This window comes from Ptychodera flava, chromosome 7, assembly GCF_041260155.1.
Source record: "Ptychodera flava strain L36383 chromosome 7, AS_Pfla_20210202, whole genome shotgun sequence".
Classification (NCBI taxonomy): domain Eukaryota; kingdom Metazoa; phylum Hemichordata; class Enteropneusta; family Ptychoderidae; genus Ptychodera; species Ptychodera flava.
Window position 1 is genome coordinate 36,887,632 of NC_091934.1, and position 72,089 is coordinate 36,959,720.

At 40.2% G+C, this 72,089-nt stretch overlaps 2 protein-coding genes across 2 annotated transcripts; one reads left to right on the forward strand and one right to left on the reverse strand.

Moving 5' to 3' along the window:
* The first annotated feature begins 5,652 nt into the window (after positions 1-5,652).
* On the forward strand, positions 5,653-23,096 carry LOC139136474 (uncharacterized). Its single transcript, XM_070704200.1, has 6 exons — positions 5,653-5,808; positions 16,242-17,515; positions 19,934-20,041; positions 20,401-20,784; positions 21,183-21,584; positions 22,783-23,096. The coding sequence occupies exons 1-6, from the start codon at positions 5,768-5,770 to the stop codon at positions 23,094-23,096; spliced, it is 2,523 nt and encodes an 840-aa protein (XP_070560301.1). The 5' UTR covers positions 5,653-5,767.
* A 13,222-nt stretch (positions 23,097-36,318) lies between these two features.
* Positions 36,319-37,764, reverse strand: LOC139136475 (uncharacterized). The gene is made up of 2 exons (XM_070704201.1): positions 37,726-37,764; positions 36,319-37,359 (listed from the first exon to the last, which is right to left on the reverse strand). Exons 1-2 carry the CDS (start codon positions 37,762-37,764, stop codon positions 36,319-36,321), a joined length of 1,080 nt encoding a protein of 359 aa, XP_070560302.1.
* Positions 37,765-72,089: the final 34,325 nt, after the last annotated feature.

Sequence of the window (72,089 nt, forward strand, 5' to 3'; positions counted from 1 at the left end):
TTTACACCAGAACAGTTCTCATTTTTTGTGTAGCTTTTTACTGTCAATCATTAAGATACTGACGACTACCTTTAAAAATCACAATAACATTTTCAATACCATTGCAAATTTTTAAGTGTTCGTCGAAAGACAACGCATTCACAGTATAACGTTATTCACTGCAAAGTTCTTTCTTCTAATTTCTGCCATTTCTTCATTTATGACACTACATGAGTGGGGCGACCCTGGGGGCGACGACTGGTTCGTTACAGAAACACAAAATACTTTCAGAAAAGGTGACGACCATGGTGAATGTAAAAGACTAGAAGTTCATGGAATTTATTATTTATTATATGAAACGCTAAAGGACTCAACTGCGGTAGACAAGTAAGAAGTTGTCATTTCGTTTAGTATGCCCTTGCATCACTTGCGAGACCTAGGCTGCAGTTTAGCCTAATTTGCTCGGCTCATGAAGTGCGCCGTGAGCGGCCAAGTCGCGAAGCTGAAAGCAATCGCTGTTACTCGCAGATCACGGCTTCGCCGCAAATGGCGCACTTCCTACGTGTAGAAGCGATATTACAGCTTTGTCTATACCAGTGAATTTTGTCACATCATACCCTCAGATTATTACTGATAATAATGTATCCGATTATCCAGCATTGTGGCCCCAGATATTTTTAACATCTATGAAATCACTGGCCTCGCCAAAACTATAAAATAATAGCAATTGATAATGTACCCTATCCCAGCCAATAATGAACTCAAGCAAACTTTTCACTCCATACCGTACAGCGCTTCGCCTCGTACATCATGCCGTGCAAATTTTGCTTTCGTCCATTATGCTTCTGAAGAGGGTACATCAAGAGACACCACCATATTCGATTCGGATTGTATGACTGTGCTTTTAAAAAGCGTGTGATGTAGCTGTTGCCCATAACAAACGGAATTACAGTTTCTTGAGTTGAAGAGAAGGAAAGTTCTTTCTTGTTATCACCGAACCCCATTCTTCCCTCCATATTATCATCTTGGCCTGGGGCCGTGATGGAAATTCAAAACTGGATACGACATTTCAACTCTATTGACTTTAACATAATATTATTCATAAGCATAGTATTACACTTCACAGCTTCTATCGGGGAATAGTCTAAGAAACATCCAGACACAGAATCATAACAAAGCAATGGCTCTCAGTCTTCAATGACAAGACCCATTTATTTATTATACCTAGATGATCAGACCCACTGACGTTGCTACGTCCATACCATTATCATTAATGGTCTTGCTCTAACAAGCAAAATGAAGCAAGTGGACGACACTTTGACAAATGACATAAATAGCAAGTTTAGATACTGGTCACATGCCAAAGTGAATTACGTCTGTAACAATAGCGTAATCTTTTAGCCTTGACGCTGGTTACTCGATAACTTTATGTCATGCTCCAAATAAATACTGTCGCAACTCTGTTTAGCTTCACTCTGGGTCTTACTGGGGAATAGCCTTAAGCTGTCCGTTGCGAAGAGTAGTCGTACGTTGTCCAGTCCTTACCAGATATCGGAGGTACCACGGGACCGTAATACTTGTGTAATTAAAGACGAACACGCCGGTAGAATCGAGGTGATGGTTTTATTTACAGCACGGGAACTCAGCCCGAGTTACGTTTCAACTCTCCTGGGCTACTTACAACATGAAATCTCGCAGGCTTTCGGGGCCTCGTATGAAAGTAATGAAAATACTTCACATTATGTAACATCGAGACAAACTAGGTATATGCAGTGTTTTTGAAGCGTAAACATAATTTACAGTATGAAATATAGAGACAAGCCCGGTACTTTAACCGGCAAAGAGAAGCAGGAGTCTTTATCCCTTCATGTTCATTAGACTGACTAACTAAGGGAACGTAGCCTGCCTATGCATGCAGGGCCCTGTACTTAATTTATTTCAAGGCCTGCAGACACACTGCTAATGAAGCAGTACTTGGTGACCTTGGCTGGAATACAATGAGAAGTAAACTAAATATCATGAAACTGAAATATTACAAAAGATTACATGATATGGTCAACTCCAGATGGACCAAACAAATTTTTAATCACATGTGTTTAATTAATTCACAGGCAGGGCAGAATGAGAAGTTGTGTTGGAACTGGCCAAAATCTGTCAGCGATATACAAACGAATTTAAATATCACAACTATCCACAACCTCACAGACAAAAGCATTAAAGAAATCATTTTAGATGATGAAAAGACGTGGAGAGACAACACAACCAAAAAATCCACCTTAGCTCATTACCAAAAATTTAAAAAGAAATTAAAATGTGAATCATATTTGAAAACTATGAATGAATTTAAAGGTGCCCAATTAAAGTTCAAAGCAAGGTCATGTACTCTGGGGTTAAAATGTGAAACGAGACGATGGGAAAATGGAGAGGATGATTATACCTGTCCATGTTGTGGTAAAGAAGATGAGACATTAGATATCTTCTTGTTTAAATGTGAACACTTCTCAAATGAAAGAAATAAATTAATGGCTAAGACAGAAATTCTCTTGAATGACAAAGAAATGAAATTATATAAAGATTTCATTGAAAGAAAAGGGTTGATTTGTTGTATTTAGGAGATTCAACTGAAAACTACAACCCTGAATTAAGCTACAAAATTGATATTATTTTTAAACAATTCTTAGTCGAAGCTATAGACAAGAAGAGGAATTTTTTGAACTAGTTGTTAGCATTCTAGTTTTTATTATTATTGTTGCTGTTTTTTTTCTTTCTTTCTTTCTTCTCTCTGTACTTGAAATTTATTTTTCATCAGTGTTTTGCAGCTCCTAATGTTTTATTTAGTGAGCCCCTGATCTAAAAGGGATGCAGCAAATAAATAAATAAATAAATAAATAAATAAATAAATAAATAAATAAATAAATAAATAAATAAATACTTGCACAGACTCATCGTCTGTTGTAATTACTGTGGTGGGAGGCCTATAGCCGGTAACACGCAGCCCTGTCGCGCAGATCTGGTAGCAGACAGATTTGCATTTGAAAGCACGCTGTGGGGTAAGATTACCCGGAATTGGCCGAGGTCAACTCTTATATTACCAAGGGACCCTCTCAGATTGTCGCATAAGTTCAAGAAATGAAATTCCTTCGTTTACATCAAAATCCCCTCCCCCTTCCCCTAAACGAAAGTTAAAAAGTGCGAAATGTTGATGTCTGCCTCAGAGAACAATGTAGCGTTATGCTAAAGCTAAGAAGAATATGTATCCGCTGACTACATTACATCGTCAAGTAATCGATCAAATTTGCATACTAACCATAGTATGACACGAACGAGTTGGAAACAGTCACAGCAAAATTTGTCGATACAACACGGGCAGTTTTTGTTTATTTTTATACACAATGTAAAGAGTACTTGTAATCACAAAATAGAAGTGCGAAAGTGAAGTTCACAAATTGAATGGAGGTCAAACCCCCTTCCCAAGGAAACGAACGAATTTCGCTTTTTAAACTTATGCGACAATCTGAGACGGTCCCTAAGGTAAAATCCGGATCTGGGCCCACACCTTGATTTTAAGTAGCCAAGTGAACCGGCTACTTAGCAAAAGTCGTAAGTCAGTCTTTTTCATTCGGTAGGCGGCTTATCCTTCCACCGTGCACCTTCAAGGGTTAGGAATTCAACAATATACGGGCAAGACATCTTTGAACTCTTGATTTGGAAGGAGAGACGCCAACATATTCGATTCGGATGGTATAACTGTGCTTTTAAATAGCGTGTGATGTAGCTGTTGCTGATACCAAACGGAAGTACACTTTCTCGAGTTACAGAGAGGGTAAGTTCTTGATATATAGAACATCACGCCTATCTACTCTAATAACCCACTCTTGCTTGTAATCACTGAACCCCAATCTTTCCTTCATCGTGGCCTGGAACAGTTACGGAAATTCAGAACTTGATACAAGTTATAGGTGAGGCAATTAAACTCTATTTACTTTAAAGGGAGAGGTCAGGCTCCGGCGCCGTGGGTGCACGACAGGCTACGGTCATAGTGACGAGTTGTTGGCAAACACTGGGTGGGATTGTTAAACACATTTTATAGGGGACCTTAGCGTTAAAGTTGATATTATTCATAAACATAGTATTACACTTCCTGCCCGGGAATAGTCGACGACACATCCCGTTCATTTCTTATACCTAGATTAGTAAACCCACTCATGACTCATGTTCCTAAGTCAATATCATTATCATTTTATGGTCTTGTTCTAGCAGGCAAAATATACCAAGTGGATGAGTCTTTGACTGCTGACATAATAATAGCAAAGTTGTATATTGGTCACATGCCAAAGTGAATAACACCTGTAACAATAACAATAGTCTTTCAGCCTTGACGCTGGTTCCTCAATAACGTAATGTCGTACTCCGAGCAAAGAGGGCAATAACGCACAAGTTTGAGTTAGCGATGATGTAAATCTTTTGTTACAATGCATGAGTTAAGCAACCGCATCTGGCTTCAGCCGAGCTTCATAACAGTCAGAGACCGTATTCAATAATTTGAAAATGTGTATTTATACCCAATTTTAAAGCAAACACGCCAGTGATTTATGCGTTTTCATTAAAGGAGTGGTCTATAACACTGCAGTAGGATATCTGATCACTAATAGCACGAACAAATCGGCGTGTATGGTAGATGAGCGTGTAGGATATTACGGAAGTAAAACCATCTGGTACAAACAAATATAAGGTTATTCCCTAAATACGGGGATTTATGTCCAAGTACATCGTGCAGCGGAGGTATTGCCCGAGACGCGACAATACCGAAGCGTATGATGTACGAGGACATAAATCCCGGTATTTTGGGAATAATCTTGTTATTATACACCTTTTAATGAGCGTTAAGCTCGCGTCTTCCTCATCCGAGTCCCAATCCTCAGCTTCAGGTTCTGAGGATGACGCTACAGCGTCAGCTTCACCCGGCCCAGCGTCAGATCCGACTATTGAATAAGCCCGACAGTATTCGAAAGAATGAGTGTAAAAGTTATTGTAAAATGTACCCGAAGTTTAATATCATTTTAAATATTAATCAAAACGCTGTAGCTTTTGTCTTTTATAATATTTGGTAAATTAAAATGTTAATATTCGTTTGTCACGATTTGGTTACAACACAACATAGAATGCCGTATATTTGTTGCTGTTCCTTGAAATCTAAATTAGGTCGACTATTCAAGCCGTCAGTTATAGTTATTCAAGTTCGTAGTTATATTTTCTATATTATTAGGGCTTTCAAATTCCCTTGTATGGTGGATATTTTACACATTTCGGACCACGAATGACTTTTTACGGACATTCTTAACGCATTAGTTAACGAGACACCAACAAACACTGCCACTGATCATAGACTGAAAATTACAAACACTCCTAAAAATGGGTCTATATGAGATATTGTTCTGATATATTACTTGCGAATCAATTTTACGATTCAACAGAAAAATATGAAAGAATATTAAATATGAAAGAATATTAACGTTGTTTTAAAAGTTTTGGCCGACTTTTATCATTTATCCGTCATCGGACAGAGTCATATTGGCATTTTTCGGATATGACGCTGAAATTTACACTGAGTAGCGTCATTTTCAGCGTCAGCTACAAAGGTCACTTGAAGTTGAGGTCAAGAGGATTAGGATGACGCCAACTTTACGCTTGTGTATTTGCACCATTTGTCATTTTCAGATCACAGCTGGGGACAAAAATATGTTTTCTTCGCACTGTTGACTGTAAATTATCCAGCCACGGAGCAAGGATGGCCTCAGCGGATTGTGCTTTTAGGGATGGTACTGGTCGGTAAGTATACTCCGATAACCAATGCGATGAATAACTGATCCTCTGAGGAAATGAAATACCGATGTAAATTAAGCTTAGGGGTGACGTCAAAAGTTCAATGAAGGATAAAAAACTTAATTATTTTAGTTTGGGGTGGGGGGGGTTTGACCTAAAAAAGTTTCTATCCTACAAATCGATTTAAGGTAAAAATTGCCAGGGGAATGAATATTTTGAAAAAATAGAGCAGAAATGCACACTTTCGTGTTGAAGCCAGCGGAGGGAGTTGTTTTAACAAGGTGCAGAGCTGCACCTGGCCTAGTTAGTGTAAACAATGCAGGCTGTTGGCCTCTGTTGCACCATAGACGGTAGTTTCTCTACTGTCTATATGGTTGCACTCGGAATTTATAATTGTATTTTGCTACATTTCTGGTGCACGTGTAGTCCGCCTGAATGGAGTAGTGTGAACTGAGTTGTTACAACCACCAGGACAGTTGAGATAGTTTTTATACCTCTGGAAGGAGAAACCTGGACTTTATTGTTGTTGTTCTTGTTCATTCATTGTTAGTATGTTGTATTTATATTTGATGAAACACAAAGTGTGTTCCAATCTTAAGCCCCACTAGCTTTATCTTTTAGTATTATTTTTATGATTTTACTTTCAAACTAAAATAAGTTGGTGACAATGTAGTCATTTAGGTCTGTGTACACACTTATAACTACCTGCCAGGGCTATATATGCAATTTTGAACCAGATAAAGATTACACTGCGATTAAATGTTCGCCCAAACATTAAATCACAGCTCTAGCCCCATGCAGAAAAGCTAAAACCTTGATACTGTGCATATCTGCACTGAAATATTCATATAAACTGCACAGAGTAGTCCTAATTGTAATGCATAGGGGTGAATGTTTTCAACTGTGACACTGTATGTTTTGATCCTTTTTAATATTACCAATTTTTGAAAATGCCAGGAAATCAAAATGACCGTTAAAATTTTAATTTACATGTGAAATGTTTCTGAAAGGAATGGTTTCCTAATGCAGTAAAAGTTCATATCTCTTCAGAGGGTAGATTTCAGAAAGGAGAGAATAGGTAGATAATTTGAGGTCAACAAATTTCAAGAGTTACAGCCAGTGGGGCTTTAACGATGCATTACTTTATTTCACCCCTAAATTGACTGATCCGTAGCTTTGCTTTACATAGAAAGAGCCCGGCAACAGGTTCAATATAAGTCAATTAAGTTTCTAGGGGGGGGGGGGGAGAAACTAAGGGAATTAAGTTTTTTATCCTACATTGAACTTTTGACGTCGCCCCTTACTGGTGATACCTAGTTCTACGTGGCAAGGCTTTGTGCTACTGCCTATAGGTCTCCCATCACAGTACTCTGATAGACTGCACTGAAAGATCCGTCGCTCGATACCCTGCTGACATGCCTTAGACAAAACCGCAAGCTGGCACCTTAGCCCTGCGTATGTGTTCCCGGTGTTTATATGACCTCGCACGAGGCCATATTAACGCCGGGAACACACAGCATCGTACGCAGGGCTAGCTGGGGAATTTGGAAACGCGGCTGTCAGCGGGTAGCCTGCGTCTACGCGAGTGATCAAAAGTTAACCCCACCACGGATAGCTGCGTGCCGCATCGTAGCGAAAATAGGTCAATTACTACGACCCAACTTGGGTGGGGACTTTGAACGGCAAAATAATCCAAAATGCGCGTGATTCAATAAAATGACCTGATTATTGCTCATTCCCTATAACTGTTATTGTGAAAGAAATCTCTGGTTCGTTAACGTATTTCGGCTGATTATCCGAGGAGTACTGAACATGTTCACTCCGGCAGCGGACTTTGACTTACATTGATATGCTAATAAGGACGTTTCACGTTCGAAAGTGAATATAGAGTAAGCATCCGTTTCTAACTCCATGGAGTGAGGATCAAATAATTTTTTTCAGACTTTCAAGCAAGTTTGATTATTGTTTCCGTCAACTTTTATGCCCTTTATTCCTTGAAATTCCTAAGCATTCAAGTTTACATATAAACTTTTTGTCTATATCAGCGTGTTTTTAGCCGGATGCCGGCCAAATTGACCGGCTACTTCCGTATTTTGGCCTACTACTTTTCAGTATTGTTTCACTCACAACCCCACATTCTGGTTTTGATAAAAATAGTTTGATTTTGGTGGTCTGGCAAGCCGGAGAAGTGCCGATGTGGCTATATGTACAATTTACGCGGGGAATTTGTTGCTATCACTGTAGTATCGCGATCGGCGAATGCGTTGCACAATACTACTATGCTCTCGAGGACGACCTTCCTGATCACAGCCCGAATTATTCCGACATTCACATCGGGTATACCGGCCAAACATTGGACTAACGTACAATTACGTTATGCCCATCAATAGCCGACCATTTCCGAATGAAGCCGACGTTTGTTTCGCTCAAACGCGGAAGAGAAAGTCGACGCTTGAAAACTTTGATCTTCTGCGTAAGAGTAGTACCTTGTCTGATGGGTTTGGTAGGTTGTTGATCAAATCTAAATAAGCAAAAAAAAAAAAAAAAAAAAATACTTGGTCTCATTTTTCGTACTTTTGAAACGCCTTGTCATGTTAATTAATTTTTAATTTACATATTTAATGAACTTCCCTAATTAGAGTGACTTGTCCAGAAACACATCATCAAATTTGATTAAACTTTGTTCAGATGTTGATCTACATATAACAGTGCTGTAATACAATTCATTGATACTTAGTGGTATCGCTTATGAAATGTGGTACACGTGATAATTTATAAGTGTTATAATAGAATACAAAAAAGTTTAGCAACATCCTGCCGATTAATTACTAATCGACTTATTTAATGACCTTTTGTAATTAGGATGGCGGCCCATATTGGTTTTACGTTTTCACCACCATGCAACTCATCTTTAATCACAGACCCAATTAATGAACCGGACTCTATCCTCTCCAAGGACTTGTACCTCTTAATGAATTTTTGTAATTAGGCAGATATGTCAAGAAATAGTTCAACAAATTTCATGAAACTTGGTACAGATATTGAGCTCACACTGCTTGAGCAGTGAATAAAGACGTTTATCTGTATCATGTTACGGAATTTTTAATGGAGCGACATAGACATGTGAGTTATTTAATACCATTAGTATTAACCTGCTTTCCTTGACATGACCATTTTCATTGCTAATGCGATGCTTGAGATAAGCCTTTATATGTAATTTTTGTACAATCCCATTCTAATGACATTTTATCAATAATACTGTCGTTGGTATGGAAAGGCATATATGGGAAAATATAGCTTGTCTTATATGGTGATTGGCCAAACAAGATAACAACGCAGAAATGACAATGAATGCACCCATGTAGTTACAGATCTAAAAGTATGCTTTAAGGTATTATGGGTGTCGGGAAGAACGGAATCTGTGGAAAAGATCATCTCTGCGTTTACGGAAACAGATGCTATGCAGTGGAGGAAGCAAGAGGTACAGAAATATAAAACTGACTGAACACTACTGAAAGATTAACATCTGCACAACGTTTCATAAAATTTGGAAGCAGTATTTATGGTAATAGCCCGCTAAGCTTATTTAGGAAAAGTCATGGACTATGTAAATTAGCCAATAATTAACATAATACTGCTAACTGTCTTTGTATACTATTGTAGGACTGCATGCTGAGTTGACTTTTCAGATCCTCAGATTCAGATCTCAGATTCAGACCTCAGATCTCAGATCCTATAACTTCAGACGCAGATTCGAACTTACAAGCCTGTTACAATACCCATATTAACAGCATGATTGCAATATTTAAAATAATAATTTTGATATGTGTACAAGGCAGGTATGAAAAAAAATTCTCTACATAAAACATTTTTGCTCAGCAAGCTTACAATTACAGATTAGCTATTGAACTTGCTTCTTCCGACCCCTAAATTCCTGATCTAGCCCGGGGTCACTGGCCTCAAACGTTGATTAGTTATATTCCCTCGCCATCAATATAGCGAACATGGTAAAATATGGACAGTCGAAAGCTAATCTTTACATGATCGTCGCGGTCTTGATCGTGTGTTTATCTCTATGTATTGACTATAGAGGGCGTATACAAGCACTAACTTAACGTTCCTGCACTCTCGGAACCAGAGTTCTTATCGTGCGTTCGCTCATAATTTCTAAAACCTTTTAAAATCTAAATTATATTTTATTTATCAGTGTATTATATCAAACTTTGAAAGTTGTGAAATTGATTCCGAATCTGCATCTGAAGTTATAGGATCTGAGATCTGAGATCTGAATCTGAAGGTATCTGAAGATCTGAGAATCTGAATCTGAGGACCTGAAAAGTCAACTCTACCATTTGTACCATGCTTCATTAAATTTGTTGCAGTATTAATCTGTTTATTGCATTTCAAGGCCTCCGGCCCATCTGCAGAGGAGTTACACGTCAAAAAATGCAAAGAAATTAAAACTTTCAAATTTACAATACAAAAATAGACCAATCCGTAATTAACAATTTCTATATCAAGGATTGTCTACATTTAACTTACAAAGTAATTCTTTTCGCAACTGACAAGCTTTAAAACAGAAAATACCAAGCTTACGCAATACGCGTTCATCGGTAGAACGTAATAAACGCTGAAACTGACATATATTTGGATGAATACAGATATCTTCAGGTAAGTACAATGATCTGATAATATGATAAGTGGGACATTCCAACAAAAAATGAAACTCATCTTCGACTTTGTTAGAATTACACATTTCACAAAATCTTTCAGTTGAAACTAAACCCACATGTCTACCTTTTTCTATATTTAAAGGAAGGCATGAACAACGGAAGCATTCTATTGTTTGGCGGATTTTAAAATTAATATTTAAAGACATGTATTTCTTCGGTTCAAGGGCGCTCTTAAACTCAATATATGTACGCATTTTATTTATTTTCATAATGTTTCCCCGCCATTGTTGCTTGCAAATATCTTTTACCCTTTTCTCAAAATCACTTAAAAACATTTCTTTGTTACCAACCTCCTGTGCCAGCCATACAAAGCCAAAACCATAAGAATATAAAATATTCTTAATTGATGTAACCCAGTTATGCCTCCCTAATTCATCAAGTTGGAAGCATGACATATGCTTGGCGTGGTAATCTTGAGGAGGGTAATTCTAACAACCTTAACCAAAACTTAATACAGCGTTTCAGAGAGTACACAAAAATAGGAAATCTGCCACATTCTCCTACTACAGCTTCATTGCACTTGGTGGCAAACCTAAAAAGGCCCTACACCACTTTCTTTGTATTTGTTCCAGTTTTTCATAATGTTGGAAACCCCATATTTCAGAAGCGTAAATCATAATTGGTAAGATAGTTTGTGTCAAAAAGCATAAAATGTGTGTTACATGGCAATCCTCCAATTTTTTTTGTCGCAACAGATAGCATGGCTAGAGTTTTATTAGCTTGCTCCGCTAATGTAGAAACCGCTTTGCCCCATCTATTTCTAGAAGATAAAACAATACCTAGGTATTTATAATAGGAAATAACTTCAATATTTTGACCATTCAAAACCCACTTTTCTGTGCGAGCTCTATGACCTCCATTACGAAAAACAATTATTTTGTCTTATTAATATTTACAGCCATTGACCATTTAGTGCAAAATTCACCCAAAATATTAATCAACTTCTGTAAGTTTACAACAGAGTCAGAGCATATTACAACATCATCAGCGTACAGCAGTGAAAATAAGTTGTACATATCTTGTGTTATACCACTCTCCGCCTCGTGCCCATTGTTCTAACCATGCTTTCTAATTTCCATAACCGAATATTTTTTTATTACCACCTGGCTTTCTTTTGTTTAAAAAGTGTCCGATTTACAAGTTCTTTTGTTTAAAAGTGTCCGATTTACTAGTAAATCGGACAGTTCTTTTGTTAAAAACTGTCCGATTTACTAGTAAATCGGACACTTTTAAACAAAAGAACTTGTAAAATGGACACTTTTAAACAAAAGAAAATCACATGGCGACGAGTAAAAAAACCAAATGCGAGACATTAACCAGAAGGAATTTATTTCACCATCAAGTACAGAGTAAAGACACTTTAAAAGAATCACCGGACTGAATTAATTTTGCACGACTGTACATCTCAAAATCAATTACAGGTCACCGTGAAATAACGGTATTGATTGCAAATATCACTTCTGTGTTAAGGTTATTGTTATCACGATCATTCGAAGCTGAATTTAAGACTTCAAAGTCAGTTGTCAAACACTGAATGTGGAGATTTCAGTCGCCTTTGGTAAAGTTCAATCTACTCAATCTAGCTATAGGAAACACACGCGCAGTACCACAGTCATTGTGGATCTAGACATATTGTTTTTTTGTACTTGCAGTTTCTGTTGCGCCTTTCTCTGACGTGGCTGTGTAGCTTGGTCTTCCGATTGTGGCCGTTAGCACTGGCGTGACAGGGGACTTTTCTTTTCCATCTTTGGCTTTGGTAGTTGAAGTGCACCGGATACAGCTTTCATTTGTACTTCATCCGCCCATGGAGGTACCTCCATGATCCGCCATATCGAACTACGTAGAGCGACTCGGCAATTGCATGTATGCTGCTCAAAGTTTTCGACCCAAATGAGCAAAGCGTGACTCTAACGTCGATCTGCAAACACCTTTTCACTTCATTCAACCAACCAATCAAGCAAATTCATACAATTCAAATAAAACCAGGTGCTCAACCACGTCATCGCACTACAATAGCAACACATGTCAACTTTGTTTTATCCAATCATGGGTTGTTTTATTATACTTTCGTTCAACAAGGTGTCAAAACGCGTCAATGTTTTCCTGCCAAAGTTTCAACGTGCACTGCACTAAAATTACAAATAAAAACTTTCGGCGTGCAAACAAGGCTCTAAAACTCGGCAAATTCGTGGTATAACACGGTAAGCGAACTCGTAGTCGGCGGTTTACGGAATTTAACGGTACAGTTTGCCATAAAACTCCTCGGCCCTGCGGGCCTCGGAGTTTTACTGGTAAACTGTACCGTTAAATTCCGTAAACCGCCTCCTACTCGTCCGCTTACCTATAGTTAATTGAATTCCAATGCTACCAGAGTTTTTTAACATGTCGTTCAATTCTTCAATAAAGAAAGTAAATAGTACAGGGCTAAGCATACATCCCTGCCTAACACCAGATGGACAATCAAAATAATTTGAAAGCTTAGACCCGGACTTTACACATGATTTCACATTAGAGTACATGGAGCGAAGAATGGAAAACATTTTACCTGAGACACCGAGAAGAGAAAGCTTATAAAGAAGTAAAGAATGATTCACACTGTCAAATGCCTTTGCAAAATCAACGAAAAGGCAATAAAATTTCCCACCCCTTACACTCAAATATTTTTGTATCATTGCGTGCAAAACAAAGATATTATCAACTGTGCTGTGATCTCTTCGAAAACCCGCTTGACAATCAGATCTTAATTCATTGAGTTCCGCCCATGATGTCAAACGCTCATTTAGAATTGAGGTAAACACTTTACCAAAAACATTTAAAAGAGAAATACCCCGATAATTACCTGTATCATTTCTATTTCCCTTTTTAAACAGAGGAATAACAACACCTCTAGCCCATTCTTCGGGAAAATAACCAGATTCAAAAATTCTATTAAACAAAACGTGTATAAAGGGAATAGTAACATCTGCTGAAAATTTCAAAAATTCTCCAGGAATGCCATCAACTCCCGGTGATTTACAAGATTTTAATCTTTTCAGACTCGATGCGATTTCCTCAATAGAAATACTCTTGTTCAAAATATCGTCATCTTGAATACTGGTCGATGACGTGTCCATGCCATGTAAGAAATCATTTACAGTGTGTGTAAGATTTTCATCTCCTGACACTGTGTCACCACATTGCTCATATAAATTTTTAAAATAATCATACCATTCCTTTAAGCTTATACTATTTGCATTGCACTGCCTACGATTCATGCACGATTTTAAAACTGACCACACATCTGACGACCCAGTCTTAAATGCTTTGTCAAGTTTCTCTTGAACTAAATTTTGGTACACCCGTTTCTTGTTGCGACATGTTTCCTTAAAGTCTTTCTTTGCTGTAAAATAGTCCCCCAAAGCAACTGTAGAATTTGAATCTCTGAAAATTTTTATGTTACAGTATTTCCAGACATATCATCCTAATTAAAAAAATTCATCAAATATGCAAATTAGCAATTTATTGACACAATACTGACATATGTTATAGTATGATATTAGAACTCTGTGTGACCAACATCTGTACAGTTTCTTCAAATTTGGCGCAGTCGCTCTAGAAACAGTGCTCTAATCATTAATTATGCAAATTAGCACTCATTATGCATGCAACACCAAAATAAATGGACGTGTATATGAATGCAATAGTGTATTATCCTTGTACTAAGTTTGAATAGAATTGGCTCGGGTATGTCTGCGATATCTGCATTCATGAGCCCCTGTACATGAACATAGCATATTTCTGTATTATCTCTTAGTTGGCCATCCTTGAGCCCTGTGGACGGACATCAAATACAGGAAACAAAACGGCCGTCACACGGCCATATTTGATCGGGTCTCAAAACAAATCGACATGCATATCTTTCAAGGCATCGATGAGATATCTGCATGAACAGACGCACATACGCACGTATAATTCCCCCGGACAGTGTCCGTTGGGACTAAAAACTACCCTAATTAGTCAATTAGTAAATAATTGACAGGATGTTATTAACATTTTTGCATTCCATCATAACACTGACAGATTATCACCTGTACCAAGTTTCATCAAATTTGATGAAGTATTTCTGGACATATCACTCTAATTGGGAAAGTTCATGAAATATGTACTAAATTACAATTCATTAATATGGCACTGCTAAGTGTCTTGCAATGTGAACTCAACATAAGTACAAAGTTATAATATGACATTTGATGAACCATTTCTTGACATTTCAGCCTGATTACAAAAAGTCATTAAATATGCAAATCAGCATGCACAGACGCATGCACGGATGAGTAATAAACCTATAAGTCTCCCCAGACCATGTCCGTGGGGACTAAAAACACGCGTTTTTGAGAAGTCAACCGTATGCCCACTGTTTTTGAAAAAAAAATTGAATCCTTCGATGACCGAGCTGATAAAAAGTACTACGTTTCGGGTGTGTGACCTTTTCTACGTGAAGATGTGGATTGGAAATACGTGTCAATGAACGTTAGTCGCTAAATGTTGATTTTCGAAGTGCCATATCGCGATGTTCTTTAGTTTGCAGGGCTTGTTTCCCCTCAGTTTTCGCGCGAGGGCTCATTGGTAAACGGGAAAACAAGGTTCACGTAGGCGGTGGATACGGAAGTTTCCCTCGAACAAGGGGAGAAACGTGGACTTTATGATGAGTTTACAAGCGCAGCTGAGTACATCGTGTACTTAGACGTGGTGGGTGTGCTCGTAAAGGGAGATCGGCACAAGTTTTGGATTCAAAATCTGCTGTTTACGGCGGAGAAACTGCGCGCTGCAAATCTGAGGCGATAGTCAGCGGTTTTCTCTTTGACAGTCAGTAGTGCTTTGGTAGGCCTATAACTGGTAACACACAGCTCTGCCATGCAGAGCTATGGTGACACCACGCTATAATGAGACTCAATATTAAGAAATCCAGGGGAGAAAACGTGGAATAAAACCGCAGTTCTCGTCCGACAGACAAAGGAACTTTATGATCAATATATGGACTTGAGCCTTTCTGAATGTTTAGAGACTATGCTATGCAGGATTTTGGTAGGGAAGAAAGCAGCCAAAGGCGGGCTTTATCATTGCGTTTTGCAGTGCTAAACACAAGAGGTTGAATTTGAAGCTCTAGATAACTGTATTTTTTTGATGGACTTCCATACATCTGTTTTAGTTTTTAACTTTTTTACACCGTCTCATTTTTTACTCCTAAAAGTAAAACCATGTCAAAAAGCTTTGTGCTCAACTTGCCAATACAAACTTCATTTGTGTCTGGTCCAACATTATAGCTGTATGAATTTTCCTGAAAACTGGGCCAGATGTAAACAATAAAATTACACGCTGTACACATTCACTGTATTAACTGCATACTTTTACAGACAGTAGTGAAGAAAAATGGGAACATATTTGTTTTATTGAACAATGATAATTACGATATCTTCATAACTTACTGCTTTACATTTTAGATAACTGAGCGTCGCCTGTTTTCTCTACGTGGTGCATAATTGAATTTCCTGTGAAGGCAGAATAGAGAAAAAGAACTTGTATAACAGTTGAAGTGTCAAATTCCCTGAAAGGGTCTTTGGTCGCAGTGCGCCGGAGCGCCCGCACGCGACTGAATCTTTCAGTCTGATGTTGGTGCTGATGCATAGAAGTAATGCCATGATTTTTTTTCTTTATAATCTATTGCAGTAGAGACTCTAAATGTCCACCTCCAGCTGCATTAGTCGTGTGCTCACACATCGGATCCCCAATCACAGGTGGCGTTGCTGCCGCTATACATCAACTGATCTTCTTTCTCCATTCAATCGGATTAGACATATATTGTACCGCATTCGGAGTAAACAACGACAAACAAAATGATTTGCACAAATTTGAAGTCAGTATCATATATCCCGACCCCCCTGATTTATATCGTCTCAAACAAGAAGATATCAGCTGGCTTCATAGCTATGAGATTTATTTCCCCGGCATCTGCAAAATCAAAAATGTGAAAATGGTGTTTTGTTTTGGTCTTGTTACAACTTACCCCGCGCGTGCACTTAAACAGAAAGAGTTTCCCGGTGCGTCATTTTACCTCGTCAATCCGTATACTTTTGAAACGCCCTTAAAAATCCTTGGATACGGAGAAGCAGATTACAAAATATGGAAAAGATCTCTTCTGGAGAGCAGTAAAGAAGCAAATGCCGTGTTTTCGATCGGTTCAGAAATATTCGAACATTTTGACTTCGAATATCAATATTTCGACCCGGAAGTTAAACACTACTCTCTTAGGCTTACACCTGATGATGCACTTTTCAAGCAAAAGGCGCCATCTAAAATTCCGCAGAGCGGGAAATTTCAAATTGTAATGTTCGTTGATGAAAATGACGTCACATTCCTGACTAGCGAGTCTATAGTGGCAAAGGCCCTGAATTTCATGGCAGAGAGCTTTCACAACGTGTGCAAGGAAACCCCCAAATTGACCATTATTACCATGAATAAGGGTCTCGAGGATGATATCAAGAATAGTCTTAATCCAAATCCTCAACTTGAAATAAAGTACCGGTCATTCGTAGGTACAGAGGTCGTTTCCGAACTGCGGCGGTCGCACTTACTACTCGTGCCCCCGTCTTCCTTCAATTCGATCAATCTTTCGCTATCGACAATCGCATTGGGGATACCTGTTATGATTCCACTGCACTCTGCCTGTCACAAACAAATCAAAGAATACCTACCCTATTTCGAGAGTGATGTAGCCGTCGACATGAAGAGTAGTCATATTGTCCTCGGGCAGAAAATAATGGATGCTGTGGTCAATTTCCCTAAGTACCTGTACCGGGCCCAGCAAATGAGACGCTCACTGGAATTGAAGTCAGCTGAAGTGTCAGAGAGAACGAAAGAAATGATTTGTGAAATAATCTCTGAATCCGAAGGCCTCTGCCTCCCTATTTCTCCTGGAGACGATAATCCCAGACGATCAACAGGTAAGGGTTTGCGATTGTTTAGGAATCTTGATGACGTATTACTGCACTGTCACAAATACACTAGTACGGCCTCCGCATATACTATAGCCTAAGCCTACATCATAGGCTTAGGCTAAGTGCTGTAACAACTTGAAGGGCGTGATTTTGAATCAACACAGCAGTGTAGAAGCGGTTGCATGAGACATATCTTGTAAATACTCAACTGACGACATATGCAATTTGAGTTAAGGGAGACAGTAATTCGCATTACTGCATGTAGGAAATATCTGTATCAACATCGAAATATTTTTCAATGCCACAATTAAATTTAGGATAGGCGAGGGTCATGGTCAACAAGTTTGGTCACATTTGAGAAAAAAAAATTGGGAGGAGAACATTTCGAACTACAGACATGCGATTTTATCCGGTCCATCCCCTTACAATAAATTAAAGCTCCCTGAATATTTTAAGGCTCGAAAGTCCCAGGTTACGAGCTTGCTCAGTTAGTACTGATTACAACTGCAGGTTTGCAAGAGGTGCCGTTATTCGGGGACGTTACTAGAATGTGCTTGGTAACATGGTTTGGTTGCATTTGTATAAGCAGACAGTTTGCCTCTAATTTAGTCTGGTTCTCTGTCCCATTTCTGCCGCTGGCTGCGCTGCTCACGAAAATAGGGTCAGGTGTGGGCTACGCGTGGGCCGCCATTTTAGTCAGAATTTTGAATTGTTCATATTCAATGGGCAAAGTCACCTGACAAGATCGTGCGGTCAGCACATTCGTATAGTTGCATGTTTTGAAATTTGAAATGACGAAACATCGAACGCTGCCTGGCGTTGTACTTCTATGACGGCATTTAGAGAGCCATCATTATCTACGGCCTGGGGGTTGGAGGAATGTGGGGGCACTCAAAAATTGAAAACTTCAAGTGAGGGTTGCTCAAAATGTGGAGAGGAAGAAGCGGGGTTACTCAATTTTTGGTATGAAATAAATTGAAACGCTCAGATTGCACCATTGCACACATCAATTTTTCTCAAAATTGTCGAGCTCTCCCCTTGGGGTATTCTAAGTCAAAATCAAATTGGAAAGCACCTCTCAGAGTGCACCAAACTGCACCACCGCACACATCAATTTCTCAATTTTTTCACAGGATCTAGGACAAAACAGAACTGTTGTTAATTCTTCCTTTATTATTACAGAAACATTTATTTCAATGGACTTCCGTTCAATAACCATTTTACAGCTAACCATACTGTATTCAGGCTTTTCATTAGAAGGTGGCAGCTGGAGAAATGACACAAAAAGGTCACAGATTTTCCATTCCTGCATATGTTCTTTGGTCTTCAATCTCTGGCAAACTTATACTGTTTTTAACAAAACATATCGTCATTGTTTGGTTGTTGGGTATCGTGAATTAAACACTAACCATGCAAAAATGTAAAAAATATCAGTGTTCAATTTCCTTTTCAAACAATTTTACCGAGTGCAAAATAAATTGGAATGCCTCTCAGATTGCACCATTACGCACACCAGTTTCTCCGAATTTTCGATGCGAGAAGGGGAGCCCCTCTTCTTTTCTCCCCTATGGGGTGTCCAAACAGTTTTACTTAGTAAAAAAGCAAATTAAACACCTCTGAAATTGCATCATCCTGCACATTGCACACATCAGTTTCTCACAATTTTCCACACAGGCAAGGGGACACCCCCTCTGACACTTCCCTCTCAGCCTCTCGCGTATTCTCCCCCTGTACTTTCAAATTCTACCCAATCAGATCTCCTCGTGAAAACCCTGTCATGATACCCATCCAAGTTAAACAATACTACATGTTATAGCGTGAGCTTTTGTATTTGTATTTGTATTTTTATTTTGTCACTTTGAATTTCATTTTGTTGGTTTCAACTTTTTCAACAATTATGACATAACCAATGATAATCTGGCAAGGTACACCAGGATATGAACTCCCCCGGCCGTAAATAATGACGACTTCCTTAGTGGTGAAACGACAATTTTCGTCTATTGCTTTTCTCAGACGAGACTATGGTGTTAAAATTACCCCATGGGCATACGAAATCTAAATTCGAAGGTTACTCCAAGTTGGAAATAAATTCAATGCTATCACTGCGCTCGTACTATTGAGTAGTGAAAGCCATGGTTATAGCCTAAACCTGACCCTATTTTCGTTAGCAGCTCAGCTAGCAATAGAAATTGGGGCTGGAGACCAGACAACCTGAGTGAGCCAGTGTGGAATGGCAAACTTGTGTAATTGCGCATGCTCTGTCTTGCACGTCGTCCTTTGCAGAATTAGTCTTCATAGGTTTTTCAAGACATCAATCTTGGCAGCTTTCCACTCTTTAGTAGATTAAAGTGCCATATCTCTCGTCTAGCTTTGTGAAATAGGTTGCCCGATTGAAACAATGTAATAATTACAAATTATATGCAGGTGAACAAGCAAAGGATGAAGACCGTCGACGTGAGTCCAGCGAAGACACGAGTGCAAAAAGTGAGAATGATTTCAACACAAACAGTGAAAGACAGGAACGCAGACCAGGTAAGTTAACTTGGAAGGTGAAAAATAAGTTTTTCTCGGTGTTAGCTGACAGAAATAAACCACTGGAGTGCAGTTCACTCTGTAAATCTCGCTGTCGGCACTATAAAAGATATTCTGCAATATATCATATTTAGTGGTTTCATCAACATTATTCTTCCCACTTATTCCTTTCTCAGCTTTATTTTTTGTTTAAATTTGTGTTCTTTATATTTTAATAAAAGATAATGATTACCTTTTGGCAAGTCTTTCTTATAACTATCAAAGGAAATGGATACAACGTTCAGCACAAAACACTGAATCTTTTAAAAAGCATTTAGAAAAAATATAAATGTTGGTATCATTTTTGTACTTTTTCTAAGGCCAACTTCGTGTACGGTTGAGTGTGAGGGAGGGTGCACCAGATGGTGGCAGGTCAATGGATGAAGTGGAGGAAGACCTGTTCAGGCATGCCAGTACCCAAACAAATGCCGAGGACTTCGGGCGAGAAATGACCACTCTAGACCCAGGACTTTACGGGGTAGATATTAAGAAGGGCTGTCTTTTCTTCGTTATGAGATGTGAGTCGCCTGAAGCAGCAGATGCATTGTGGGCTGCCTATAAAAGTGGCAGGCTGGATAGGATGGCTGACAAGATCTTTTTATCTATACCTATTCTTAATGATATTGGGGCGAGGAGGCTGTCCTTGGAAACTTTCATGGATTTCCAGGAATATTTACTGTGTAAGGAAGAAATCACTGAGAGAGGTATGAAGCAATATCAAAGTCTACAGCTTGTTTCAGCTCAGTAAACTCACCTCAAGAAAGCTTTAAACTCTTGGTTGCACTTTGCTCGAGGGACCATAAAACTATTTTCTCTCTGAATCAAAATTGGGAATCAGAGGTTATCATGGAAATTGGAGATAAAATATACAAGTAATCTCAAATTCGCTCATTAGTCAAATTCAAATTCATCTTCGTATTAACTCCATGGACAAAAGCAAAACGGGGAAAAGTGATTTTTCTCGACAAAATGGGTCCGCTTAGTCGTTAGTTTCGTTTCTGCGTAATTTTGATTAGCTCACAACGCAATCCTCATGTGTTGTATGTCGAGGGTTACAAATAATTTTTCCAGTAAAATATATTATTTTGTACTCTTTCCACAGAAAGAAAAAGACTACTTGAAAGACAGCAGGAAGCTGATATTGAAGTATTGCGTCATCGAAACCAGGAAATGAACAACGATAAGCACCAGCACTGCGTTAATATCTGTCTCCGAGAGCAGAACTTGAAGGATAAACAGACTCTGAGGGATCAGTTGCAGTCAGCTTTCGTCGGCGATGGTCAAGCCTACAGAGAAGAGCAATCAACAACTTTTCATGAGTGGCTTAGTCTCAAAAACGAAGTTCGAGAATTTTTCAACAAAGTTGGTCTTGTGAAAGCAAAGGAAATGCTCAGCGTAAAGATTAATGCCCTGGATAGCAAACTGACACTACAGATGGAAAGGAAAAATTCAACACTCCTTGAAATTGCCGATCTGAATCTTGCCAAGGCTCGAATCGAAAAAGGTTAGTTGAATCACCGCAAGTACACTAGCGCATTTACAGGCAGATTATATAGCACACTGACGGTTTCAGTGTCCATCAGAATCACTGGCGGTAGATATTGCCCGGTCTATGCTGGACGTAAAACAATTTGCATCACGATGAAAGGTATTTGTCACGCAAGACGGCTGGTTACAGACCGGGATTAAATTATTTGCATAATAGCACACTAATAGACTTTTCACACAGAAATTCTTTGTATCAGGCCGAACGAAATCTACCGGCCATGCTCGTTATGTTCGCAGGATGTGTCCAGGCCGTAATTGTACAATTGCATTTGTTCATGGGGAGACATCGCACGCGCTGTAGCCCCGGAAAACTTGTGAATTTAGTGGCTTGCATGGATAGAAGTGTCTGTGTGGACAAGTGCATGTCTGAGAAGCGTCATTGTCCATATCTGCGTGCTTTTATAGTATAAAAAGTGAAACGCACCCATCTATTAAAAATAATGGTCAGAATGAAAATCCTGTTTGCACTCATGCATGTGGTCCCCGGCGGTGGCAGCCCCCGGGTTGGTGGGTACCCATGCTTGTTACCCAAGTTTGAAAAGTACCCCCTTTCCTAGAATATTTCTGAGAAAAACATCCCCTATTTGTGGCAAATCTGGGAGAAATTAGCTGTAAAAAACATACCCTTATTTTCGAAATCTAGGAGGTTAGTATGTTGACTTCCAGGGTTGACCCTGGAGGTTGACTTTGTATACATGTACATACATCACAAATGTTTGTCCTCACCTGATTTTAGTCACATTCATACACAATCATCTTCCTTATCCATTTGGATCTGGAGTTCTCTTCTGGCTCCTGTGTGACAATACACCTCCCATCATCTACTGTCCCTCGTGTTTCTAGGATTCTTTGCTTATTCTTCACATTGTCAGTCTTTTTTCTGGATTTTGCATTTATTATTTTTACTCTGAAAAAGTACCCCTTTTTCTCGATTTCACTGACCTAGAATCTCCGAGATGACTGAAGAAAAAACCCCCTTTCCGTGAATTTGGTAACGCGCATGGGTACCCACCAACCCGGGGACTGCCACCACCGGGATGTGGTCAAATTTACATCATGTTTTCCGCTTTACTTTTTAACTCTTGTCTCTTTTCAGAAGTTGTCCTATCGCTTATTTGCCTATTGCAGTACTATTTATTTTTTATTTTGCGTAGGCTTACCTAAGAAGGGTACTATCTGGACCGTTCCTTCTCAAAAGAAACCTGGGGGACTGCAAACGCCAATCGGATTGACTGTCAAACAGAATGGGCAAGTGGTCGTGACAGACAGAGGGCCTGTCGAAGAACAAGGAAGTGTACATACACTATCAGAGAAATTCCAACCAGTGTCAGTCATGACGTTTTACTCACTGCCGTTACCATTCAAGCCGTGGGATGTAGCTGTGGCTGGAAAGATACATACTACATCGCTGACAGAGATAACCATTGTATTCTCGTCTGCAATTGAAACAGATAATTGCCTTAGATAAGCTGCGAAATCCCACAGGCGTGTATGTAAGTCGGGATGGTCACATCTTTATAGTTGATTACAGGTATGTGGGAGATTGTATCTTGAAGTGCACAAAAGATGGCAAGGTCATCGCGACTAAAGAAATTAGATTGCCCTGGGCCATAACAATGAATAGCAAATACCAGCTTATAGTTTCATCTCGCGGTGAACATTGCATGTACATTTTAGACAGCGATCTCAATACCGTGGCTTCATTTGGACATGAACACCTAGAGTATCCATATGGAGTAGGTGTTGATCAACACGATAACATCTACGTCTCCGATGAGAACAAACTTTGCAAATTCAGCCACGATGGTAAATTTATTTGCAATGTTTCCGTACAGATAAACCCCTACTATCTGACAGTGTGTGAGGATGGCAGAATTATTTGTACAGATTACAGTGAAGACTGTATCAAAGTTTTGTACACGAAGTAACGTGACTAGAGAGAGAGAGAGAGAGAGAGAGAGAGAGAGAGAGAGAGAGAGAGAGAGAGAGAATGTGTTTTTGCCTGTGGAAGGAAATGTCCAGCAACAAAAATGTCTCCCTGCTAAGTTTGTGATTTTAACTTAGAATACCGGAGGAACATAGTTTCCCCTTGTATATCGTTCCGCGTTTTGCTTTGTGTATTCCTGGAAATCAAAACGATTTTGTTCATTCTCCATTGTGCAGTCCTGTTTCTAACAATAGCCATCTAACAAATGATTTGTTGAAATATTGTGACTGTTTAAGGATTGATGTACAAAATAATCAGCGGACAACTGCAGCATTGTCTGAAACATGAATGCATGTTACTGCATAGCTGTTTGTGACTTACTGAAGCCTTGTTTGTTTTTCTGACAAATTCTTGTTCATGCATTCAGAGACTGTTAAAGGCCATGATATTAGCATATTTTCATCGAGTTCATTACGAGCAACTTACAAAGCAGTCCATGAAAACAGCGCCTTCGTGAGGATTTCTTTGGCAGTCGGACGGGATTTTTTTTTCAAATCGGGGCAGGAACGGGCGGGCGTCTACTTTCTTACTTTTAGCCAGTAGGCGGGTGGGAAAGTTTGCAATGGTTAGTTTCCCAAAGTGCACTCCCATGTAGAAGACATTCAATATTTTAGATTCAAATACTTCAAGTACAATGTCTGTCAGCATTCCTACACGTCTGTAGATGCTACTCTCCACTGAGTATAAAGGTTTTTTGCCCATTTCGCAATATCTTTTGTGTAGATGGCCACTCTAAGTTTTTCACAATGCCGCGATACTGCTGCTACAAGGCAACATTCTGCATTTGGCCCTTGTCTGCCGTAAGATAGCAAACAGCCTTGTCGGGTATTAGTAATACAATCTTCTGACGTCTCCATTCCATTGTACCTTTAAAGTGTCCCGGCCCTCAACACAAATCCATCAAATTGCCATAGGTACCACAAACTTGGCCACCATCTTTAGCACTTCCAGATTTCAAAATAGGGTCACGTGATCAAGTGAATGAGTAGGTGATCCATTAACGGTAGAGTCACATTGTCAAGACAGAACGATATTGCAGATGATCAATGGAAGTATTTGTACACATAACTACAACTTTGATATATTCAAAGATACGAGAATTTCTGTATATAGTTTGAAATAATGTTGTTTGTAATCTAATTCTTTCTTATTTTTGCAGACTTATTATTCTCATTGCACTGTTTATTTAGTTTTTATCGAGGAAACTTTACACTTTCTCTGTAACTGTACTTATGTATCAAACTTATTTACTTTTTAATTGAAAGTACTCTATTTGTAAATGTACTCCACATTTTTCCATCTTTTAGTTTTTCGAATAGATTAAGGGGTTTGTGAAAAATAGCAAATTCTAATAACAAAATCTGGCAAAATGATGTAAATATTTCTCTCATTTCCTTGTGTTCAGTAGTTTTCTTGCAATTTACTTCATTTTTGTGTTTGTCTGTGAACTATTAGCATTGCCTAACTTTGTACATTTGCCTTTTTATGCCTTATTATATTTTTCTTTTGGCATTGATTTATTATTATCCTTAAAGAAAAAATTGACTTATCACAGACTCTGTCGCTCAATGGTCTTTTGAACAGTTGATAACACACACAAATATATATATATATATATATATATATATATATAATAATATATATATATATATATATATATATATATATATATTAAGGTATTAAGGCCTATCAAGAAGCACTTCATCAGAGAGAAAACAAAATTTACCAACATCCACTATTATAATACGCTTTCTAAAACTCGTTTATACTTCAACAATTTTGCATTCAATAACAACATTATTTGCAACTTCACGGCACAGCCACGGGCCAGAAAATGGCCCCAAGTTATGCAATCATTTTCATGGGGATTTGGAGAGTAAATTACTGAAAAGAGGGCTTCCAGTACACCCTGGTTTTGGCACAGATTCATCAATGACATATTCAGTTTATTTACGGCGAACCTGAATGTCATCATGGAATTTTTGAATTACATCAACTCGTTCCACACAACAATAAACATCACCATGGAGCACTCACAAACTTCATTCCTAGATGTCAAAATTCAGGCCGATGAAAATGGCAACAATCATGAGAGACGTCGACTTATACGAAAGATCCACCGATATCCATCAATGTTTACATTTTCAGTCATCACACCCCAGACGTATAATACTACATGTAGGTATCCCCTACGGTTTGGCAATACACATTTGCAGCATTTGTTCGGAGCAAGAATGGCGAAATACCTTGATGCACTGCAACAATCGCTGGTTGATTGGGGTAACCCTCACAACCTCGTCACACAGAGCTAAATCCACCCCTAAGTCAGTTCTTCTTCAGGTACAAACACAAAGAGCAGACTGCCGCATACTAGTTACTACATATATTCCCGCCATCCTAACTCTAAATTCATCATGTCCTCCAACTTCTCACACTGCATGAGCCACCAAGATGTAAAGAAGCCATCCCCAGTATGCAATTATATCATACAGCCGCAATTTTAATCTCAGGGACCTCCCAGTCCGTTCAAATATTGACAACACTTGTGAACCCAGCCTCGGTTTCACCAAATGTCAATCTACAAGGGGTTGCAACATTTGTAAACACGCGTGGAATACATTGCAGTTCCAAAGCACGGCCAATAACAAAACATACACAATCAGTGCGTCACAAAAACGATACCCTAGTTGCCCTACATTTTAATGTTGATCAACACAGTATCAGTGTTATTTCAGTAATTGGCATCATACAAGTCAATAAACAGGATGAAAAACTGCGCAATCATTTCAAATCACAATTGATCAAAAAACCTCGACACACTGTTCCCAGCTGGCCTAAATTAGTAAATATTCGCACAAGATTTACATAGCTTCAATAGCGCCCCCTACATCTACATTTCGACCCGCTGGGACTTGCGCGCCAGTTTCCAGCCCTCGGCGTCGGTCTAGACAGTTTGACCTTATCCAAAACTTCTAGGTTAGTCTCTCTCCTGTCATTTGTTGTACATTTACAGACTTTCAGATACTTGTAATTCTACATTATACATTTACCTATACAATTCAACCATTTTAATTTTCTGTTCGTACATTTCATAGTGGAAAACACCTGAAGAAGCTCTAAGTTTAGAGCAAAATGTTGTGTTTGAGTTATAATAAATACGATTGGAACCTAACAACCAGATGTGGCAGTGTGTAGCAACCAAGTTTCTTCTATCTACATCTCTCTTCACGCTGCACTGGGGATCACCTAATTCCTACTGATATATATATATATATATATATATATATATATATATATATTATATATATATATATATATATATATATATATATAACTCAAAGAACTTTGAACAGTTGTTCTACGCAGTGCAGTCGGGGAAAATCTCAGCGAATCTGAAGATTTAAGACTGTGTCACCCGAAGTTCAAGTTTTCAAGTAAATTCCTTTGTCTTAAGCGATAAAGTAAACAAGCGATAATGGACAACGCCCGAACCAACGCCCGAATAACACGTGCTACGACTGAAGCTTTCGACAAGACGAAAAGTACTTTCAAGTCTTACTACAATAGGATGGAGAGGTTCTACCGTGTCAACGGCATAAAACTGAGGAAGCAGACCAGAAAGATGCGCTTTTGTATTAATTGGTCAAACGGCTTTCTCGGAGCTGGAGGATATACTCCTGCCAGCAAAACCAGCAGACAAATCGGTAGATAGTCCATGTAGCCGACACGAATATAGGGGTACACGAAAATTATGCTAATGACTTCAGGACAAATATGGTAATGGGGGGGGTGGTAAGACTGTAGCCGACACGAATATAGGGGCACACGAAAAATATGCAATTGACGGGTGGGGGAACTATGCGGGGGCCTGTATCAAGTTGCGTACTTACTTAGTTACAGAGTTAGGCTGGGTGAACTACGCTGGCGCCGGTATCAAGTTGCGTACCTTAGTTACAGAGTTAGGCTACGGGAACTATGCCGGGGCCTGTACGAAGTTGCGTACTTACTTAGTTACAGAGTTAGGCTGGGGGAACTACGCTGGGGCCTGTATCAAGTTGCGTACTTACTTAGTTACAGAGTTAGGCTTGGGGAACTACGCGGGGGCCTGTATCAAGTTGCGTACTTATTTAGTTACAGAGTTAGGCTTGGTGAACTACTCGGGGCCTGTACGAAGTTGTGTACTTATTTAGTTTTAGAGTTAGGCTGGGTGAACTACGCGGGGGCCTGTATCAAGTTGCGTACTTACTTAGTTACAGAGTTAGGCTGGGTGAACTACGCGGGGGCTTGTACCAAGTTGTGTACTTACTTAGTTACAGAGTTAGGCTGGGTGAACTACGCTGGGGCCTGTACGAAGTTGCGTACTTACTTAGTTTTAGAGTTAGGCTGGGTGAACTACGCGGGGGCCTGTATCAAGTTGCGTACTTACTTAGTTACAGAGTTAGGCTGGGTGAACTACGCGGGGGCCTGTACCAAGTTGTGTACTTACTTAGTAACAGAGTTAGGCTATGAGAACTGCGCAGGGGTCTGTACGAAGTTGCGTACTTACTTAGTTACAGAGTTAGGCTGGGTGAACTACGCGGGGCCTGTATCAAGTTGCGTACTTACTTAGTTACAGAGTTAGGCTGGGTGAACTACGCGGGGGCCTGTATCAAGTTGCGTACTTACTTAGTTACAGAGTTAGGCTTAGGGAACTATGCGGGGGCCTGTATGAAGTTGCGTACTTACTTAGTTACAGAGTTAGGCTGTGTGAACTACGCGGGGGCCTGTATCAAGTTGCGTACTTACTTAGTTACAGAGTTAGGCTATGGGAACTATGCGGGGGCCAGTACGAAGTTGCGTACTTACTTAGTTACAGAGTTAGGCTTGGTGAACTATGCGGGGGCCTGTATCAAGTTGCGTACATATTTAGTTACAGAGTTAGGCTAGGGGAACTACGCGGGGGCCTGTATCAAGTTGCGTACTAACATAGTTACAGAGTTAGGCTGCGTGATCTACGCTGGGGCCTGTATGGGCTGCGTACTTACTTAGTTACAAAGTTATTCTATGGGAACTATGCGGGGGCCTGTACGAAGTTGCGTACTTACTTAGTATAGAGTTAGGCTGTGTGAACTACGCGGGGGCCTGTATCAAGTTGCGTACTTACTTAGTTACAGAGTTAGGCTATGGCAACTATGCCGGGGCCTGTACCAAGTTGCGTACTTACTTAGTTACAGAGTTAGGCTGGGGGAACTATGCGGGGGCCTGTATCAAGTTGCGTACTTACTTAGTTACAGAGTTAGGCTTGGGGAACTACGCAGGGGCCTGTATCAAGTTGTGTACATATTTAGTTACAGAGTTAGGCTAGGGGAACTACGCGGGGGCCTGTATCAAGTTGCGTACTAACTTAGTTACAGAGTTAGGCTGCGTGATCTACGCTGGGGCCTCTAAGGGTTGCGTACTTACTTAGTTACAGAGTTAGGCTGTGGGAACTATGCAGGGGGCCTGTACGAAGTTGCGTACGTACTTAGTTATAGAGTTAGGCTGGGTGAACTATGCGGGGGCCTGTATCAAGTTGCGTACTTACTTAGTTACAGAGTTAGGCTAGGGGAACTACGCGGGGCCTGTATCAAGTTGCGTACTTACTTAGTTACAGAGTTAGGCTGGGGGAACTACGCGGGGGCCTGTATCAAGTTGCGTACTTACTTAGTTACAGAGTTAGGCTATGGGAACTATGCGCGGGCCTGTACGAAGTTGCGTACTTACTTAGCTATAGAGTTAGGCTGGGTGAACTACGCGGGGGCCTGTATCAAGTTGCGTACTTACTTAGTTAGAGAGTTAGGCTAGGGAACTACGCGGGGGCCTGTATCAAGTTGCGTACTTACTTAGTTACAGAGTTAGGCTAGGGGAAATACGCGGGGGGCCTGTATGAAGTTGCGTACTTACTTAGTTACAGAGTTAGGCTGGGTGAACTACGCGGGGGCCTGTATCAAGTTGCGTACTTACTTAGTTACAGAGTTAGGCTATGGGAACTATGCGCGGGGCCTGTACCAAGTTGCGTACTTCGAAGTTACAGAGTTAGGCTGGGTGAACTACGCGGGGGCCTGTATCAAGTTGCGTACTTACTTAGTTACAGAGTTAGGCTAGGGGAACTACGCGGGGGCCTGTATGAAGTTGCGTACTTACTTAGTTACAGAGTTAGGCTGGGTGAACTATGCGGGGGCCTGTATCAAGTTGCGTACTTACTTAGTTAAAGAGTTAGGCTAGGGGAACTACGCGGGGGCCTGTATCAAGTTACGTACTTACATGTACTTAGTTACATAGTTAGGGTGGTGAACTATGCAGGGGCCTGTATCAAGTCGCGTACTTACTTAGTTATAGAGTTAGGCTAGGGGAACTACACGGGGTCCTGTATAAAGTTGCGTACTTACATAGTTACAGAATTAGGCTGGGTGAACTACGCAGGGCGTGTATCAAATTGCGCACTTACTTAGTTGCAGAGTAAGGCTATAGGAACTCCGCAGGGGCCTGTACGAAGTTGCGTACTTACTTAGTTACAGAGTTAGGCTTGGGGAACTACGTGGGGGCCTGTATCAAGTTATTTACTTACTTAGTTACAGAGTTAGGCTGGGTGAACTATGCGGGGGCCTGTATCAAGTTGCATACTTACTTAGTTACAGAGTTAGGCCTACGAAACTACACGGGGGCCTGTATGAAGTTGCGTACTTACTTAGTTACAGAATTGGACTGGGTGAACTACTCGGGGGCCTGTACGAAGTTGCGTACTTACTTAGTTTTAGAGTTAGGCTGGGGTGAACTACGCGGGGGCCTGTATCAAGTTGTGTACTTACTTAGTTACAGAGTTAGGCTGGGTGAACTACGCGGGGGCCTGTACTAAGTTGCGTACTTCGAAGTTACAGAGTTAGGCTGGGTGAACTACGCGGGGGAGTGTTTAAAGTTGCGTACTTACTTAGTTACAGAGTTAGGCTAGGGGAACTACGTGGGGGCCTGTATCAAGTTGCGTACTTACTTAGTTACAGAGTTAGGCTGTGGGAACTATGCGGGGGCCTGTATCAAGTTGCGTACTTACTTAGTTACAGAGTTAGGCTGGGGGAACTACGCGGGGGCCTGTATCAAGTTGCGTACTTACTTAGTTACAGAGTTAGGCTAGGGGAACTATGCAGGGGCCTGTATCAAGTTGCGTACTTACTTAGTTACAGAGTTAGGCTAGGGGAACTACGCGAGGGCCTGTATCAAGTTGCGTACTTACTTAGTTACAGAGTTAGGCTAGGGGAACTACGCGGGGCCTGTATCAAGTTGCGTACTTACTTAGTTACAGAGTTAGGCTGGGGGAAGTACGCGGGGGCCTGTATCAAGTTGCGTACTTACTTAGTTACAGAGTTAAAGGCAAGGGAACTATGCGCGGGCCTGTACCAAGTTGCGTACTTCGAAGTTACAGAGTTAGGCGGTGAACTACGCGGGGGAGTGTTTAAAGTTGCGTGCTTACTTAGTTACATTGTTAGGCTAGGGGAACTACGCGGGGGCCTGTATCAAGTTGCGTACTTACTTAGTTACAGAGTTAGGCTAGGGAACTACGCGGGGGCCTGTATCAAGTTGCGTACTTACTTAGTTACAGAGTTAGGCTTGGTGAACTACGCGGGGGCCTGTATCAAGTTGCGTACTTACTTAGTTAAAGAGTTAGGCTAGGGGTACTACGCTGGGGCCTGTATCAAGTTACGTACTTACATGTACTTAGTTACATAGTTAGGATGGTGAACTATGCAGGGGCCTGTATCAAGTCGCGTACTTACTTAGTTATAGAGTTAGGCTAGGGGAACTACACGGGGTCCTGTATAAAGTTGCGTACTTACATAGTTACAGAATTAGGCTGGGTGAACTACGCAGGGCGTGTATCAAATTGCGCACTTACTTAGTTGCAGAGTAAGGCTTTAGGAACTCCGCAGGGGCCTGTACGAAGTTGCGTACTTACTTAGTTACAGAGTTAGCCTAGGGGAACTACGTGGGGGCCTGTATCAAGTTATTTACTTACTTAGTTACAGAGTTAGGCTGGGTGAACTATGCGGGGGCCTGTATCAAGTTGCATACTTACTTAGTTACAGAGTTAGGCCTACGAAACTACACGGGGGCCTGTATGAAGTTGCGTACTTACTTAGTTACAGAATTGGACTGGGTGAACTACTCGGGGCCTGTACGAAGTTGCGTACTTACTTAGTTTTAGAGTTAGGCTGGGTGAACTACGCGGGGGCCTGTATCAAGCTGTGTACTTACTTAGTTACAGAGTTAGGCTGGGTGAACTACGCGGGGCCTGTACCAAGTTGCGTACTTCGAAGTTACAGAGTTAGGCTGGGTGAACTACGCGGGGAGTGTTTAAAGTTGCGTACTTACTTAGTTACAGAGTTAGGCTAGGGGAACTACGTGGGGGCCTGTATCAAGTTGCGTACTTACTTAGTTACAGAGTTAGGCTATGGGAACTATGCGGGGCCTGTACGAAGTTGCGTACTTACTTAGTTATAGAGTTAGGCTGGTGAACTACGCGGGGGCCTGTATCAAGTTGCGTACTTACTTAGTTACAGAGTTAGGCTGGGTGAACTAGCAGGGGCCTGTATCAAGTTGTGTACTTACTTAGTTACAGAGTTAGGCTAGGGGATCTATGCGGGGGCCTGTATCAAGTTGCGTACTTACTTAGTTACAGAGTTAGGCTAGGGGAACTACGCTGGGGCCTGTATCAAGTTACGTACTTACATGTACTTAGTTACATAGTTAGGGTGGGTGAACTATGCAGAAGCCTGTATCAAGTCGCGTACTTACTTAGTTACAGAGTTAGGCTAGGGGAACTACACGGGGTCCTGTATCAAGTTGCTTACTTACATAGTTACAGAGTTAGGCTGGATGAACTACACGGGGCCTGTATCAAATTGCGCACTTACTTAGTTGCAGAGTAAGGCTATGGGAACTACGCAGGGGCCTGTACGAAGTTGCGTACTTACTTAGTTACAGAGTTAGGCTTGGGGAACTACGCGGGGGCCTGTATGAAGTTACGTACTTACTTAGTTACAGAGTTAGGCTGCGTGAAGTACGCTGGGGCGTGTATCAAGTTGCATACTTACTTAGTTACAGAGTTAGGCCTACGAAACTACACGGGGGCCTGTATGAAGTTGCGTACTTACTAAGTTACAGAGTTAGCCTAGGGGAACTACGCGGGGGCCTGTATCAAGTTGCGTACTTACTTAGTTACAGAATTAGGCTGGGTGAACTACTCGGGGTCCTGTACGAAGTTGCGTACTTACTTAGTTTTAGAGTTAGGCTGGTGAACTACGCGGGGGCCTGTATCAAGTTGCGTACTTACTTAGTTACAGAGTTAGGCTGGGTGAACTACGCGGGGGCCTGTACCAAGTTGTGTACTTACTTAGTTACAGAGTTAGGCTATGAGAACTGCGCGGGGGGTCTGTACGAAGTTGCGTACTTACTTAGTTACAGAGTTAGGCTGGGTGAACTGTGTGGGGGCATATATCAAGTTGCATACTTACTTAGTTACAGAGTTAGACTGGGTGAACTTCGCAGGGGCCTGTACGAAGTTGCGTACTTACTTAGTTACAGAGTTAGGCTGGATGAACTATGCGGGGGCATGTACGAAGTTGAGTACTTACTTTGTGATGGTAGAGTAATACACAGACAACGCACAAGTAACGTTGCTTACTTTTAATACAAAATGGCTGAACTGCAACGTATAAACAATGTAATACATAACAAAAGAACAAACGGTAATGTCCGATTGAGGGCGCTGCCCAATGAGCATTAACAGTGTCACTACTTGTTTCTGCATAGAGTATATAGTACAGAGTTCAACTTATACATATTTCATCACACCCCTTCCTCCAGCTGGCTTCCTCTGGATGCTGCTGGTTGACACAATGTAGTCTTTGTGCCATGCTGGTGGCTTGCTGGTCCGCTGCGACGATCTCAACCCTCTGCTGGATTCAAAGCATTGGTTGGTGGTTCCCTCAGCTGGTTGTTCTGTGTGTTTTGATGATGTACCAGCTGAATCTGAAGGAGCAGATTTGATGTCTGGATAAGGTGGAGTAATTGTTGTCTTCTGAGTGGCTTTGTTTAGCATCTGCTTGTTGCGCGCATCATTCGCCCCTTTGCTGGTTGTGACTACATAGCTTCTGGGTGTAGAATATCTCTTGTTGACAACAGCTGGTATCCACTCTCTGTCATCTGGGTCCACTTGACATGTACTGATTCTCCTTCTTTGAAGTGAGGTCTGTCTATCTTACCTCTATTGTAGTATCTGGCTTGGTTCTCCTGTCTTTCCATCAACTGTTGTTTGGAGTTTGACGTCAGTTTGGGTTTGAGGAGGATTCGCTTCAAAGGTATGTCATCTCTGAGTCTGCGGCTGAATAACATCTGTGCCGGACTGTATGATAATCATCCAGTTATAGGTGTATTCCTATAGCGTAATAGAGCTAGATTTGGGTCAGTAGAATCTTCTCGACATTTGCGAAACATCATCTTCACGATGCCAACGTACTTCTCAGTTTCACCATTACTCTGTGGGTATCTAGGACTGGAAGTGATTAGTTGGAACTCCACTGTTTTGAGAATTCTCTAAATTCCGCTGCTCCAAACGGCATGTTGTCAGCTATGATAGTTTCTGGAATTCCATGGCGAGCAAAGATAATCTTCATTGCTTGTATTACTGAATTGGCTGTTTTCCTGTAGAGCCTAGCTATCTCTGGATACTTTGAAAAGTAATCAACTAGGATGACATAGTCCTTTCCAGCAAATGTGAAGATGTCTGCACCTAGTTTCTGCCATGGTCCATCAGGGACATCATGCTGTTGAATAGGTTCTCTTGTTTTTTCTTCTGCGCTGAAATTTCTGACAGACTTTGCAACTGGATATGACGTCTTCAATATCCTTGCTTATTCTTGGCCAGTACATTATCTCTCTAGCCAAAGTCTTGCATTTCTCCATTCCCTGGTGTCCAGCATGCAATCTCTCTAGTGCAAATTGACGCTCTCCTTCTGGAATGATTAATCGGTTTGATAGGAAAAGTAGATCATCCTCTTCATATATTTCATCTTTTACATCATAGTATGGACGCAGTGTAGGTGATAGCTGGTTCCTTGCTGGCCATCCTTCCGTAGGTATTGCTTGATGAGCTGTGATGTGTCATCTTGCATGGTTGTTGCTTTATACTCGTCAATCTTCTTTGGAGAAGCAGGGTAATATGTCATCACTGAATGCACATGCATGTCTAGTGCTTCATCTTGCTGTGGCTTATCGCTGATGTAAGCTCTGCTCAATGCATCAGAAATGTGCATCCGATTTCCTGGTTTGTATGTGATATTGAGTCTATATCTCAACAGCTTCAGCAGCATAAGTTGCAGTCTGGGAGAAACCTTGTGTAGGTCTTTCTTCTGGACTGCCTCAAGGGGTCGATGATCAGAATGTAATGTGACGTCAAGGCCATAAATGTAGTGATGAAACTTGGTTGCTGCAAAGACAATTGCAAGCAGCTCTTTTTCGATCTGCGCATAGCGCTGCTCTGTTTCAGTGAGTGGTCTAGACGTGTATGAAATTGGTTGGCCATCTTGAAGAAGGCATGCTCCCATACCACTCTGGCTGGCATCTGCTTGAATTGTGAGGGGCTTGTGTTCATCATAGAATTTTAATACTTCGTGAGAACTGAGGATTTTCTTTATCCTTGCTACCGCTTTCTACTGTTGTTTTCCCCATAACCATGGTACTCCATCCTTTACAAGCTGTCGTAGTGGCTCTGTCAGCTGAGCTTTGTTTGGGATGAAGGGTGACAGGTAATTGATCATACCCAGGAATCGCTGCAGATCTTGTTTGTTTGTGGTTCAGGCATATCTTCTATGGCTCTGATCTTACTTTGATCAGCTTGTATTCCACTTGCAGATATTATCATGCCATGGTACACCACTTCATTCTTCTTAAACTGTATCTTTCTAGCGTTGAACTTCACACCATTTTCCTGAGCTCGCTCTAGTACTTTGATGAGTGTTACATCATGTTCTTCTTCTGTTTCTGTCGCTATTAGCATGTCATCAGCAATTATGTGGACATTTTCAATGTCACCAAATACCTGGAAGCCCTTTTCCTGCAGGACTTCAGTCGCACTGGAAATACCGAAGGGCATTCTCTTAAATCAGTATCTGCCATAGGGTGTCTGAAATGTGGTCAGATCTCTCGAATCTTCATCGAGTTGAACCTGCCAGAAGGCCCATCACTGATCGAAAATGGTGAAGAACTTTGGCTTGCCCAGCTTGGCAATTATTTCTTGGAAGGTTGGTATCATGTAATGTTCGCGTTTTATTATTTGTTCAATTGTCTGGGATCCAGACACAGTCTTAAGCTATGATCCTTCTTTTCTGTGCATACCATGCTGTTTACCCAGTCTGTGGGATGGTCAACTTCCTCTATAACATCTTGCTCTTTCATCTCTGCTAGCTTTGTCTTAAGTTGACTTCTCATTTTGTGAGGTATTTGCCCTGGAGCGTTTATCTTTGGTTCGGCGTCGTCAGTTAGTCTGATTGTGTACTGTCCAGGATATTTACCAAGTTTTCCATCAAAAACTGATCTGTAATCATGTTTTATTTGTTCCTGGTGATTCCTTTGTAGTCTCCTGACGAGATCTGGTTGATGTGTCGGCTTGAGTTTTCACCTCGCTGAACCAAACCTAAGACTGTAGCTGTATGTAGACAAGTATTGGGCCATTTTGTTGCTTGGTGACAAAGATCTCTGCTTCAGTTTGCATGTCCTTGACCTTGAAAGTGACCCTTGCGCTGCCATAGTGTTGAATCTTGCTGCCATCAAGTGTTTGCAGTGTGACCTTTGATTTTGTCAGCTTTGGTCGGCTGGCAACTTTCTTCCATGCTTTATATGAAATCAGATTGGTTTCCGCACCGGTGTCTACCTTAAATTTGAATTGTGTACCTGCGACCTCAACTGCTTCAAACCAGGCTTGTCTGGTCTTTACTATGTTGCTTACTGTGAGAACGCTTCCTATCTCATAGACACTTTCCTGACTGATAGTCATACTGTGTTGTATGTACCACCTTTTTTCGTGATGTGCTCCTACACATTTTAGCATAGTGGTTTTTCTTGTGACATGTGTGGCATTCCTTCCCATAGGCAGGACATTTCTTTGGTGGATGCCTGGTACCACAGTTACCACACTTGTGTTTTGGGTTGCTGTTCTGCATGGGTTTTGATTGAGGACCTCCTCTGCAATCTTTTTACCACGTCTTCTGATTGCTTCAATAGTTTTTTCTTCAGCTGTACCTGTTGTCATTTGTTTCACTTCTTTCCTGGTAGTCTCTGCTGCGATGCATTTGTCACGCACACTGTCTAGTGTTATGTCATCGATGCTCAGAGGTTTCTCTTTCAGTTCATTATCATTCAGAGAGAATATTATTTTGTAACGTATCATGTTGTCTTTCTCTGAGAATTCACACTGTGCCGCTAGTTTCTGTAGGGTTGTGAAATGATCAATGAACTCCACTCCTTCTTTCCACTCAGCACTCCAGAATTTGTATCGATTAAATACTATTCTCTTCTTGCCTTGGAAATGAGTATCAAACTTGCTAAGCACAACTTCGTACTTAGTTTTGTCTTCATCTTCTCCCCATGCAAACTGGTTATATCGTTCACGCGCATCTGGTCCTATTGTATTTAGCAATCTGGCTATTTTCACTGCATCTGGTTTGTTATTGGCTTCCTGTGCCAACAGTAAAATTTCAAAGTCTTGTTGAATCGCCTCCAATTTTCTGCAATGTTGCTTTGCAGGGATAATAGATCTGGCAATCTGAAATCCTGAGGCATTGCTGGCACTAGTAGTTGAAATCCTGAGGCATTGCTGGCACTAGTAGTTGTTTTATACCATTTGATGAACGGAGACAAAATGGCGGGTGTTCTGTCTGGCAAACCCAACTGTTTATGGCGTGCTCAAAGAGTGAAAATTCTTATGGCAATACTGGCGCTGTTAAAGGAGGGCTGTGCTAGTCTCTCTCGGTCCTTTTGTTGTATTCTGTGACGTGTTGGCCTATTGTGTTCGACTCAGTAGTTGTGATTGTCAACATCGTACTCGTGAGCTGTATTTTGCTTCAGCACTGGTTGCAACCATGTGGCCGTCGAGTGGGTAGCTGAACAGGACTCTCAACGTTGTCGCTTGTCGACTGCGGTTCCTCTATAAGCTATAGACTGGTCGCTAGTTGCTCCTGATTGTGAGTTCTTTAACTCTGTCGTCGTTAGTAGACGTACCACTCCTGACACCATGTGATGGTCGAGTAAATACACAGACAACGCACAAGTAACGTTGCGTACTTTTAATACAATATGGCTGAACTGCAACGTATAAACAACGTAATATATAACAAAAGAACAAACGGTAATGTCCGATTGAGGGCGCTGCCCAATGAGCATTAACAGTGTCACTACTTGTTTCTGCATAGAGTATATAGTACAGAGTTCAACTTATACATATTTCATCACATACTTAGTTACAGAGTTTTGCTGGGGGAGTACGCGAGGGCTTGTATGGTGACCCTATCATCGACCATAAAACCCTTCGACAAGGTTTGGGGCATAGTCATTGTGAACACAAAAGATTACGAACACAAAGGGGAAAGGCAATTACTCAACACTCAGTTTTATAGCCTGATTCTGTCAAAATGTTTACCCAGCAGTTGATGTGTTTGAGGATTAAAATTGTTGCTCAGGACGACTTATCGGATGTGGCTGGGTTTTTGCGTGATTAAGTGATTAACTACTGAAAGAAAACTTGGAAGCGGGTGATAAATGATTAAGTACTGAAAGAAAACCATAGAGGTGTTAATGTGAAAGACGACCTGAAAAAAATACACACGACCTAATATCATTGAGATTATATAAATTAGTGCTAGGATGTGCGTCGCCGACAGTAAGGGTATTAGAAAACGCAAGATGAACACGTGATTTTCATTCAAGCTCCTTATTGTGTAGCGAGTAACATCTCAAAGGTTTGCCTCCAAAGAAAACTAATTTGAAGACCACGATGGCTGCAGCACGTATTCGTATTCGCTTCCATGTCATGTCTGAAGAGATATTAAGGAAAAAGTGTGTGGAAGAGTGCCGCAAAACACCAGAAGAACCACAAGCTGGAGTCTCCGCGTGTGGAATGAGTGGGCCGAGGCGAGAAATGCTACAGAGGTTTTGGGGAAGTAGCTACAAATTCCCATGGCAGACAATCTGGCAGAGTTTGGTGTTGATGATTTAGATGTGTTCCTGAGCCACTTTGTAATGGAGGTAAGAAACAAAGAAGGTGAACCGTATGCTCCCGACTGTCTCAACTACCTAAGCGCAGGAACCGCAACTGTAACGCCAAGCAGACTTACTGTGCGTAGTGCAAACTACTCGAAGAAGTTCAAGAAACCTCGCGATTCACACTACCGTCATAAGAACTTCCAGTACAAGGACGTGATATTATCATCAGATTCGGATGTAAATTTTGACCTAAACTTTGATTTTTCAGAGTTAGATGATTGATGATATATAGGTTACAAAGGATTCTTGACTCATTGACTGTCATGCATGTTAGCTGGACGGCTATAAGTCGGTCATCACCGGCTTGAAACACATTAGTATTTTGTTCGCAATTTATCCATAGACCGTACGCTCTATGATTTATTGATAATAAAGAATGAAGATAACTTGATAACCTCATAAAGTTGTTATTTTTCATGTGTAGGTGTGTGAGTGGTTTATGCATGGTAAATTTTTCCCTGATTTGAAACGTGTCAATGTCATGGTGGTCTGATGGGCAAGTTACGTGGCCCGAAAACAAAACATTTAAAATCGTAAGCAGTGTGACACGAGTGATAAACGCAAGATGTGATAAGTCGATGTCATGTGGTCTGATGGGAAAAATTAGGTTGCCTGAAAACAAAACATTTTAATCGTAAGCACTGCCTGACAGGAGTGATAAACGCTAATCCTGGGTTCCCTGTTAGCTCGACGGCTATAGGGGGTTTACACATGTGAGTTAAGTCCGGAGTTGACACCGGAATAAATTTAAACCTGTGTCAGTTGGACGTGTAAACAGACAACACCGAACTAACAAAGAACTAAATTAATGTGGTGTCGGAGGGCTTGTCCAGGTTCGGTGCTCCGTAGTAAACAATGGCCTAGTTACACGTGTGACCAGAACACCGAACTAAACGCCGAACTATATCCTGTCTTCGGGCTTGCGGTCATTACCACAATGGACGGTGTTCAAGTAAGCTCTCGCGATCGCGGCAACAATTGGCCGCAGGAAGAGATCAGGCTACTAATGCCAGGGAGAAGGGACTCGAGAGGACAGCGGAACAATGCCACAACAAAATCAAACGGTTGCCAGCTCAGTTCAAGTCCGTGTCCGACAACAACCGTCGTAGTGGCAGAGCTAGAAAAACGATGCCATTTTACGACGAGTTGTAGGTAGTAAAGGGAAAGCAACTGGTAGTAAAGGGAAAGCAACTCCACACATCGTTCATATTTGGGTTGTTTGCGTTTTGTGTATGATATTGTGTATAATATAAGTGTTTTATGTAAAATGTTGCTTGGCCATGGCGAGACGTACCCGTAATCTACGTGTCCTGTGTTAATCCGCACTGGAGCGGAGAGACTACTGACACTGTGTTCCTTTGGCCCTACGTTTCGAAAACAGAGTTTTCTTCATCAGTCGCTTAAAATTCATTTTTTATTGGTGAGACGTGTTGAATGGTTGATTGTTTTTATTTTATAATATGTTGTTCCACTTACGTTTGGTAGGGAAGCTAGAATGTCTACTGTTTGGTCTTGTTGTGTTTGTGTAGGTTCGTGTGAACCTGAGTTTGAGCTATTGTAGTTTTTGTGAAGTCTGGCGCTTATAAGTGTGTCGCCTATATTTCTGTTCCTTCTATATGCGATTATTGGTTGGTTTTGGAAGAGTTTTTTTTAGTGTTTCGTCTTTATCAAGTTCACTCCAGTTTTCTGTCAGAGCTTGCTTGATTTTTGTCGTTTCGATGTACGGGCTATACGTTGTTTACGAAGACTACTGTATTGTTGGTGGCGTTATTCCTTTCGCTTGACCCGAACTAAATTTTCACCTTGTGTATGACGTGTAAACGTGAGATCGCTTAGATCGCTGATAAGGAATATTTACAGAGCGACAAATCAGATTCCCTCAGGTTTAAAAAAATACACGTGTAAACCCACCTTATAAGTAGGTTATCGCCCGCTTGAAACGTAAAACAACTCGGCTCCGCCTCGTTGTTTACGTTTCAAGCGGGCGATAACCTACACTTATACACAACTTGGCAGTGACGACACAGAAGAAACAGTAAAAAATAGTACACAAACTATTAAACTAAATGTACGAGAACAAACACATCGACCATGATACTTATAAGTATCTTGATCCAAAAACATAAATGTCCGTACTCCACAGTGGTGCTCATTGCCTACAATTCACAAACTGCCGCCTGAAAACTCAAAATTTGCAGGCAGCCCAATAATCAGTGGCTGCTCCAGTCCCATTTACAGAATTACAAATTCCTGGATTACTTCATAAAACCACAAGTTCAGCAACAACCAACATATATAAAAGATACAACAAATTTCATACCAGAAATAGAAAAGACAAATGTCCTTAACAGGCATTTCTCTTAAAGGGCCATTATTTGTAACTTTTGACCATTTTTTACCTCGGAAAATTCCATGTTGGGGCTCATAATTGTTGCAAAATGTTGTTTTACGAAGAATCAAACATGATTAGTGATGTTATAGCCACATAAAACTGCTAATTTTTGTTCAAACGTGATGCCCTTCCGAGCTCGTTTGTTGACGTCTGGCATGCTCAGCGTGCTGGGGAGAATGCTGATCACGCGTTGTACAAGTTCACGTTTATTGCGGGATCAAAACAACATTGCGTCGTGATTGCCAGACATTTGGCTACGCAACGTGCTCGGACAATGGACTACGACGTAAATACCGGGCATAAGTAATGAATATTATTTTGAAATTGCTGTAAATGGCTCGCACAGGTGCAGAAGAATGCCTACGTTGCAATCCGCGTGTCAACAGTTTGTATTTCTGTCCGGACAAAAATTGAAATTTTCGTTGTAAAATCACATGTTATTTAGTTGTAGGGCACGTAATGTTTCCGAATAATATGCGATTCTCTGTTATTTGACAGGCTATTCAACATTAGCCAGTGATAATTTCAATCAAAACTAACGGAAAAATCGCCAGAAGATACAGCTAATGGAACTTTTACACTCGACGTGTGTCAATGTACACAAAGACAATTCACAACGAAGCAATTCGGCTAATCAGTGAACACTAAACTCGCAAACCTCGCATGAAACAAAATACAGCATCAAAATGATCCACGGAAGAATTAATGGAAATGCTATCATTAATTCTCAAACACAACAGTTTTGAATTTAACAGGCAATTAAATTGTTTTGAATTTAACAGGCAATTAATATTTCTGCCAACCCGAGACTGCAGCATGGATCAAACGCCTCACCGGAAATAGCCAACATTACTTTTCATAATCGTAAATAACCACAACAACATTCATTTCTGGAAAAGATTCAGAGATGATACTTTGCAATCTTTCTCGGAACACAAACCGAACTCACAAACTTCATCCAAAAAATCAACACAATGCACCCAACATTTAAGTTGTCATTCGAAAGCTCAACACAAGAAATTACATATATTGATGTAGGTGCAAGATACTACAATAGTACAAAGAAAATATCCTCGACATCAAAACACATACAAAACCAACAGACACATTCCAATTTCTACATAGAGAATCGTGTCACCCGACAGCAACTGTTAATGGCTTTATCAAAGGCAAAATCCTTAGATACGCTCGCACTTGTAACAACAATGACGACTTTACTAGAAAAGTCGCTTTCTTTACAAACTACTCGACAGAGAATACAAAACGAAATTACGAAAATAACAGCAAAAATAGACCAAATTATCCAAAATACACTAACAAACCGCAACTTACACGTAAAGAAACAACAAACAAACTCATTTTCAGCACAACATAAAGCCCATACATCAAAACAAAAGATCTTAGGGGAAGTCATTTGAAACATTGGGCTGAAATGGAGAAGGATTCAACACTAAGGAATGTATTCCCAGAATCACCAATCATTGCTTACAAGATAAACAAAAATCTAAAAGACACACTAGTCAAAACAAAATTTACAGAAGTAAAAAAAAATAGAACAAACAAACCGGACCACCAAACAGACTCACAACAAGACCCAAACATTGATATACTTGCCTCGCTACTCGAAGAGCAAGAACACTAAAATGCATTAAAATAAATTTTAACAAACACAAACTGAGGAAAGAATCTACACTGCGACTGATGAGAGACCACACTCGGGTTTCAAAACGCAAGCATCAAAGGGCCACTCTATGAAATAAGCTTTCCCCACACAAACAAAACATTACCGTACACACTAATGCAAATCCCTACATATATCCGAAGCGAAACAAACATTATATGAACACAAACAATCGGATAAGAATGTAGCAACACATATCGAAACGAATCAAACACAAATTCGAAAAAAAAAACATTTTGGATAGTAAGGGGGAGCCTCTTTCACATTTTTTGTGAAAACAATTTCGGGCAAAGGCTAGTTGTAATGGAGGCAGAAAGTGAACCGAAAGAACGTAGAAAACGCAAAAAAATGGTCGTATTAAAGCAAGTATGTGGTCTTGAGTATATGTGCGATTCCAATGAAATAGTTAACACCGGAAAATGGAAAATCGAATAAACGCTGGTAATGGAGTGCATTCACAGGAGAGTTAGCGCCAAATCGGAAATGAATGAAGAGGAAGTTGTAACACTTTATAACGCAGTAGCTGAAAGTGACATTGCACGTAACGAGGGTGTAATAATATCGCAGAAATCCGAACCTTCTATTATGGGTAAATGAAGAGAAGTTAGTAATAGATGGAAATATCCCCACATTTTGATATAAAGGGCGACGATGAAAATCTAGAATTTTTAATGAAAGTCATGCCTGTAGACCTAGCAAACTTTGTAAGTAATGCTTTTTGTAAGAGAAACGAATTTATGTATAATGTTTAAGTATGTTTACGCTTATTTATTCATAACTTAAAGAACTGTATTACTCCAGTGTCTTGTAAGCCCTAGGGGCTGGGTGTGGCATTATATAAGTCCACACATGACACTTTAATAAATAAAGATAACATAACATAACATAACAATAGAGCAAGAAGTTTGCTCCGCATATTCGCCCGCCAATTAGCAGTATCCATCGATGGTCAAAGGAAGGACACCTGATAACAATGAGCCGGCATATTGCTAACACGAACACAGACACACATTGCTAACACGAACACACACACACACACACACATAATACATAACATAACTTACAAACCCTGCCTGTGGCATGTACCTTGACGTGCAGGGTGGTAGGGCAACAAGAAACACTTATAAATGCGTAAAAAGAAAAGTAGACTATGAATCAGACAAAACCATGGCAGTGAAAAGAAGATGAAATTTATGACAAAATGAATGAAGTGAGTGTGGTTCGTGGACGCAGATTTTCAATGAAAATATTATCATAAAATCGGGGTTTCACATCTAACATATATTTGAAGAAATGCGATTTGTTATGACATTGTAACATTATACCTTCGTATGTGTTTTGAAGTCAAGAAATTGTGATGTTAAGGTTTTCAAATGCTACATTGTTCCCCTAGCCTAACTCTGTAACTAAGTAAGTACGCAACTTGGTAGAGGGCCCGGCATAGTTCCCCTAGCCTAACTCTGTAACTATGTAAGTACGCAACTTGATACGTGCCCCCGCGTAGTTCACCCAGCCTAACTCTGTAACTAAGTAAGTACGCAACTTGATACAGGCCCCTGCATAGCTCCCCCAGCCTAACTCTGTAACTATGTAAGTACTCAACTTGGTAAAGGGCCCGGCCTAGTTCCCCTAACCTAACTCTCTAACTAAGTACGCAACTTGATACAGGCCCCCGCTTAGTTCCCCAGCCTAACTCTGTTACTATGTAAGTACGCAACTTGATACAGGCCCCTGCATACCCCCTAGCCTAATTCTGTAACTAAGTAAGTACGCAACTTGATACAGGCCCCGCGTAGTTCACCCAGCCTAACTCTGTAACTAAGTAAGTACGCAACTTGATACAGGCCCCGCGTAGTTCACCCAGCCTAACTTTGTAACTAAGTAAGTACGCAACTTGATACAGGCCTCCGCGTAGTTCACCCAGCCTAACTCTGTAACTAAGTAAGTACGCAACTTGATACAGGCCCCCGCGTAGTTCACCAACCTAACTCTGTAACTAAGTAAGTACACAACTTGATACAGGCCCCCGCTTAGTTCACCCAGCCTTACTCTGTAACTAAGTAAGTACGCAACTTGATACAGCCCCCCCCCCCCCCCCGCATAGTTCCCGCAGCCTAACTCTGTAACTATGTAAGTACGCAACTTGGTACAGGCCGCCCGCATAGTTCCCTTACTGTAACTCTGTAACTATATGTAAGTCCCCCCGACGTACACATTGGAATGTGTAGGACGCCCTCAACCAGTCCTATCTAACTTCATAACTTAGCACGCAACTTCGTACAGATGCCGGGTTAATCAGACGTAGGTAAGGTAGTAATATACCGGTAGGTGTAACAACAATCTCGCTTCTAATGTGTAATAGTGTAACTTTAGTTGATACTTGACACAGATATACTGGAACTCCGCCAAGGCCAACTTGTAACTCCGTACACATGCATCTAATTAGCATGTCATTATCGGCTACATGGACTGTCTGCCGACAAATCGCTAGCAGAGATTGTGGCGTGCTTGGAAAAGTACTACGATCCAGCGCGGATGGAACTTGCTGGAGCCTTCCATTTCCTGAAGCGGGACCAGAAGCCAGGCGAATCGGTGCAAGACTACATAACCGCGTTGAAGCAGAAGCTGCAGGACTGTAACTATAAGGATTGCTGTCAAGGCAGAATTTTGCGGACAAACTTGTAACGGGACAGTACAACTCGCGAATTCGTCAGCACTTCATGACTATGAAAGACATTTCAAAGTTGGGTTTTATCGAGGCGTGCGAGATCGCGGTATCGATGGAAACGGGACTGCACCAGTCGAATCAAATGGCGAAGGACACTTCAAGTAAAGGGACGATCAGTAAAGTTGTAAGCAAACGTGACTCTTCTAAGACTATACAGTTATGCCGTTCATACACAGGCCATTAAAACGCCTCTAAAACGGTTCTGGGCCTATACTGGCACAGAAAGTTATGTGTGGACACTCCGAAGTGGTTCTGAAGCGTTTCAGATTTGAGACGGTTTAGTCGACCCGACCTGAGCCGTTGTAGGGATTACTCCATCTGCAAATCGCTATGTGACAGACCGAGCCGCTTCAGAGGCATTTTAAATGCCTCACGCGGCAGGTATTTGTAACATAAACAAACGACAATTAACATACAATATTCGCGTTGGTCATGGCTGCCGAACACAGCTCTACATCTCGTGGAGATAACTGGTCAGACGACGAAATAAGTTTGCTGATCTCAGTCTGGGCAGACAAAAGCATTCAAAGAATGCTAAAGAGAACGTGTCGCGACAGCCTTGTGTACAAAAAAATTGCAGAAAAGGCTCTACAGAGAGGTTTAAACCGGACAGCAGATCAGTGCCACTGCAAGCTCAAGGCACTGAAGCTAAAATACAAAGAAGTTGTGGACAGCAACAGACCATGAAGGCGCGACTTTGCACAATTTTTAAATATCGGATATTTACAATCTAGTATCGCAGTTTGACATATCGACGATTTCGGGACTAATATCGATACTAGACGATACTAGAATGAACTGCGGTTGTCCCATTGGAAGCCGCGTCTATGAAATCGCCGATATTTACCGGCGATTTGGGGACTCTAATATCGATACTATGACAGAACCCCATGGACGATACTAGATTCATTCAAATCGCGCGTAAATATCCGATATATATCGGAGATTTCACCATCTTACAGTTCTGGCCAAACCCGACTTACAAGGACTGACTCTAGCTTCGATACTAGCGATACTAGATTCTGTCAAATCGCGCGTAAATATCCGATATATATCGGAGATTTCACCACCTTACAGTTCTGGCCAAACCCGACTTCCAAGGACTGACTCTAGCTTCGATACTAGACGATACTAGATTCTGTCAAATCGCAAGTAAATATCCGATATATATCGGAGATTTCACCACCTTACAGTTCTGGCCAAACCCGACTTCCAAGGACTGACTCTAGCTGCGATACTGGACGATACTGGATTCATTCTAATTGCGCGTAAATATCCGATATATCGGAGATTTCACCACCTTGCAGTTCTGGTCAAACCGGACTTCAAAGGACAGTGGATGTAAAAATCTATTTTTTACATCCATGCAAAGACTGACTCCAGCTACGATACTAGATTCTGTCAAATCGCGTGTAAATATCCGATATATATCAGAGATTTCACCACCTTAAAAGTTCTGATCAAACCTGACTTCCAAGGACTGACTCTAGCTTCGATACTAGACGATACTAGATTCTGTCAAATCGCAAGTAAATATCCGATATTTATCGGAGATTTCAGCCCTTTGTAGATCTAGCTAAGCCAATCTAACTTCGATATTGTATAGTCTAGTAGCTGTAAATATCGGATATCATATATTAAAGTGCAATGTCGCGGTGTCCCCAACAGACTTTCCAATTTTCATATGAAAGTTATTCACACAAAATAACATAACTTGACCTAGTCATTTACAAACTTTAAGATCACAGATACAACAGCAAAAACATACTAGACACTAGAACACACACAAAACCAGCAGATACATTCCAGTTCTTACACAGAAAATCATGTCATCCAAAATCAACCTTCAAGGGCCTGATCAAAGGCGAAATATTAAGGTACATGAGGACGTGTAACAACGAAGAGGACTTTAACAACAAAGTCAAACAACAAGAAATATCGAAAGAAGAAAGAAATCCAACATTGGCGACACGCTCATAAATGTACAAGTACACAATCTTACAGAAAAGACAAAATGAAACACAATCAACTGACTCGAATATAAATATCCTAGCCTCCTTACTGGACGAACAAAACACTGACAATGATTAAGCCATAAACAGTGAAACAAAACTCCAAGGGGAGAAAACATCAAAAAAGCGACTGGGGAAGAAACCACACTGGTTTCGAAACGTAGCGTCAAAGGATCACACTGTCATTGGACAGCCAGATTACGGCTACGTCTCACCATGGCTTATATCTACACCAAAAGCCAATTGCACAAATAAAACATGAACACAGAGAACGAAAAAATAGTGTAGGTGAAACGTGGAGCCCTTTTCCCTTTATTACACTTCTGAACGTATCAAACTCAAGGGCAAAAACGGTTAATGATTGCATTTGGTCTGCATTCAGATCATTAAGGCGACGACGACTTGGTCTGGACCGCATATGCAGCAGGTAAAAAAAGCAGAAGACAAGCAGTACGACGTCGTTCATTTCAGCCATCTTGTTACAATGCCGTATGCTTGGTCATATACACCTTTCGAACTCGAGGGGGCGCATTAAGACGTCCTAAACACCAAAACAATGGCTTAATTTTGTGAGTATGGACGCAAGCGGAGTGAAACTATTAATCCCCTGTGTTTACAAATCACAAATAGTGTAGAAGAAGCGTTTCAATTTTTACCTGTCTGAACATAGTAAGTGTTATAGGTGTGGAAATAATCATTTGGCTAAAGATTGCCCACACAAAAATGTTGAGTGTCATAAGTGTTCTAAGCGTGGTCATTTTACGAAACCAAAGGGCAAAGATACCAAAAGTGATAAAAAGCCGAAGTCTGGTAAGTCAAATCAGTAAAGATTGTCACTGAAGCAGATAGCGACAGTGATGATTCTAATTGTAATATGTATCATGTTGAGTCCTCCGTTAATATGAATATAAGTGGAGAAAAATCTGGTTATTTGTAAAACTGGATGTTAATGGTAAATCAGTGTCCATGCAAGTAGACACGGCAGCTGACTACAGTATCATGTCAAAGTCTGAGTATGACAAGAATTTCCGGAAAATTCCTCTGAGACAGTCGGGAATTAAATTGAAAAGCTACACTGGCGATACAATTTCCGTTAGTGGAGAAATTTCGGTCGAAGTGAGCTATGAAAGTCAGCGTGTCAACTTGCCACTGATAATAGTAGATCACCCTGGTAAACCAACATTACTTGGGCGAAACTGGTTGCAAAAGTTGAAATTAAATTGGGGTAAGATTTTTACATGTGTAGCTGAAAAAGCTAACAAAGAAAACTCCGGTGATTGTATGACCGGTAATACGAAAGACAAACTTGATTCAGTCTTACGTAAGTACAGTAATGTATTTTCTGATAGCTACGATGGTATGCGTGGGCACAAAGCTCACATCACAGGGCCTCATAAATGGCTATTTAAGTCAATATTACAGCGTTTTTCTTTCTTTTTCAATGTTACAAATAAACCAGCTGAAGAGCACAACACTTGTGTAGCTGTCTTTTGTGTAGCTTGTATTGGCATGTATAGTGCGTTCTCGTAAATGTGACCTTTAGGTCCGTGACCTCTAGCCATGCCTACTTCCTACTGTACTAATTTGGGAAATTAGTACAGTAAACACAGCGACGTCTGTACGCATGGCCAGCCATTTGGCGAGGGAAGTAGGCATGGCTAGAGGTCACGGAACTAAAGATTGAATTTACATATGATCATATTCCCCGTTGAGGGCGCACTATACATGCCATTACAAGCCACACAAAAGACAGCTACACAAGTGTGCTCTTCAGCTGGTTTATTTGTAACATTGAAAAAGAAAGAAAAAAGCTGTAATATTGACTTAAATAGCCATTTATGAGGCCCTGTGCTCACATCCGTGTGAAAGAAGGCGCTAAGCCTGTGTTTCATAAACCGCGTAGAGTTCCATAAGCTCTCAGGGAAGCAGTGGAAACAGAGTTACAAAAGTTAGAGGAAAACAGTGTAATTGTTAAAGTAGACCGCTCTGAATGGGCGAGTCCAATTGTTGTTGTGCCCAAATCGAATAAATTTGTAAGAATATGTGGATATTATAAAGTCAGTATTAATCCTGTAGTTGAGGATGAGCAATGTACTCTGCCAACTACACAAGATTTGTACGTTCAATTGTCAGGGTCAAAGGTATTTTCACGATTAGATTTGACCACAGTCCCTCCACCAAAGGACCGTGATTTGACGCATGCGTATGCACAATTGTCAGTTGATGATGAAAGTCGGAAGTACTTAACCATCAATACTCACAAAGGCCTGTATGCCTATACTAAGTTACCTTATGGTGTGAAGTCAGCACCAAAGATTTTCCAGATGGATTGTATCTTACAGGGTATTCAGAAATGTGTATGTAAACAAGACGATATTCTTATTGGAGGAAATAATGTTCATGAGAATCTTGATATTTTAGAGGAAGTCCTGAAAAGATGAAGTGATAACAATCTTCATGTTAAATTGTCGAAATGTGAATTTGTCAAAGTAAGTACTGTATATCTGGGTTTAGAATACAGTGGTGAAGGATTGAGACCTGTAGAATCGTCATTGCAAGCAATTAAGCAGGCTCCAATCCAAACGAATGTCGCACAGCTGCGATCATTGCTAGGTATGGTACAATATTACCATCAGTTTTTGCCGAATTTAGCCACAACTTTACAGCCACTCCATGAATTGTTAAAGAAAGGAGTTGACTGGAAGTGGTCTGAAAAATGTCAAAAGGCGTACGAGAAATTTAAAGCAAAGTTAAGTAGTGAAACTTTACTTGTACACTATGATCCAAATAAGAAGCTAAGTTAGATTGTGACACTTCAAGTTATGGTGTGGAAGCTGTTCTCTCACGTGTATTTGAAAATGGTGACGAAAGACCTATAGCATATGCCTCTAGAATTCTAAGCCCGAGTGAACGTAGCTATGCCCAAATTGAGAGGGAAGCACTTTCACTGATATTTGGAGTTAAGAAATTCCATGATTTCCTGTATGGGAGAAAATTTACTTTGGTTACGGACCATAAGTCATTGCTAGCTATCTTAGGTCCGAAATCAGGTATTTCTACCATAGCAGCTGCAAGAATGCAAAGATGGGCACTGACTCTGCAGGCATATGACTATGATATAGAGTATCGTAACACACGAGCACACGCAAATTGTGATGCGTTGTCAAGACTACCAAGTCCAAGCACACAAGGTGCTGAAGACAGTGTATTTGCTGTTAGTGTAATAGATGAGAGTTTCCCGGTTGTAGCTGATGATATTGCTGAGGAAACTAAAGTTAATCCACTTCTTAGCAAAGTGTATGATCTTGTATTGAATGGTTGGCCCAGTTATTTCAAAGACATGTCTGAGGCACTGAAGCCATTTTATCGTAGAAGAGATCAATTGTCAATGGAACAAGGTTGTATTTTATGGGGTGCAGGAGTGGTGATTCCAAAGAAGTTTCGCGAAAGGTTGTTAGACGAGCTTCATTGGGAACATCCTGGAGTATGTGCCATGAAAGCACTTGCCAGTAGTCATGTATGGTGGCCAAATATTGATGCAGATATTGAGAGTAAAGTGAAAGCATGTTCAGTTTGTCAACGAGTAAGACAAATGCCAGCTAAATTCATCCGTGGTATGGCCAATGAAACCTTTTCAAAGAGTTCACATTGATTTTTGTGAAGATAAGAAATACTATTTCTTAGTTCTTGTTGATTGTCATTCTAAATGGGTAGATGTAAAACCTATGAAGAGTATCACATCTGATCGCACTATTGATGAGCTGAGATTAATCTTTGCAGAACATGGTCTACCTGAGCAGTTAGTTTCGGACAACGGTTCACAGTTAACATCTGATGAATTTGGATTGTTTATGAAAAAGAATGGCATTAAGCACGTTAAAGTAGCTCCATATCACCCGGCATCTAACGGCGCTGCTGAGAGAGCAGTGAGGCTGGTAAAAGAAGCCTTCACTAAACAAGTCTTAGCAGGAGATGCGTCTTTGTCTCTGAAATGTAGAATTGGTCGATTTCTGTTTAGATACAGAACTACACCTCACAGTATAACAGGTGTTAGTCCAGGTGAGTTAATGTGCAAACGTCAGTTTCGTATTAGATTGCAATTGGTAAAACCCATTCTTGCAAAGCGAGTAGAAAAGAAACAAAATTCACAAAAAGAGCAGTTTTAGCGTCTTAGAAAACAAGAGAGATATTTTGAAATTGGTTATATTGTAAGAGTGAAAAATCCTAGAGCAGAGTCAAAACTTGATAAGTGGTTATTAGGCTCTGTAATTGAAGTCAAAGGACCTCAAAACTACATTGTCAAAATTGGGTCCCCGACTAAATTGGTTCATGCAGATCATATGGTGAAAACCTATGAGAAAAGTGAACCAGTGTTCAAACAAACGAGTGTACCAGTGGCCAGTGAATCAAAGGTGTACGTGAGGGATTTCAGTCCACAGTCAGTAAAAGAAATACCTAGAGCAAATCCGACTGAAATACCAAATGTAGTAAAACCTAAAGAAAATACTGCAGTTAATGGTACCAGTAAATCTGACAAAGTAACACCAAGTCAGGAGACATCAGTAAAACCAAGTGTAATTACTGAACCAGTTAGGGACTGGTCAGTTTCTTCAGCTGGGGGGGGGGGGGAGCCGGTGGATTCATGGGGGGGGGGGTCACCCTGTTTTTGACTTTGGTGATAGGGGGGTCACCATGTTTTTGAAATGCCCAATAGGGGGGGTCAGTGTGTTTTTGAATTTTGACACAGGCTCATCATTGCCTAAAATGCTAGTGTCAGCCACAAATTTCATCATTCAGTTTTATTTTTCGGCGCGCCCTTCGGGCGCGTAACTTCAATAATCAGTCATATTTTTCAGCACGCCCAACTTTAACATATCAAGCATACATACATCAGAGATATCTGTATGTTCAATATTTTTCAGCGTGCTCTTCAAGTTCATTACTTTAATATATCAGACATTTTTCAGCATGCTCTTCAGGTGCATGACTTTAATATACAAGGCATATATATCAGAGATATCAGGATGTTTCATATTTTTCGGCGCGCCCTTCGGGCGCCATACTTTAATAAATCAGAGATATCTTGATGTTTGCTTAGTGAAAGTGTACCATTATGAAATCTGCATTTCATATGAAAAGGATGACAAATTCCTGATACTTTTCTGTTCTCTCTATGAGAATTCAGTATGAGAAAGCAACATGCACAAATACAATATATATTTGATACAATGACTTATTTAGAGATAGAAAAATATTGTGAACAAAATAACAGTTAAAGAAGGCAGTTTTTGTCATTATTAGCTGTGCTTTTATGGTTTCATGTTACCAGAAAAGGTCCTCTCAGACACTGTATACATCAGATTTGGCTAAAAAAGCTCTCTATGGCTCCTCAGGAGATTTAATTGGATGGTTGGCAAGTCTTAACACCCATCAAAATTTTAATTCACTGCTTTTTCCTCTTTGATATTAATGATTGACATCCATTTCTGTACAACAGTTCAGGACATCTGGTTAAGCATAGAAAGTGTGAAATACATTCACAGCTCATTCAAAATACAGCTCATTCAAAATGTACTGTATTCAAACTTTAAGATTGACACTTTGAAATTCCTATCTTACAACTGACATGTCAACAATTTCATAAAACATAGAATGACTATTTAAAATATAAATGTATGTAAAATGTAAAATATAATATATATATATATATATATATATATATAATATTTATATATATACATATATATAATATATTTATATATATATATATATATATTTATAATTTATGTCCACCTTTTCTTTTACCTATGTCGCGCGCCGGGGGGGGTCACCCTGTTTTCGAAATTTGGAATAGGGGGGGGGTCACCCTGTTTTCAAAATTTGGCATAGGGGGGGGGGGTCAGCCACTTTTGACGTCGGCAAAAAATAATCCACCGGCCCCCCCCCCCAGGCCGAAGAAACTGACCAGTCCCTTAGAGGATCAAATAGAGTTAGATAACCAGTAGTGAAATTAGATTTGTAGATTTTGCGATGTAGTTTATTTCTAGAAATCAGGGATGTAACACTTTTCTTTTAAAAGGGGAAGCAGTGTAATATATGCTAATATATTCATGTTGTGACGTATTATTGTAGTGCGCATGTGCAGAATAACGTATTACTCTCCTCATGCTTGAGACTAGTGAACAACGGCCTCCATGTCTCTCTATACAATACATAGTACATATACTACAGGGATAGTCATTGTACTGTGAAATTCATGAAACATGTATTTCGATTGGTTTACTTTCAAGGTTGTAAGTCATCATATCCAATCAGCTTCTTATTTTATTTGCACTAGATGATGCTAGAATGATCTAAAACATATCGTTGGTGGCGCTCTCCAAGATGGCCACTGTCATATATGATGGCACAAAAGTCAATTTTCGACCACACGCTAAATGCAACCTGTCAGGTGGGTTTGTAAACTATTTGATTTCACCAGCCCTGTGAAAAAGCAACAGGACTCGGATTGTGGGACAGGCGTGATTTCAAGCACTGCTCATTTGCACTATTCATGGAAATGTGTATGTAATAATTTTTTTACTATAACCCAAACGGGATTCGAACCCCCACACACTTCACGGCAACATCGCCTAGCTGCCAGGCCTCACACAAAACCAGTCGGCTACCGTTTCCAACCCAAAAGAGTTGGTCACGGCAACCGACTTAGATGTTACAATCCTGTGCACGACCAAACAACACAGTGTGCATGGAGCAGACGACACACAGACACTGTACAAACACACACATATAGTGATCGGAAAAGCACGAAGTAAGATATGTTCATTTCTTGGCATAACACTTTAAGATTTAATCGATTGCTTTCTGTGGGGTTTCATTCCTTGCGGTCCTTTTTCTGTACGTTTCAGCCAATGCCAATCGTTCCAATGCCTCTTTATCCCCATATGGAGGCATTTCTCATTTTACTCCAGTGCATTTCAGGCTACCTTTTTCTCTTCCTTCAACCTGTCTTTCTCTCATCCGCTTGCTCTTTCTCTCACTCGTTTGCTCGTTGTTTCGCTTTGGTGAGATGCTACCTCAATAAAAGGCTGCCTCAAGTACCAGGCTTGACTCTATGTTTCATTCTGTAAATCATGTCATAAATTGGCCTTGAAATTTTGCGTGATGTATATAATAGTGTACTTGGTTGTCGTGTTCAAGGTAGATAGTTGACCACCCTTTACAAAGCCATAACACAGCAACCACATTCTGTTTTCCAGATCATTTCACGTATATTCGTTTTCGCCACAATCCAACAACCTCTTGTCAGGTTTTCATTTTACTTAACTCTGTAATAAGCTTTTCTTGAATTTTACTCCAAGTATTGTCGTTGTTTTATATCGTACCACCTTTACTTGATGCAGTGCTTCGTTTTATTCGTTGTTTTCATAAGAGTATCGGAAAGCTAGCGAGACTTCATTCTGTAAGTAGTTTAGGAGAGTTGAAACACAGCTTTTAGAATTCAAAATTGAAGGGATGTGAACCAACCACCTAGCAAGAGTCTTGACCTTTTGAGGTTCATCAGACTGACTAACTAGTATTAGCAAGATTTGCATTTGGAAGCACGCTTGAGATAAGATGACCCGGAGTTGGCCGAGGTCAACATTTACGTTGCTAACTGTAACTTCAGATTGACAAAGCCTGAATTTAAGTAGCCAGGTGAACCGTCTACATAACCAGAGTGTTAAGTCAGTCTTTTTCGTAAGGTAGGTGGCTTATTTCTCCACAGTGCGTCTTTAAGTTTTATGACTTTAACTCTACAGGTCTCGAGACATCTTCGGGCTTCATTTGGAAGTACAGCACTAAAATTCGTCACAAGCAAAACTACAGTCTGTTGTTGTGAAGCATTAGTTCTCAACCTTCCCTCGGCACGTACGTGTTAAGAAGCAGAAACAACGAGAGATACCGACATAATCGATACACATTGCGTGACTTTGTTGCAATAAGTGTGTGATATAGCTATTGCATTTGCGAGTTGTAGAGAGGGTAAGTTCCTGATATATTGAATATTTCCGATCTAATTCCTAAGCCCTTCTTTCGTATTATCACCGAACACCCTTCCCCCCGTCATGATGCCAATGAGCCATGACGGACATTCAAAACTGGATTCGACTTTAACGTAGTTTGTACCTCGAAAGTGACAGACTTAAAGTCGTACTCCCATGCGGTAATATTTTTAAAACACATTTTTAATGCAAAAGGTCGATATTTGACGTAACGACTGTGCGCGGATCGCGAGATATCGATTAAAACATGTCATTTCCCGAGCGTGTTTTTCCCATCCCGAAATTTTACGACCGTTTCCGATTATGACCAGAAATCCTCTTCAGGTTTGTTGTTGTGCTGTTTGACGATATTCAAGGGAGTCAATGATAAGTTCGAACGACGCAATTAATTTACCTCCAACTGCAAAGAATTTATAGAAAGTATTATGCCTTTACCTCAGGTAAGTTCTGTTTAACTCTACAACGTGTGGAGCGGTCTCAGTCAGAAAAATGTAACAACTTAGCCGGCTATTGAACCACTCTTTTTTGGGAGTGGAGATTTAGCCGAGCGGTTCTCTCTGTGGCCTCTCCGCTAGGCGACTGATGCCGTATGTTGTGGGTTCGAACCCGATTGAAAACTAGCCGTATTTTCTATCCTGGGTTGGTAACTCTGCTGGTGGACAGAATTGTCCCCGAGGTTATCGTTCGCCCAGTTAAAGCGATGAAATTCGTTTCTTCGCTTCGCTAAAAGTTTTTATGTGCGATGTATGATAGTGAGCATGCATGCGTGAGTGCTTCACGAACTCTACAACGTGTGGAGCGGTCTCAGTCAGAAAAATGTAACAACTTAGCCGGCTATTGAACCACTCTTTTTTGAGAGTGGAGATTTAGCCAAGCGGTTCTCTCTGTGGCCTCTCAGCTAGGCGACTGATGCAGTATGTGTGGGTTCGTACCCAATTGAAAACTAGCCGTATTTTCTATCCTGGGTTGATAACTCTGCTGGTGGACAGAATTGTCCCCGAGGTTATCGTTCGCCAGTTAAAGCGATGAAATTCGTTTCTTCGCTTCGCTAAAAGTTTTTATGTGCGATGTATGATAGTGAGCATGCATGCGTATGTGCTTCACGAACTCTACAACGTGTGGAGTGGTCTCAGTCAGAAAAATGTAACAACTTAGCCAGCTATTGAACCACTCTTTTTTGGAGTGGAGATTTAGCCGAGCGGTTCTCTCTGTGGCCTCTACACTAGGCGACTGATGCCGTATGTTGTGGGTTCGAACCCGATTGAAAACTAGCCGTATTCTTCTTAGTTTTTGTCGTTTTCATTATTATTAATCAGTTGTATTATGTTTTTAACCAAAAGCACACAGATATAATTTATTTTACGTGTAAAATATTTGCCGCCTCTGATGACTACATTTTGTTGTCTCCAGTGCTGAGACAGCCTATCAGTCGAAACAAAGTTCCTTTCGAAAAAATGTTTTCAATATGAATATACAAGAAAATGTACAGTTCAGTTTTATATCACTGATATCATCTCCTACTGCGTCAAGATAGTTTTTGCCATATTCAGTTTCAAATGTTGAAATCCTGTCAATGTCCATTGCCACTGTATTGCATTGCATTGTCGACTCGAGTCGGCTATGCGTGCTGTGCACTCTTAGCAAGGCAAAGATGTGTTATACTTAGGTGTGCCGACCGCGATTATCGAGGGTGTTTCCGAGATGAAATGTTTGTGTTTTGAAATCAAATGTACTCTAAACATTTAGACAGTTTTCCTGTCGAAAGGGTTAATCGTTGTGCGACCAGAATTGAGTCAGAAGACCATGGATGCATCGATTATCAATGGGTTAGAATGCCGAGGCGCTCACGATAGTTTTCCCAGCGGCTATACTAGTCACCTATGTGAATTCTGCTGGAATCAGAAAACTTTGCTTTTCGTGATTTTGCCGAGTCAGTAAGACTCTGCTTTCTCCCACGGGGCATGACCGATCACCGACGCGAGTGGTACTATGGCGTACAGCATCGTCAGCGAAGACTAATAATCCCTATAGCTTAGTTGTCAATGGCCCAAGTGCCGAACGTTCGATGTTCGGAAGCTGAATATAGCGGGCCACCAAAATTCACAATTTTACTTCTTTGAGGACATGTTTTATCGATATCTCGGGGTCCACGCGCAGTCGCCACGTCAAATATCGACCGTTGGCATTAAAAAAACGTGTTTAAAATATTACCAAGTGGGAGTGCAACTTTAAGCTTTTGCTCAGACTTTGCAAAATGAAACTTTCAACCCTTCACTTGCTAAATGAGCAAAACAAACTTGGGGCTTGCCATGACCAGTTTGGAACAAGCGAAAGAAATTACCCAACACTTGAATCTTCTTCCGGCAGGCAATTGGTAGCAAGTGGTCCGCAATTTAGGTTCATTAGTGAGTGTTGTTAAATATATTACACTCCATGATGACCTTTTACCTGTGGCAGTTTGCATTTTTATACGCAAAGCAGTGTTAGAGATTTTGTGGAAAATATCAAACAGTTACCAGGACTTTTAACTTTATAAAGTTACCTGTCCTGCCAAAAACTTACCAGTCCCGATATTACGTCTTGCAATTAATTGGCCTTAATCTAATAAAACTGCAAGTTACAAACACTGTTAGGCTTATACTTATCTGTGTACAAATGAAGATTGGATAGAATCATCTTTCTCTGTAAATAACTTTATTTGGAAGCAAACATCAACTGTACAGTACATACTGTACAATACCAGTGTATGTACTTCGTATTCACAATTAAATGCAAAAATTGATTCACAATGCATACTGTCACTTCCCTGTATAATAAAGTAAAATCCTCTTTTAAATTCTTTAATCTTACAAACAGCGTACATAATGTACACAGTTTTGCTTGTTTGCCACAAGCATTTGTAACCTCACAGGCCTAGGAAACTAGCATGGGTTTATGCCACGTCTTGCAAAGCGTACATCAGTACAATCTCTTTTTCCACGACTGACACCTACAGTTAAGCCATCTGATAAGAAACTGTCGTATCATGCATGTATGCATGTGAGCGTTCACTTTGAATTGTAGCTCATTCTACCTCTGATACAGCCACGAGAAGCAGTTTGGCATTTTTATCGTTATGACATATATGGCCAATATGAACGCATTTAAAAGTCGCTGATCGTTGTTGATATCTTTGCCAAAGCATGAGCGTTTTTGAATTATACATAATTATACATTCGTTGTGGTATTCATCGACTGCAGTGTCCTTTCCGTTGCCAAGTCCAGCAGTCCATCAATTTTTAGATCGTGGTTTTGCTTGACATATTTATGCTACTCGAAAATTTCATGTGTTTTCAGAGCTTCATGTCTGAGATTTGTAGAGCTTTAAAAGAATGCAAATTTCCATATATCTGTACGTGTTAGAAGGTTAGTTATTTTGCAATGGTCACCTAAACAGTTCATCATAATTTGAAGTAGCCTTACAACTTCTAACAGCGGACATTATCCGGTTGCTAACCAATGCTTAAACTCAATTCTCCATAAAGAACAATTGTTTTCTTGCCTTTCGAGGCATCATACTCCCTGTTTGCTCCTAAGGTTTCTCCTAGCTTTTTGTTTGTCAAGCCGGAAGCGTTGGCTGCCAAATATAATTGTAATATGCGGCGTATTTCAACACTAATCAGTGGCCATTCCGTCTTACATGTTAGTAATCGGGATCGACATTGTACTGTGAAATCCATTTTCGAATAGTTGGTTTTCAAGGTTATAAATCATTTTGTCCAGTCACTTTGTTTCTTATTTGAACTAAACAAACTGAGGATATATCGTTTGCGAGGCTCTCTTAGTTGATCACTGTCACAACCATGATTGCATAAAGTCAAATGTCGACCCTCACGCTAAATTCAACCTGTCAAACGTACTTGTAAACTTTTTGATTTACCAGTCCAGCGGAAAAGCAACAGGTCTCGGATTGCCGGACAGGTAAAATTCCAAACACGGCTTATTTTGCTCTATTTATGTCATTGTTTATGTAAGATATGCTCATTTCTTTGCATAACACTTTAAGATTTAATTGATTGCTTTCTGTAGGGTTTTATGGCTCGGTTCCTTTTTCTGTGTTTTCAGCCAACGCCATTTCTTTCCATGCCCCTATTTCCCCATATGGAGGCATTCTCATTTTACCCCATAACATTACTTTCATTTCAGGCTGCTTTTTTCTCTTCCTTACAACACGGTGCTTAAACCTCTCTGTCTCTCTTCCACTCGCCTTTTCTCTCACTTGTTTGGCCGTTGTTTAGCCTTGGTGAGATGCTACTTTGAAAAAGTCTGCCTCAAGTGCCAGGCCTTTCTTTATGTTTCATACTGTAAATGATGTTATAAATTGGCTTTGGAATTTTGTGTCATATATACGATAGTGTACTTGGTTGTCGTGCTTAAGGGAGATAGTTGACCACCCTTCAACAACTTCAACAAATTCAACAACTTTGTCAGGTTTTTCATTGTACCTAACTCTTTAATAAGCTTTTCTTGAATTTTAATTCAAATATTCACGCAGTTTAATATCGTATCAATTTAACTTGATGCAGTGCTTCGTTCCATTCGTTGTTTCATGAGAGGCTCGGAAAGCTAACGAGACTTAATGCTGTTAGTACTCTAGGAGAAAAAAACACACAGCTTTTAGAATTCAAAATGAAAGGTTGTGAACGACTTCCTTTCTTGACCCCTTGAAGTTTGTCAGACTGACTAACTAGTATTAGCAAGATTTGCATTTTAAAAACACGCTTTGAGATAAAATGACCCGGAGTTGGCCGAGGTCAACACTTATGTTGCTTAAGTAAACCCGGAATTGACCAAGCCTTAATTTACGTAGGCAAGTGAACCGTCTACATAACCAGAGTGTTAAGTCAGTCTTTTTCGCAAGGTAAGTGGCTTATTTCTCCACACTGCGTCTCAAACGTTTATGAATTTAACAGTACACATGCAAGACATCTTGGAGCTTGATTTGGAAATAGAGTACTTCATGGTTGTTTAATCACAGAGGGACCCTGCTTCAACCCTAAAATTTCGTCATAAGCGTTACTACAGTTTGTTGTTATAAAACATTAGTTTCCAACTCCCCTCGGCTCGTAGGTGTTAAGAACTGAAATACTGCAACCTTCCCTCGGCACGTAGGTGTTAAGAAACTGTAATAACGAGAGATACCAACACATTGGATTCGGATTACATGACTGTACTTTCAATAAGCGTGTGATGCAGCCGTTGCGTTGCTCATAACAAACGGAAGTGTAGTTTAACGACTTGTAGAGAGAATAAGTTCTTGATATATAGAATATCTCTGTTGTAATCCAATAAGCCATTCTTTCTTTTTATCACCGGACCCCCTTCGTCCCTTCTTGATGCCATTGGACCATGACGGACAGTTAAAACTGGATGCGATTTTAACTCAGTATGCACCTCGAAAGTGAAAGACTTAAACTTTTGCTCAGACTTTGTAAAATGAAGCTTTCAAGCATTCACTTACCAAATGTTCGAAAAAATTGGGCGTTCCGTGAAACGTCTGGAACAAGCGAAACAAAATCACGTAACATTTTTGTCCTCTCCCGCAGGCAATCAGTAACAAGTGGACGAAATTTAGGTTCATTAGTGATAATGTGAAATATGTTACACTTTTACATTTATCAGTTCGCAATTTTATATTCAAAGCAGTGTTCGAAATGTCAAGCAGTTTCCAGGACTTTTAACTTCATAAACTTACCTGTCCTGCCAAAACTTATCAGTCGTGATATTATGCCTTGCAATTAGGCCTAAATATTATCAAATAAGTAAGCAAACGTCAACTATACAGTACACACTTTACGATATTATTCACAATGCATAAATGGATTCACAATGCATACTGTCATTTCCCGTGGATAAAAGAATCAAATCCTATATTTAAATTCTTGAGTGTAAGAAACAACATACATAAATGCACACGGTTTTGCTCGCTTGCCATGAGCATTGCAAACTCAGAGGCTTAAGAATCGGGCAGTGGGATATGCCACGTCTTGCAAAGCGTACATATACAATCTCATTTTCGACGACTAACACCTACAGTTGAGCCATCTGACAACAAACTGTCGTAGTATGCATGTCACTGTTCACTTTGAATAGTAGCTCATTCTACCTCCGATGTGGCAACGAGAAACAGTTTGGCATTTTTATCATTATGACATGTGTGGCCAATATCAATGCATATTAAAGTTGCTGATCGTTGTTGATATACTTGCCAAAGCATGAGAAATTTTTGAATTATAGATTTGTTGTTGTGTTCATCGACTGCAGCGTCCTTTGTGCTGCCCAGTCAAGCAGGCCAGCAATTTTTAGATAAAGGTCTTGCTTGACATTTTTATGCTACTCCAAAATTTCATGTGTTTTCAGAGCTTCATGTCTGAGATTTGTAGGGCTTTGAAGGAATGCACTATTCGCATATTTTTGTACAGGTCAGAAGGTTAGTTAGTTTGAAATTGTCGCGTAAACAGTTCATCGTAATTTAAAGTAGCTCTACAACTTCTACCAGCCGACACTATTGATGGCTAGCCAATTTTTAAACTCTATTCTCGAATATTGAATCATCGTTCTCTTGCCTTTCAAGGCATCACGCTCCTTGTTTCCTCATAAGGCTTCTCCTCTCTTTCTTAGTTGAGCCGGGAGCGTTGGCTGGCAAATATAGTTGTACAGCGTATTTCCTCACAACTCAATGCCTTTCCGTCTTACATATGTTATCTGGATCGACATTGTACTGTAAAATCCATGTAACATGTATTCGATTGGTTGATTTTCACAGTTATAAGTCATTCTGTCCAATCAGCTTGTTTCTTTCTATTTGCACTACATGAACTGGGGATGGTCTAAAAGATATCGTTGGCGGTGCTCTCAAGGCGATCACTGTCACACCCATGATGGTACAAAAGTCAAATGTCGCCCCAACCCTAAATTCAACCTGACAGACATACTTGTAAACTTTTGATTTAACCAGTCTGGCGGAAAACCAACCTGACTCAGATTGCCGGACAGGCATGATTTCAAACACTGCTCATCTTGCAATATTCATGTAAATGTTTATGTACAGATATATTCATTTGTTTGCATATTACTTTGAGATTTAATCGATTGCTTTCTAGAAGATATTTTCCTCGGATCCTGTTTCTCTTCTTTTCAGCCAACGCCATTTCTTCCGATGCCTCTTTTCGCCATATGGAGGCATTTGTCATTTTACTCCATTCCATTACTTCCATTTCAGGCTGCCTTTCTCTCTTCCTTCAACCTCGCTTTCCTCTCTTCCGCTCGCCGTTTCTCTCACTTGTTTGGCCGATGTTAAATTGGCATTTCTCTCACTTGTTTGGCCGTTGTTTAGCCTTAGTGAGATGCTATTTCAATAAAAGGCTACCTCAAGTACCAGGCATGTCTCTATGTTTCATACTGTAAATCATGTCATAAATTGGCTTTGAAATTTCGTGTCATGTATGTGATAGTGTACTTGGTTTTCGTGCTTAAGGGAGCTAGTTGACCACCCTTTACACAGCCATAATACAGCAACCACATTCTGTTTTCCAGCTCATTTAGGTACATTCGCTTTAGCCACAATTCAACAACTTCTTGTCAGGTTTTTCATTGTACCTAACTCTTTAATAAGCTTTTCTTGATTTTTAATTCAAATATTCACGCAGTTTAATATCGTATCAATTTAACTTGATGCAATGCTTCGTTCCATTCGTTGTTTTCATGAGAGGCTCGGAAAAACTAACGAGACTTAATGCTGTTAGTACTCTAGAAGAATAAAACACACAGCTTTTAGAATTCAAAATTGAAGGGATGTGAACCAACCGCCTAGCAAGAGTCTTGACCTTTTGAGGTTCATCAGACTGACTAACTAGTATTAGCAAGATTTGCATTTGGAAGCACGCTTTGAGATAAGATGACCCGGAGTTAGACGAGGTCAACATTTACGTTGCTCACTGTAACTTCGGATTGACAAAGCCTGAATTTAAGTAGCCAGGTGAACCGTCGAAATGTCGAGAGTGTTAAGTCAGTCTTTTTTTCGTAAGGTAGGTGGCTTTTTTTTGCACCACAGTGCGTCTTAAAGTTTTATGAATTAAACAATAGAGGATGAAGACATCTTCGGGCTTGATTTGGAAGTATAGCATTTCAGGGTTGTTTCCTGACAGAGGGACACTACTTCAACACTAAAATTTCGTCACTCTGAAAACTAAAATCTGTTCTTGTGAATCATTAGTTCTCAACCTTCCCTCGGCACGTGTACGTGTTAAGAAGCAGAAATAACGACAGATACCGACATATTCGATACGGATTGCGTGTCTTTGCTTCCAATGAACGTGTGATGTAGCTATTGCATTTGCGAGTTGTAGAGAGGGTAAGTCCCATTATATTGAATATATCCGATCTAATCCCTGACGGACATTCAAAACTGGATTCGACTTTAACGTAGTTTGTACCTCGAAAGTGACAGACTTAAAGTCGCACTCCCACTCGGTAATATTTTTAAAACACATTTTTAATGCCAACGGTCGATATTTGACGTAACGACTGCGCGCGGATCGCGAGATATCGATTAAAACATGTCATTTCCCGAGCGTGTTTTTCACATCCCGAAGTTTTACGACCGTTTCCGATTATGACCCGAAATCCTCTTAAGGTTTGTTGTTGTGCTGATTGACGATATTCAAGGGAGTCAATAATAAGTGCGAACGACGCAATTAATTTACCTCCAACTGCGAAGACTTTATAGAAAGTATTATGCCTTTACTTCTCCTTAATTTTTGTCGTTTTCATTATTCCAATCAGTTGTATTATATTTTTAACCAAAAGCACACAGATATAATTTTTTTACGTGTAAAATATTTGCCGCTCTGATGACTACATTTGTCGTCTGCCAGTGCTGAGACAGCCTATCGTCCGAAACTAAGTTCCGTTTCGTAAAAATGTTTTCAATTTGAATATGCAAGAGAACGTACAGTTCAGTTTTATATCACTGATATCATCTCCTACCGCGTCAAGATAGTTTTTGCCATATTCAGTTTAAAAATGTTGAAATCCTCTCAATATCCATTGCCACTGTATTGTATAGCATTGTCCGCGCGCAGTCGCAACGTCAAATATCGACCGTTGGCATTAAAAAAACGTGTTTTAAAAATGTTACCAAGTGGGAGTGCAACTTTAAGCATTTGCTCAGACTTTGCAAAATGAGGCTTTCAACCATTTAGTTGCTAAATGAGCAAAAAAAAATTGGGCTTACCGTGACAAGTTTGGAACAAGCGAAAGAAATTACCAAACATTTTAATCTTCTTCTATCCAGTTTAAAAATGTTGAAATCCTGTCACTGTCCATTGGCACTGTATTGCCCTGCATAGTCGACTCGAGTCGGCTATGCGTGCACTGCACTCCTAGCAAGGCAAAGATGTGTTATACTTAGGTGTGCCGACCGCGATTATCCAGGTGTTTGCGTGATGAAATGTTGGGGTTTTCAAGTCAAATGTACTCTAAATATTTAGACAGTTTTTCTGTACAAAGTTTTAATCTTTGTGCGACCAGAATTGAGACCATGGATGCATCGATTATCAATGGGTTAGAATGCCGAGGCGCTCCCGACAGTTTTCCCGCAGCAATACCAGCCATTTATGCGAATTCTGGTGGAATCAGCAAACTTTGTTTTCGTTATTTTGCCGAGTCAGTAAGACTCTGCTTTCTCCCACTGGGCATGACCGATCGATGTTTGGAAGCTGAATTTAGGTGAGCCACCGGAATTCAAACTTTTGCGTTTTTGAGGATATGTTTTTATCGATATCTCGCGGTCCGCGCGCAGTCGCCACTTCAAATATCGACCGTTCGCATAAACAATATTTTAAAAATGTTACCAAATGGGAGTGCCACTTTAAGCTTTTGCTCAGACTTTGGAAATGTTATTTTCAACCATTCACTTGCTGAATGAGCAAAACAAACTTTGGCTACCGTGACCAGTTTGGAACAAGCGAAATAAATTACCCAACATTTTGGTCCTCTTCCGGCAGGCAATTAGTATTAAGTGGTCCGCATTTTATGTTCATTAGTGAGTGTTGCGAAATATGTCACATTCCATATTGACCTTTTACCTGTTGCAGTTTGCATTTTTATACGCAAAGTAGTATTAGAAAGTTGTGGAAAATATGAAAGTTACCAGGACTTTTAACTTTATAAAGTTACCTGTCCTGCCAAATAAACTTACCAGTCGCGATATTACGTCTTGCAATTAGGCCTCAATATTATCTAATAAAACTGCAAGTTACAAACACTGATAGGCTTACACCTTATCTGTGTACAAATGAAGATTGAATATAATCATCTTTCTCTTTAAATAACTTTATTTGTAAGCAAACATCAACTGCACAGTACATACTGTACAATACCAGTGTATGTACTTCGTTTTCACAATTAATGCAAAACAATTGATTCACATTGCATACTGTCAGTTCTCGTGCATAATAAAGTAAAATCCTATATTTAAATTTATGAATCCTAGAAACAACGTACATAATGTACACAGTTTTGCTTGTTTGCCATAAGCATTAGTAACCTCACAGGCCAAGAAACTAGCACTGGGTTATGCCACATCTTGCAAAACGTACATTAGTACAATATCTTTTTCCACGACTGACACCTACAGTTAAACCATTTGATAAGAAACTGTCGTAGCGTGTATGTGAGCGTTCACTTTGAATTGTAGCTCATTCTACCTCTGATACAGCCACGAGAAGCAGTTTGGCATTTTTATCGTTATGACATGAACGCATTTTAAAGTCGCTGATTGATGTTGATATCATTGCCAAAGCATGAGCATATTTCAACTATGTATTCGTTGTTGTATTCATCGACTGCAGTGTCCTTTTCGTTGCCAAGTCAAGTACGCTAGCAATTTTTAGATCGAGGTCTTGCCTGACATATTTATGCTACTCGAAAATTTCATGTGTTTTCAGAGTTTCATGTCTGAGATTTGTAGAGCTTTAAAAGAATGCAAATTCGCATATTTTTGTACATGTTAGAGGGTTAGTTATTTTGCAATGGTCTCGTAAACAGTTCATCATAATTTAAAGTAGCCTTACGACTTCTAACAGCGGACAGTATCCGGTTGCTTACCAATCTTTTTACTGAATTCTCCATGATAGAACAATGGTTTTCTTGCCTTTCGAGGCACCATACTCCCTGTTTGCTCCAAGGTTTTTCTTGGCTTTCTTTGTTTATTAAGCCGGAAGCATTGGCTGCCAAATATAATTATAATATGCAGCGTGGCCATTTCGTCTTGCATGTTAGTAATCGGGATCGACATTGTACTGTGAAATCCATTTTCGAATAGTTGGTTTTCAAGGTTATAAATCATTTTGTCCAGTCAGCTTGTTTCTTATTTGAATTAACCAAACTGTGGATGCTCCAAAATATATCGTTTGCGAGGCTCTCTTAGGCGATCACTGTCACAACCATGATTGCACAAAGCCAAATGTCGACCCTCACGCTAAATTCAACCTGTCAAACGTACTTGCAAACTTTTTTATTTAACCAGTCCAGCGGAAAAAACAATAGGTGTCGGATTGCCGGAAAGGCAATAAATTCAAAACACGGCTTATTTTGCTCTATTTATGACAATGTTTCTGAAAGATATACTAATTTCTTCGCATAACACTTTAAGATTTAATTGATTGCTATCTGTAGGTCTAGTCTACAAACATCTTCATATTTGTCAGCTTGCATTTTTATACTCAAAGCAGTGTTCGAAATTTGTGGAAAATATCAAGCAGTTTCCAGGACTTTTAACTTCATAAACTTACCTGTCCTGCCAAAACTTATCAGTCGTGATATTATGCCTTGCAATTAGGCCTAAATATTATCAAATAAGTAAGCAAACGTCAACTATACAGTACACACTTTACGATATTATTCACAATGCATAAATGGATTCACAATGCATACTGTCATTTCCCGTGGATAAAAGAATCAAATCCTATATTTAAATTCTTGAGTGTAAGAAACAACATACATAAATGCACACGGTTTTGCTCGCTTGCCATGAGCATTGCAAACTCAGAGGCTTAAGAATCGGGCAGTGGGATATGCCACGTCTTGCAAAGCGTACATATACAATCTCATTTTCGACGACTAACACCTACAGTTGAGCCATCTGACAACAAACTGTCGTAGTATGCATGTCACTGTTCACTTTGAATAGTAGCTCATTCTACCTCCGATGTGGCAACGAGAAACAGTTTGGCATTTTTATCATTATGACATGTGTGGCCAATATCAATGCATATTAAAGTTGCTGATCGTTGTTGATATACTTGCCAAAGCATGAGAAATTTTTTGAATTATAGATTTGTTGTTGTGTTCATCGACTGCAGCGTCCTTTGTGCTGCCCAGTCAAGCAGGCCAGCAATTTTTAGATAAAGGTCTTGCTTGACATTTTTATGCTACTCCAAAATTTCATGTGTTTTCAGAGCTTCATGTCTGAGATTTGTAGGGCTTTGAAGGAATGCACTATTCGCATATTTTTGTACAGGTCAGAAGGTTAGTTAGTTTGAAATTGTCGCGTAAACAGTTCATCGTAATTTAAAGTAGCTCTACAACTTCTACCAGCCGACACTATTGATGGCTAGCCAATTTTTAAACTCTATTCTCGAATATTGAATCATCGTTCTCTTGCCTTTCAAGGCATCACGCTCCTTGTTTCCTCATAAGGCTTCTCCTCTCTTTCTTAGTTGAGCCGGGAGCGTTGGCTGGCAAATATAGTTGTACAGCGTATTTCCTCACAACTCAATGCCTTTCCGTCTTACATATGTTATCTGGATCGACATTGTACTGTAAAATCCATGTAACATGTATTTCGATTGGTTGATTTTCACAGTTATAAGTCATTCTGTCCAATCAGCTTGTTTCTTTCTATTTGCACTACATGAACTGGGGATGGTCTAAAAGATATCGTTGGCGGTGCTCTCCAAGGCGATCACTGTCACACCCATGATGGTACAAAAGTCAAATGTCGCCCCAAACCTAAATTCAACCTGACAGACGTAATATTGAAACTTTTTGATTTAACCAGTCTGGCGGAAAACCAACCTGACTCAGATTGCCGGACAGGCATGATTTCAAACACTGCTCATCTTGCAATATTCATGTAGATGTTTATGTACAGATATATTCATTTGTTTGCATATTACTTTGAGATTTAATCGATTGCTTTCTAGAAGATATTTTTCCTCGGATCCTGTTTCTCTTCTTTTCAGCCAACGCCATTTCTTCCGATGCCTCTTTTCGCCATATGGAGGCATTTGTCATTTTACTCCATTCCATTACTTCCATTTCAGGCTGCCTTTCTCTCTTCCTTCAACCTCGCTTTCTCTCTTCCGCTCGCCGTTTCTCTCACTTGTTTGGCCGATGTTAAATTGGCATTTCTCTCACTTGTTTGGCCGTTGTTTAGCCTTAGTGAGATGCTATTTCAATAAAAGGCTACCTCAAGTACCAGGCATGTCTCTATGTTTCATACTGTAAATCATGTCATAAATTGGCTTTGAAATTTCGTGTCATGTATGTGATAGTGTACTTGGTTTTCGTGCTTAAGGGAGCTAGTTGACCACCCTTTACACAGCCATAATACAGCAACCACATTCTGTTTTCCAGCTCATTTTAGGTACATTCGCTTTAGCCACAATTCAACAACTTCTTGTCAGGTTTTTCATTGTACCTAACTCTTTAATAAGCTTTTCTTGAATTTAATTCAAATATTCACGCAGTTTAATATCGTATCAATTTAACTTGATGCAATGCTTCGTTCCATTCGTTGTTTTCATGAGAGGCTCGGAAAACTAACGAGACTTAATGCTGTTAGTACTCTAGAAGAATAAAACACACAGCTTTTAGAATTCAAAATTGAAGGGATGTGAACCAACCACCTAGCAAGAGTCTTGACCTTTTGAGGTTCATCAGACTGACTAACTAGTATTAGCAAGATTTGCATTTGGAAGCACGCTTGAGATAAGATGATCCGGAGTTGGCCGAGGTCAACATTTACGTTGCTAACTGTAACTTCGGATTGACAAAGCCTAAATTTAAGTAGCCAGGTGAACCGTCGAAATGTCGAGAGTGTTAAGTCAGTCTTTTTCGTAAGGTAGGTGGCTTATTTCTCCACAGTGCGTCTTAAAGTTTTATGACTTTAACTCTACAGGTCTCAAGACATCTTCGGGCTTCATTTGGAAGTACAGCATTTCAGGGTTGTTTCCTGACAGAGGGACCCTGCCTCAACACTAAAATTTCGTCACTCTGAAAACTAAAATCTGTTCTTGTGAATCATTAGTTCTCAACCTTTCCTCGGCACGTATGTGTTATATGCCACATAGCTTATTGTTGCAATATTACAAATTAGTCATAAAAACAAGTGTGTAACCTAAAAAGAAAAGCAGATGAGCTACATGCGCAGGTTAAAACGACCTTACTTCGCCATCCAATTATCCCAAATAGTTCCAATCGTGTTGGAGATAGTTAACCACCATTTACACAGCCATAACACGGCAACTACATTCTGTTTTCCAGGTTATTAGTCCCCACGGACACCGTCCGGGGGGACTTATAGGTTTGGTCATGTCCGTGCGTGCGTCCGTGCGTGCGTGCGTGCGTGCGTGTGTGCGTCCGTCCGTGCGTCCGTCCGTTCACGCAGATATCTCAGAGATGCAAGGAGCGATTTCATTCAAACTTGGTACAAGGATTACTTCATATGTCATACAGATGCACGTCGATTTGTTTTGTGATACGATCCAATATGGCCGCCAGGCGGCCATTTTATTACGATATTTTCATGTACAGAGCCATAACTCAGACATGTTTCAACCGATTTTATTCAAAGTTGGTACAAGGACATTGACCAGTGTCATAGATATGCATGTTGATTTGTTTTGTGATACGATCTAATATGGCCGCCAGGCGGCCATTTTATTACAATTTTTTCATGTACAGAGCCATAACTCAGACATGTTTCAACCAATTTTATTCAAAGTTGGTACAAGGACATTGACTAATGTCATAGATATGCAAGTCTATTTGTTTTGTGATACGATCCAATATGGCCGCCTGGCGGCCATTTTATTACAATTTTTTCATGTACAGAGCCATAACTCAGACATGTTTCAACCGATTTTATCTAAAGTTGGTACAAGGACATTGACCAATGTCATAGATATGCATGTCAATTTGTTTTGTGATACGATCCAATATGGCTGCCAGGCGGCCATTTTATTACAATTTTTCATGTACAGAGCCATTACTCAGACATGTTTCGACCAATTTTATTCAAACTTGGTACAAGGACATTGACAATGTCATAGATATGCATGTCGATTTGTTTTGTGATACGATCCAATATGGCCACAGGCGGCCATTTTATTACAATTTTTCATGTATAGAACCAAAATCAGGCATATCTCAACCGATTTTATTCCAAGTTGGTACAAGGACATTGACCTATGTCATACATATGTACGTCTATTTGTTTTGTGATACGATCCAATATGGCCGCTAGGCAGCCATTTTATTACAATGTTTTCATGTACAGAGCCATAATACTCAGACATGTATCAAGCGAATTTATTCAAAGTTGGTACAAGGAGATTGACTACTGTCATACATATGCATGTCAATTGTTATGTGATACGATCCAATATGGCTGCCGTGCGGCCATTTTGTTACGATTTTTTCATGTACAGAGCCATAATACTCAGGCATATCTCAACCGATTTTATTCAAAGTTGGTACAAGGACATTAACCTATGTCATACATATGTAGGTCTTTCTTGTATGTAGGTCATTCTTGGCCATTGAGCGCTATCTGTATCAAAGTATTTTTATCACAGACCTAATTAATGAAGAGGACTCTATCCTCTCTGAGGACATGTAATCAAAGTACCCATTAACAAGTGGGGACTGTGTCATCAACGATGACTTATTTTACGTACATTCGTTTTCGCCACAATTCAACAACATCTTGTCAGGATTTTCATTTACTCAACTTTTAACAAGCCTTTCTTGTATTTCACTCCAAGTATTGACGTTGTTTCATATCGTTCCACCTTTGCTTGATGCAGTGCTTCTTTCCATTCGTTGTTTTCATAAGAGTATCGGAAAGCTAGCGAGACTTCATTCTGTAAGTAGTTTAGGAGAGTTGAAACACAACTTTTAGAATTCAAAATTGAAGGGATGTGAACCAACCGCCTAGCAAGAGTCTTGACCTTTTGAGGTTC

What these genes read in the sequence shown, in the direction of transcription:
- LOC139136474 (XM_070704200.1), top strand. Translation starts at nt 5,768, where the DNA reads ATGGCCTCAGCGGATTGTGCTTTTAGGGATGGTACTGGTCG. An exon ending in TTTAGGGATGGTACTGGTCG is followed by an intron (nt 5,809 to 16,241) that starts GTAAGTATACTC and finishes AATCTATTGCAG; the next exon opens with TAGAGACTCTAAATGTCCAC. An exon ending in CAAGGCTCGAATCGAAAAAG is followed by an intron (nt 21,585 to 22,782) that starts GTTAGTTGAATC and finishes TATTTTGCGTAG; the next exon opens with GCTTACCTAAGAAGGGTACT.
- LOC139136475 (XM_070704201.1), bottom strand. Translation starts at nt 37,764, where the DNA reads ATGGTTGCAACCAGTGCTGAAGCAAAATACAGCTCACGA. An exon ending in AAGCAAAATACAGCTCACGA is followed by an intron (nt 37,360 to 37,725) that starts GTACGATGTTGA and finishes CTGTTGGCACAG; the next exon opens with GAAGCCAATAACAAACCAGA.